The following is a 70,357-nucleotide window of genomic DNA, read 5'->3' on the forward strand; positions in this document are numbered from 1 at the left end:
ACATAAAATGCAATTCCTTCCCTCAGCACATTAACCATTACCATCTGCACCTTCCATGAATCTTTTTACAGTGATGTTGGTAAAGCCGGAATTAGACTGATGAGGACCTTAAGCACCAGGAAATCTTGGTGAAAAGGAATTTTTCTCTTTAAACAAGGAAGGGGTTTTGAATGAAAGGCTGATAAACCCTACGTCTTCACTTTCCACCTCCAACAGACAAAATATTAAGCTCACACTGTAATACAAGATGTTAAGGCTAACCCTACAGAGTAATTTACATCTTGTCTTCACATATGTGACAAGGAAAGTGGAGGACCTGTGGCGTATTCGTGGCGCAAGTCTATAGGAAATATATTGAGTTCATGTGTAAGATAAATTACTTAAGAACAGCTGGTTGCTGTGTGGAAGCTGGAAATTCCGTGTGGGTAGGGAGGTGCACCCTTCCTCAGTGGCACAGCTAATATCTGTTTGTTAACATAGTAAAAGGTAACTCTTCAATTTGATGTCACCTTAATTTAATAGTTTGTGTAACGTTCTGCTCTTAATCACCCATAATAGGATCTGAAATACATTATCACATGAGGAAATTTACAAGGCTTCCTCAGAGGGACATTGAGAGATAGATTGGGAGGGTATTTGCAACGAGAAGGGATATTAATGAAATGAGTAAGTGGGAAAATTAAGGTGAGAGGTGGAAGACATGGAAGAGTGACATGGCTAGGAGCAGCTCATGTGGCTTTTTCCCTGTGAAGCATACAGAGCCCTTTTCGCACAATGCCGGAGCTGCCAAAGCACTGCCCTAATTGAGGGGGCGTGGGGGTCCTTTGCAACCGTGAGGTGTCGCCCGGGGACGGGCAGGGGCAGAAGCTGCTTCCTCACAGAAAACGCCAGAGGGGAGGGAGCCGCAGGCACTGGCGACACCCACCCGCGCGGAGGGGCCGGCGGCTGGAACACGGAGTGTGGCGCGGATGAACGAGGGCGAGGGGCGGAGGGAACCGGGATTCGCTTTCAACGCCGCAGCGGGGAGGCGGCAATTCGGGCGCCCCCCGAGGGGAGCCGCGGCCGGGAACAGCCGTTACCGCCTCCCTCCCCCCCCGTGGGGCGGGGAGAAAACCCCTGCCGTCTCCATAGCAACGGCGGGTAGAGGCGCGCGCGCGGCCCGCTCGAGCCGCCGCTGCTCCCGCCTCTTCCCGCAGCGGGGCCGGGGATGTCGCTGCTGCGCGGGCCGCGGCCTCGCGGAGCCGGCAGGAGGGGCCCCAGGAGGCCGCCGGTGGTTAAGCGGGACTGGGACGTAAGTGCCTCCCCGTCCCGGGTGCCGAGCCGGGGCTCGGGCCTGCTCCGGCCTCGGCGGCTCCTCCCGCTCCTCTTCCTCCGGCTCGCGGGAAGGGCCGGGGGGCCTCGGCGCCCACGGATGCGCTGGCTGTGGGGAGCCTCCACATGTCACCGTCATCCGTGGGGGCTCGCGTTTGGAGATACCCGATTTGCGTGTGGGTTTGGGCGGGCAGGGGATACGTGACGAGGAGTTGCGTGGGCGTGGCGTGGGCATGACCCCCTCTCGCTTCCGTGGTCCTGCAGCCTTCCCGGCTGGCAGCTCGCCCTCGAGTCGGAACAGCGCCCCCGGTCTTGGTGGGGGTATTTCTGCTGGTTGCCCACCTCGCCGAGGGTGGGAATGCTTTAATATGCCATCAAAATGCACCATTGTACCGGTTTATGCTAATTATATTGTGTTTCTTTAATGAAACTTGGAAAAAAATCCAGTTCGTCCTCAGTTCGGCCTTTTGATGTGTTCTCTGGTTCCTGTTTGCAGAGTACTGTCCACGATTTGACAGTCCACCGTGCAACTCCTGAGGACATAGTGAGTTTCATATCAATCCCTGTTTCTTCTCTGTAGCAAGGAGATTTAGCTGGCTATCTAGCATCAGTGTTCACTGTACTTATGGGGGTATTTTCTGTCAAAGTTTAATCTCACTTACCAAGTTTCTGAAGATACTGGCTCTTTAGCGTTAGTTTTTTGTTTATGATGTCATGCATCGCCAGCTTTGGCAGTTGGTGTTTTTCAGTTTCCTGTTTCTACTAGGAAGCACTAGCCATAGTTTTTATTTCAATGAACAGCATACCATCATAAAAGCATAAAAATGTAAATATGTAAAAACTCAGTGGAGTAGTTAAGTTAAGCCTCAGCCTCCCCTCTGCTGGAAGGACTGAAACGTATGCTTTGTTTTAGGAATCCAATTCTCATGATACTAAATTTTTATTTAAACAGTTTAACATCTTTTTTTTATACTGAACAACTTGTTCATTACAAAATATGTGAATTCCACAGGCAGTATGAGTTATTGTTGCTTATAAATTTTGACAGGTTATTCAGAACAGATGGGCACAATAGCAGAGACTTGATTCTATAAGTGATTGGCTTGATAGCTTCCAGATGCTTTAGCTCACACATTTAATTTGTTTAATTTCTACTTAAACTGAAAAAAAGAAATTATATATAAACTTGTTAGAAGAAGAGAGAGAATATCTCTGGTCACTGACAACATTAAATCAGGAAAAACGCGTTATGTCTTTTTATGCATGTTATAAGTGGTAGTGTTTGGTTTTTTTCCTCCCTTTACAGCTGAGAAAACTCTTACTGAGTCAGTAGTGTAGGGCAGATGGAAAGTGTGAGACTTGCCCCATTCACCTTTGGAGCCCCTTTGGGCTGGTCTTGATGGCATTTTACACTTCTGCACATTTGTGAGGCTGTCATTGGTACTACCATGAAGTTAACATAAATAGTATTCAATGCATGAATGATAAAAATCAAGAAGAGCTTGCTAGCATTACCCTGCAAATTTTGCTTTAGATTGTCCCTTGATTTTGAAATAGTTTTCCTTCATGTTTATGTAGCTGCGTCGCCATGAAATACACAAATCAAAAAACAAAGCACTGGCACATCTGGAACTGCAAGAGAAAGCACTGAAAAGAAAATGGAAGAAGCAAAAACAACTGGCTGCTGATTCCTTGGAGAAAAGGAAATTGACTCTGATGCGTGAGGTGAGAGCTAAATCTGCACTTCCGGCCTGTTGCAGATAATTTGCAGGAGTAGTAGAAAACTGCTCTTGCACATAGTTCGACATTTGCTCCTCTTGTTGGATAATTTGACTTTGTACGCTCTCCCTCCTCTCTGTGCTGCATGCATGCAATGATTGGAATAGGCTGTGTAACATATTAACTGATCTATACAGTTGCACATTTGATCCTTGTTGCCTGGCTATGCCCTCTGTAATTCTGCAGGTCTCTGCATCTGAGCCGGAGCTGTTTGCAGAGTTAAACTGTGTGTTGTGAAAAGAATGTGTTCTTATTGCTATCTTGCTTTCTCCTCTTCCTGTCTAGTGTTTTTCTTTGATGGAAATGTGAACATTTCTCTTCCTGGGAGGGACATCCTTATCTGCCACTGCTTATTTAAACAGAGAAAATGCAGAGTCATAGGGGCAGAAAGGGTGAGGCAAGAAGTTGGTAAGGAAGAGCTTGTCTGGAAGGAAAATTGACACAATGGAAGTTGAGGAGCTATGGCTGCTGGCAGCCAAGCTTGTCATCTGGGAATCAAAATGCTTGTTCTCTAGGCATTCTGAAGCACTCTGACTGAAAACATTGTTTCATTTGCTTCTGAATTTTGAACTGTAGCAGCAAACCTAAGCTTAGCTAACGGACAGTAGTTTTTACTGTCTGAAAAGGGATTTCAGTGATAGATGCTATCCTTTTGTTTCATGTGGCAGGTAACTCCTTGGTATATGTTATGAAAACTAATCTCAAAATATGCTCATTAGCTTTCAGACTTTGTTGTCACCTGGGCAAACTGAGAATTGTTCTTGTTGGTGAAGAACACTCATGAACAATCTTCACCTAGCAGTTAATGTAAACATAATTTAGTTGTCCTGTAAACATGTGGTGGGTTAATCACCACAGACCTCTTCTCTCTTTCATCTTTTGTAAATTTTTGTAAGTCTTTATCTGAACTCTGAGAACATTCAAGCACAGATAGAAACAAATGAAAGTATATAGAATTAAAGGTCATCTTCTAGCTTCCTATTTGACACCTGTTTCTCTGCAATCACAGCAGAATTTTTGTTAAGGATATTGTGCTAATGAAGCCTCAAACTTTAATTTTGACCTTTGTTATTTTCACACTTTTCTGCCAAGTGCATTTTAGCGGCGTATTTAAAAAGCCATGGACTTTTACACAAATTTCCCTAATGTAATAGCAGGCTAGTATCAGTACGACTTCTGTCCAGGAGTAAATTATGTATCAGAAAGGTAGATTAGACCACCTGCTCTAAGATTTGGCTGGACTATCTATTATGTAACTTTGTTATTTTGCAGGTGTGAAACTCACGGTTAGGAAATAGTCTTCCGTAGTTGTTGCCGTTTCTAATGGCAATGCACAAGTTTCAATTTTTTCCTCAGTGGCTTTCCCATCCATTTTTAAGAGATTACTCTATTCAGCATACCCTGTGTCATCTTCTGAATCCGAGAAAAGATGCTTCCAGATGGGAAGACAAAAGGAGATGATGCCAGACAAGGTAAAACCCATCTGGCTGTTGCTGTTTGAAGCACTGACATCATCTTGTGTGTAGAGAAAAAATCAGGTGGGGGAGAGTCCCCATTTCACCTAACCCTAGCTTAAATCTTGTTAATGGCTGGGTCCTGTTGTTCGGAGTAACTGGGAAGACTCTTCATTCTGTGTCTCCTAGTAGAGCAGGACCACTGTGGATTGTCTCCCTGTCTCTGTTATATTGGTGATCTTCCTTCCTTATTTAGTACTGTGAGTGTAGCTTCTGAAGCCCTCCAAATCCTACTCAACTGCAAAAGACTCAGAGACAAAAACTAGGAAGATGCTGCTACTAGTGTGTTTCTGCTTGACGAGAAAGAGTAAAAGTTATAAAATGGATGAGTGACATTTTAATCTTTTGGGGATTTGTGTGCCTAAAATCTGAATGAAAAAATAATATGGGATTGTCTCTATCTTCTAGATTGTGAATATGTAGGTACTGCACTGATTAATCCTGTAACAACCAATTTTTAAAATAACGTTAATGTATTGCACTGAAGGGTAGGTGTTGAGTGGGTTATCATAATGGGAAGGTTTTTAGAATTAGTCCTGTTTAATTATCTGTAGTAACAATCTGAAAGAGGAGGGAAGATGAATTTTAATGACATGCATAGGTGATACCGAACTGGGACAAGGTGCGGCACTCAGTGAATTTGTTGAGGGCACATAAATGGGCCTAGAGGGGTTAGAAGCTGATATCACTTTGTTTTCTGCTGATCACAAGCAAACATGAGCTAATCTACCTTAGGAGCAATGCTCTAAAAATATTTATAACATGTTCAGCAGGAGGGTGAAGCTTAGGAACCTGCTCATTCAGAAAGTGATCTAGTAGGAAGGGTGAAAACAAATTAATCAGGATAATTTTTGTCTGAATAAACACGTTACCTTAGTTTTAATTGCCTTAGGTAAAGCAATCATGTTCTGGAATGGGTAAATATTTTCTTTTTTTTTTTTTTCTGCAAATCTGGCGTGATTTAATCTAAAAACCTGCATTGTTTTGACCTCAGATTCCTAAAATGGAAAGACTAGATTAGTTAGTATGAAGTGTAAAACCTGAATAGTGATTTGGAAAAGTGGATATGTGAGGTGATGAGGAATGAATATTCATTGATTTGCTGAATTGGTTATGAGGAGATATGTTGCAGTGTAATTCAGGCTCAAAAGACTGGACAGACATGGAAACTAGGTATACGAGGAAGCTTCCTGACATTAAAAAACATAGTAAAATGAGAGGAAAAAAACAGGTGAAATGCTACTGCCTAGAGTTTTTTGAATGAGGCTAAATATAAAACAGCAAACTTATCAATGGGCACTGAAAGAAAGTCTGTGGAGGTAACAGTGTATAGAGCTTTGAAACTGCTGCAAACCAGTCCTCCTCATGGTTCAGTGGAGAGCGGAAGTTGTCCCCCAGTCCCCAGTTCTCAAGTTTTGTGTAAGAGGGCATACGTGAGTCTGTCCTTTTTTTTTTTTTTTTTTTTTTTTTTGTGGAATCTTCTAAAGTACTTGCAGTCTTTCTGGCTAAATCTGATTAACCATGATGAAGTGGAAGTCACTTATATCTGGTCTCCTCTCAGGTGTTTAACTACCTCCTTCCCAGATTGTGGGATGTAATTTTACTAGCTGGCCATTTCCAGCTTTGTAAATGAAACCACAGGTCAGTGAGGAACTTTGAATTGCACTCTGCCCACAAAGCCATGTCCCCAGTCAGCTCCATTTGGCTCACAGTAGCTGAATGCCTCTTGCTTTGCACTCAGAAACCTCCCTCCTTAGGAGGCAGGTGTCTTGGTGCCAGTGATGGACTTCAGAGCTGTGCCTTGTGAGAAATGTGTGGAGACTCCCAAAATGTCTTCTGATGCCAGGTGTAGTCAGCTGTGTTTATGTCTGTTGAAACTTTTATGGCGGTAGGTGGCTTAATTTTTAGGCAGGATTTTCAATAGTCAAGGCTGAATGAAAAAAGTTTGCCAGAATTGGTTTGGATCTCATAAAACAGTGCAGTTTTTGGGTGTCTGTCAGATGTAGGTAAGTGTTCTTTGACTCGACAACACTGAGATCAAATTATTTGAGGATGCATACTGATTTTTTTAATTGCCAGACGTATGTCTTCGTTTTGATGAGTAGGTCATAAACACCCAGCTTCTTGTCTGTGTCAGGCTGGGAGCAGAAGGGAGTGAGAGGATTTGCTCTAATAAGAAAGAATCAGTGCTGATGGGGGCCCCAGAAGTAATAACTGCTTAATTTTTCAGAAAAACGAGGTGAATTCTAGTCACTCAGAATGAAGTATGTTATTCTCATCTATCTTAATTAGGATCTAATTGCACAGTAGCAACGTGGCAAACATTGTCTTGTTGGCTGTTCTCTTTCTAACTGTTTAGAAGAAGAATACCAAAAAAACAAAGGAAAAATTGGTCTGCTCAGTATGAAATATTTCCTTATATGCTATACTTTCAGATTCTGTCTGATCAATACCATTTGCAAGATGTATTGGAACAATCTGATCAGGTTATGGCTGTGGCAAAAGACTTACTTCGGGATGCTCCTCGCACACGAACAGGTAGACCATTTCATTTATATGTGGTAGTACATTTAAGATTATCTCCTTGCTTTTCAGAAATACCGCTCTTTGCAAAGTATTCTTTTTAACTGTTTTCATCTCATCATCTGGCGTAGTATGATTGATCCTGTTCATGTTGGATGAAACACAGATGAGGGTGACACCTCCCATGGCAGGGGAGAGCGAGCCAAGGCCAATTATTCTACTGTATTGGTCTAGTGTGGAGTTTTGGATCACTTACTGTGAAACACCTGACCCTCACTGTTTCCACAGCCAAGCTGCTGGCCTATACAGAGCACCAGTTTGAACCATTGTAGTAGTCCTGGTTTCCATTGCTACATGGGTTGACTACTTGCTCTTGCATATTGGTTGAAGATTTATCAGCAATTCTTGAACAAGGCTTTTCCTTTTCTTATCCTGGTTTGTGGGTCCTTACGGGGCTGAAAGGCAGGATTTGCAAGTGAAATCTTAAGCTTAGATTCTTTTCTCTGTAGGCTGCTGTTCTCTTTTGCTAATAATGACTGTTTCATCTTACATGCTGCTTCTGCACAGGTGTATTTACAGAGGTGGGATGGCCAAAAGCCTGGTACATGGCTGAATGTATTAATAAAGCTCTATGGTCCGCCTTTGGCAGTTATTTAAAGCAACATCCCTGTGACCCGTTTTGTGCAAAGTACAGGAGCTTGCTTTTTCCTACAAAGTCCTGCAACATTCTACAGACTGAGTCCTGTGTTCTTCCCTATTTTGTCTGATTCCTCTAGGTTTCCCTAATGTAACAATGGCTCCTAATTGTGACCTAGAATCATCTCAAGGACCCATTGTACAAAAATGCAATCCTCCCACTCAGCTTTCCATCCTTAGTGAATCTGTCATGGATTCCCAGGTAATGTATATTCAGTTCCATGCATGTGCCATAGCTTTTTTGTTTGCACAAAATAAGAATATTCAAAGGTAGAGTTTCCAAGCAGACCTAAACCTTTCTTCTATGTATTGATAACATGTTGATAATGTATGTATCCAATGGTGTTAAATGGAGGTGAGTTTGTTTTGTGAGACTCTGGGAATCATGATTTTTTTGATTTCTTAACCTTTGAATATGAGATACCAACTTCTTATGTCTCATAGAAGCTGTCTCGTATTAGCATGCTCTCCCTTTTAAATTCTGGAATTATCAGCAAGGGAACAAAGTAATTACAGACTAAGAAAACAACTCTTGTGTCATTTAACTAATTGCTACATATTGAAATATGCCTCTCATTTTCTAATTGTGTCTGCATATATGGGGGTGTAGGCAGTTGGGCTCCGATATATTTCTGAGAGCACACATGTTAATGTATCCCAGTTAACTCCACAGCCTCGATTAGTCCTACAAGTTTAACTCTTAAAAATTCACGTTCTTTTACAACTATTTAGATTTGTTTCTATGTTTAAAAACTGTTTACACTTGTTTGAAATTTCATTTAGATTGCCTTTGTGTTCTGTTTTCTTTTCATAACATGAGTTGTACCAGGAATGCTCACTGTGGTTTGAGAACAGGCATATGACGCTCCCAGAAGGCAGCTCATGATGAAGACCAAATGGGCTGAGGGAGTGAAAGTGACGGTGTCACTTATCTTGTGGTTCTCTAATCATGTTTCCTACTATCTTGCACGAATATCTGCAATTTGAGTTGCAGTACTGCTCTGTCATGTGTTTTGATGTGGTATTTGTTTACTGTTTTTTTTTAATATGAAGAGTTAACCATAGTGCCTTTATAAGCTGTATTGCTGGATGCATGCTGCAGGATAGGCTTAAATTTAAGATGCGTGTACTAATAGTTGTCGTCTGAGCTCCTGTGAGATTTTCTTATGTGCCTACGAAAATCATAGTTAAAGGCTATCTGGTGAAGCCTACCCAGAAGCACAGAAACCTGGTAGTTTGAGGAACGCTAATTCCAAATTTGATTGCTTAAGTTTTGCTACGAATGTGGTACATAGGATTGTGTTTTGTTCTGGTTGCATTTAACACACAGAATATAAATGTAATTTTGCAGATCTCATTACAAGATTGTTTAAAATTTCAGACATTTGACATTATAAGCTAGAAATGCTAAAATTACGTGTTTTTTTCCATGTTCTGCCTGATACGTATCTGTATTTGTTTTGGTACAGTCTTTAAAGCTTTTTAATCCTACAGTGTGTGGTCTTCCTTATTTAATACAAGTAATCCAAATAAAATATTGGATATTGAATTAATCACTTGCTGTGTTATTTTGAGAGACAATTGTCAGTATTAGTGTTTCTTAGGTACAAAAGATCCCCCAAAACTCTTCCCACAGAGTGCTGTGTTTTTTCTTCCTTTTTTTTTTTCTTCCTTTTTTATATTTTTGTTTTGGAGGTAAAGACTGAAACAAATGTTCTTATTTTTTTCTTGAAACAATTTCAGAAAATTGATCTCTAACTTCTTCCTAAAGACAAGCTGCAATTGCGCTGAAAGTCCCTTTTGTTTTCTTTGTTGTTTCCTAATAAGGCTCTTAATGAAGTGGAAGATGAAGTATTATCAATCTATCAATCAGAAGATGGACACCATGACTCTCCAAATTTCAAATCCAGCATCAATTCTGACAGGTCAGTACAAATATCCATTCAGGTTTACACCTTCTTAACACTGGAAACTGATTAAACCGTGTTAAAAGTGTGTTGCATGCGTATAGTTAAGTTCCTCTTTCTGTTTTCACCCCCCGCCTCCTACTTTCCCGCCCTCAGAATACTAGGGAAACTTCTTCTTGTAACATTCAGACTGGGAATGAATGTGAGCATGGAACTTACCTGTATTTTAAAAAGGTCTTTCTTGACTGTACAGAAAAACCTAGAATCATGCTGTTGTCCTATTACAATTCACTGTTATGCTTGTTTTGAATGTAGGCTACTTCGGTTATTGAAAGAAGATTCCTTGGTGAATTCTCAGTTGTGGGCTGAAAAGGAAATGAGAAAAACTCCCTTATCACAGCAACCAAATGTGCTTTTGACTCCAACAACTGTTTCTCCATCATTGGATCAGTCAGGTTGGATTTGCCAAATCACAGCCTCTCAAGGGTTGTTAGGCTATTCACAGGATCCTGTCTAGAATCCCTTTTCTGGGTGGGGGTGGGAGACAGAGACGTGTGCTAATTTGGCTCAGATGAATATCCAGACTACAAAACCAGCTCTTCTAATAAAATGACGTTGAAACATATTGCTATTAAGAACATACCCAAAATATTAAATATGTATATTTTTTGTTTTGTGTTTAAATCAGCCCTCAATGCTACCAGTGTAGTCAAGAGAATCTATTCAAGACTTCAGAATGAAGACGAAGAAGAGACTGTAGACTCCACTTACACTGTGAGACAAGTGCTGAACCCGAACTCAAGAAAACAAAAGCAAATTGCAGCAAAAAGTTTAGTACTTTTAAAAATAGCATATCTCCCTTTGACCAAGGTCCTTAGTATCATAAGAAAATGTAGCTTGAAATGGATCTTTGGAAGTCATCACAGGGCTAACTCCAAAGTCTGATTGGAGGGGCCTTGTCCAGCCGAGTCTGGAGCATCTCTAAGGATGGATATTCCATACCCCTTTGTGCAGTGTATTCCTGTATATTCTGCATGTTCATTGGTGAAGCAAAGTCTGTAGGAATCTGGGAACCTTAATGCTACCCATTACCTTGCTAGGCGTGGAGTTCTCTCCTGTGCAGGGCTTTTCTGTTTCTGATCCATGCTGCACAGGCTATTCTATTCTATGCTGCACAGACTTAAGATTCATTTCACTCCTTGTATTCTACTTATATTTTTATGTGGGGACTGATAGCAGATACAAACTGTAACATGAAAGGGTTGTTGTAAAAGAGTTGCTCACTAAATACTTGAAAGCAGCTGATATTTTTCTCTGGCTGTTCACTGGCAAACTGTTTCCATGCTTTTAACTGAGGAGCAAAGTATAAAGAGGTATCTCAGATAAAAGCACCAATACTTGAGAGGTACTAACATGGTGGCAGAAAATGTGTTTTTTGATGATCTGAAAATAACTGAAATGACAGGGGACATTCTTTGATGGTCTCTTTCAGCTCAGGGCAAGATAGGGCCTCTCCTTTGATTTACTTCAATAAACAAGGGAATTTCATTGGTGTTGCAAAGCTTTCTATACAAGTTGAAATTCCAATGACGCTTTTTCCTTCCCCCCTCAGTGAAAAGAAAACAAACTGCACAGAACTCTGCAAGACAGAGGAGAGATGATTCTCCAGCTCATTCAATCCCCATTGACCTTCAGAGGGACAATAAATCTAGCCTAAGTGTTCTCAACCGCATGATACATGAAGTGGAGCATGAATTGGAGGAGTATGAGCGATGTACAGGTCGTGAGGTTCAAAAAACTGAGAGAAGTGAAGGCCTCACTGGGTTTACCTTGTCACTGGTGAACGCTCTCTGTCGTTTGATGCGCTACCTTAAAGAGGTGAGAAGGCTTTGACTTGCTTCTGTAGAGTGAATGAAGAAAGGTATAAAGTTACTTTACAGATGTGAACTTTGCTCCTTGCTGGCTGCCAATCAGTTTACTTTGATGTCTGATTATCATTGCTTATTATTTGGATTGCACACAATTAGGAGTTAAAACTTTTAGTTTGCTAGAAACAGGTATCCCTAATGAAGAGGGAGGGTTAACTGCAATGAAAGTCTCTCAGTGGCTATTAGCAGCAAATACCAATTGAAATAGTTTTAAATTTGTTATTTAAATATATTCAGAGTTGTAGCAGGGGATTAACTACAGCCTTGTGTACAAGTTAAGTTTTCTTTGCCTCCCAAAGGCGATGCTATTGTCACTAGAGCAGTGGACCCAAACCCCAGTTGTCTCTGAGGGATTCCTCAGCTCTCTTTTTCTATCCATAGCAGCACTTCACCTTAAGCAAGACTGACCTGAAGTGCTCACTATAGATAGCAGTGTGCAGCTGGGGATCAATGGAATTCCATAAAGACGAGTGCCTGTAAGCCATGTAGAACTTATTTTTAAAAAAAAGAAAAGAGAAAAAGAATGGGGTTTATTTTACCTCTAAACCAGAGCTACTCAAGATGCAGAAGTCCACAGATTCATCAGACCTATGTGAAATTTTGAACCAGATTATGGCAGTTCCTGCACTCTTAATAGACGCAGCAGAAGATGTTATCTAAGTCCCAGTGCTCCGTTTCATAGCAAAGGCAGTAGATTCCTAATGGATGTGGAACTGGCCTATTTTGGTTCCTTTTCAGAGTCTATAATAATTGGTGGCAAACAAACCAACCCACCGTATTCTAATTTTTTTTTTGTCTGGATGTATAACAACTTATTCTTTCTATTACCCTGTATTTTTTCTGTATGGAAGAATTTACTTTAAGACATGTCTTGGAAGCAAACCGTAAATAATCAGTTCAAGAGTGAAAAGCTGCTACCGTCAGAAGATGGACTTTGGCTGAGGAGTCTTATGTTTTAAAAGAAGAATGCTTGTTCTCTGTTAAAGTTGTAATACCAAAGCAGGGTATTAAATTTGGTTCTTATGCGGTTCTGGGGAAGGATCTTCTGGACTTCCAATAGCATGTTTTCCATTTACTAGGAAAACATCAATTTAATAACACCAAATTCATATTATGATTGCAGTTATAACCCTATTTAGATTGTCTTTAATTTGTGTTCCACAGAAATGAGTTATTCTTGATGCTCAGGCTTCCTCAAAAACTACTCCAGATCTTCTTTGTCTCTTTTTTTTTTTTTTATCCCCTTCTTTGTTTGTTGCTGCTTTCTCTTTATGAATGTAACGTTAAACGTATCTTAAGAGCTTTTATCCTATTCAGACAGAAGGCCAAGGAGCCTGAGTGTTTAAGGAGACTACTTATTTTGAAAGATGTATACTGACTCTTACTTGTATTCCCAATTTTTACTGAGCATCTTTATGATGTTGTTTCTACATTAATAGATGTCTTACCATTCCTTCCTTCCAGGAGTTGATTGTTGCTTGCAGAATTGTCTGCAACTTTTTTAGATTTACTACCTAAATCCATGAGCAGAAATACGCAGAAGTTGCTTAAGCTACAAAGTGTGGCTGCTAATATTCAGAGTTGCTTGAGATAGATGGCATGCATCCATAATCTTCACTGACTTTTCCCCTTTTCATGGAGCTTTAGTTACAGTTAGAATTTGAGAATTCACTGGGAAGAAGCAGAGCTTGTCTGAGTATTTCCTAATACCTGGTCCCTGTGATGCTAGGAATAAATCAAGTGTTTGTGTGCACTAGATGTGTCTTGTCTAGCCAGGAGAGTTAGCAAAGTTTCGATGCCTGAATTACAGCTGGCAGTGCATTTCAAGAAAGTGACTTTGCAGCAGTTATTTTAAAAGCCTCTAAATTCAGATAAACAACCGGTCTTCAAGAGGTTTTGAAGCTTCTAGAAAGATTTGCTCCTCTTCTGGGGATAAAAAAAATATTTTTGAGCTTTTCTGCAGAAATGCTAAATGCAGAAGAATTATGATCAAGGATGTTGCTTAATTCAGTCTCAAAACTATATATAAAAAAGTAGGAAGAGAAACTTGAATTACTGAATCTTTCATGAAAGTTGTATTAATACAACTGATTAAAAAAGCAACTCCAAGAAGCAGCCAGTGAATACAGAAGAGGCTAGAGAGAAGGGGAAAAAGAAGTTTTTGTAATGTTTGCCAAGCCATACAAAATTCTTAAAGGGAAGTGGATGAACCTGACTCGATTCCTAACTGAATTTCAGTGTCATCTGTCAAATGTTGGAATTATTTTTTTCCCCATTCTACTAAGAATGCTGTTTCTTTGCCAGACTGACAGGGCAAAACGTTGGAGTGTACACATACTTCATTAATCTGTGTTGCTATCTTCTCTGTCTCTGCTTCTGCATATTCTGATGCTGTGTTAAAGGCTATGGGATCAGAGGTACACCTGGCAATAGGCTAGGATGAAGGTAGTACTCCTTTCAGGGCATACCAGGTCCAAATCCTACCCGATGGTAGGAATGGATGTATACAGCTGTTAACCCTGATGCTCTGCTCATGCATAAATATAAGACACACAGCTGCTTGGAACTTTTCTTCCAAGATGAGGTTAACGCTATGTAGGATGAGTAGATACAATAGCTCATCCAGACAATCTAAGGCACCAATAGGCTTCATCACTGCTACCGGGGTTAAAGGTCTTATTTTGTGCTATCTTTGGTTTCTCAAAAGATAGGACTGTGTACGTTTTTTCCCATTTTCTGTGCCAGTCTGGTTCACTTGGATCAATACAGAAAAGCTGTTCTCTCTTAGTGGAAGAGAACCAGAAAATGCATGGCTTGCCTCTGATATGCTTAAAGGAGGTATATCTGCCTGTTTTGTGTCTAGTTGACGGTATTTGTGGTTTATTCTCAAAATTATTTATTTATTCATTTACTTTATGCAGCTGCAGAGCTGTTGTGTCTTAATACTTCTTCCTTGGTGGTTTTTCACTTCTGGTCCCAATGCCGTCAGAAAATACTCTACGGTATGTTACAGGCAGCTCATGCTCTAATTTTGTCTGTGCAGCAGGAAATAGCACCCCTGTTGCTTTTCAGGATCTCTTGTGTTTTGGAGATAAGATGTATTTCTTTTATTCAGGGTTTCCACTGAGTAAATGCAGGCAACGATCTGGGGAAGGGCTCTATCTGCTAATTCTGATGAGTTTTTGTGACTTTGTAGTTTTTGCTCTTTCAGTTATGATGGTCAAAAAAGTGGCAGGCGTGCATTCCATTTACCCATTAGAGGTGAAAGAGATTCTTTTGTGTCTTGTACAGGAAGTCTGGTTACTGCAGTGGTCTGTCTTAAAATAAGATTGATAACATCTTTTGAGGCCAAGAGGTTCTACAGTTAGGTCTTTTGCCTCACACTTAAGCAGATTACTTAGCAAATAAACCCTTTTGTCTTCTTTACAAAAAAATAATAAAGGAAACCCTCTAGAACTCTTTCCCTCTCTGAGGGAAAACATTAAAAAGCAACTACTTTCTCCTTTATTTAGTCAAATCTGTCTTCATTAATGAATTAAGGGAACTAAAGAATAGGCACAAGTAGGACAGGTTACTGACAAGCGTCGGCATACCTGAATTTATTTGGTTACTGCATGAAGATTCAGTGACTTACATAACAGCACCCATGCAGAGAGAGAATGCTGTAGCTACAGCCTGTAAAAGTTGTAAAGGCTGAAGAGCAAGGATGTATAGAATTCCCTACGGTGTTCTGGAGTAACAAAGAAGGAACAGTAAGCTCTCTGTCAGTTCTCAAGCCCTGAAAATTGGATTTTGTCATGACAGTAATGAAGCCAATTTAGCAGAAGGGGAAGAGCCGTTACAGTATGATGTTATATGGACCCGTTTCCAAATACTAATCTGTATTTGTTATGGTAGGTTTTTAACTTTTTTCCCCTCTTTAGAGTGAAATACAGCTGCGTGAGAAAGAGGTGATGAGGCAGCAGCATGAGGAGATGTTGAATGAACACAGAGAACTGATTGATGCTCTGACTGCAGAAATACTTCTAGTGAGGGAAGAAAATACTGCTATACAGGTACTGAGCTGCCATCCCCCTAAGAATGACTTGCTAGAATACTGAGCTGTGTTGCAAATGTGCTGAGATGCATTGGCATATGTTCAAGATATTTTGACAATAAACAGGAAGAAAATTATAAAATTGACTGAGGAGCCTGAGAATTATAATAGTGGGCATGGTGGGGGGAAGGAATGTTTGGAAAGTCAACATTTTATCTTCCTGTATGTTGTTTAACTTTAAAGCCTGAGAAAGTGCTAGTTCCATTAAACTGAGCTTTACTTCATCAATCTAAATGTTTAAGTATCTGCCTCCATGCTTCTATACTGTTAAAACTACTGGAGCGACAGAGTAGACTAGATGTAATATATTTTCTTTTATTTCAGTTTGCAGTGGAGGTAGATTTGTTCAATGGTTACATTTGGGAATGAAGCAATAAAGCAACCTTGGAGAGAAGTGGGTTAGGAAAAGGAAAACCAAATAATTCATTTGAGTCAGGAGGAAAAATAAATGGGAAGCATGGAGACACTAATATTTAATACCTCACCGGATTCTTACAGATTCACGTAGTGGTATTCAGAGGCCAAATTTCTTGTTAGGGCTGCTTGTGGTATATAATATTCTAATTCGTGTTCTTAGACTAGAGGTTTCTGTATCTCTCTTTTTTTCCTTCCTCCTTTAGAAGAAGCTTCAGCAATACATGACGGTAACAGATGAACAGCTGATCTCTCTCACACAAGCATTTAAAGGCCTCCCTTTAGTAGAACCTAGAAGAGAACAAAGTCCAAACCATTTTGGAACTGCAAGCAAAGGTCCAGCAAACAGCCAAGGTGTGTGTATGCATGTATGAAGGATAAAACAGGAGTTGTGGTTAGTTTATTCCTGTAGTAAAAAATCTAGTACTTAATTGATGTCTACTTGAATAAATACCTCTTGTGTGAGCATGAATCTTACCTCTGGAAACTCATGTGCCATAGGTTCTGCTGTGCGTACAAGTGTTTTGCTACAGATTATTTTTTAACAATATTATAGGTTGTATACCATCCTGATCGGCAACTTTCTGTCTGGATCAGGACTTCAAGATTAATCTTTTAGTCAAGTCCTGGGCTTAAGCTTTAAGTGATACATAACGTATTTTTAAAAGAAAAAAAAAAAAAAAACAGGAGGGGAGTAGCCGTCACCCATTAAGATGGTTTACGAAATCAGGTTTATTCTCAGGGTCCTAAACAAACAAACACACAAACAAACAAAAACCAACCCACAAATGCAACTTAATCAGGATCTCACCTTTCTGTTGCTGAGGCAGCCTGACAGTATGAGATTGGTTCTTCTCTAAGACACTGGAGGTCGCTGCTGGCCAACAACAGCAGCTGCTGAGGCCTGTTAACTAATCGGGCAGAAGTCTGTTACTTGGTATTTGTGGCTTTGTATCAGAGGTGAGTGACCATTTGAGTGCTATACAACATAGACAAAGGCTAAGTTAAGCAAGTAGCACTGATGGCCAAACTAACCAAACATGATTCACCTTGTACTTTTAATGCTTTTTCACCATGGAGTTTTCTCCCAGCTGCCTTTCCCAGTCAGTTGCTTAAATGCATCAGTTTTGCTCTCAAGGCCAGTAACTCCGTGTGAATTCCAAGATTCCTTAGAGCTATTTGTATTCCTTAGTTAAATGTTGTTTTTGTGGGCATTTTTTTGTGGTCAAAAACATTCTTCCTGGCTGTTTCTATGGGGTTGTCAGGAAGAAGCCACAGACCGGATCCCATTTCTGTGATTTCCCCAGGCTTTGTAAAAGCAAACAGAAAACCCCACCCCAAAGCTTAAAACCCAAACAATCAAAAAAGTGTGCCTCAAAAAAAAAAAAAAAACAAACCAAAACAAAACAAAACCAAAAAACCCAAATTCCAAACCTTCCATTCAACAGTTCTGTGGGACTAGAATTTCCAAATCTTCTTTCCTTATTGGTCTCCCTTCTCAGGAAAAGGCATCTTCCTGAAAGGAAAGCTTCCTAAAGTTACAAAAATATTTCTTCCTCCTTCAGAAGGAGATCCCGTGTATCATTAAGGCATCTGACTGGGTGTGAAACATTTGTGATGGCTGGTTTTATTACAGAAACCATGCATAAGTTAACATAGGACTTCTCTGGAGAGAGGAAGAGTGGCTGAGAGAGAAGGGGGGGAATATCATAGTGACAAATAGCACGTGAGGAGGATACTTCAGAAATGCAGTTCTGTACAGTGAAGCAGAGCAGGAAGATCCTTCTCATTTCTTCCCAGGGTCATTGAATAATGAGTGGGAGGTTTTAGATTCATTCTCAGAATCTCAGTAGTGTGAACCACAACCAGTATTTTATATGAGCACCCTCCTCTGGCTTTTTGCCTTTGAAGGGTGCTTTTTCTCTCTCCTATTTTGGGATCAGATATATTCTGATTAATTTTACACTTATTTCTCTTTTTGGGAACAAATGTCCTGAACAAAATCGTGAAGGGAGAATTCAAAGTAGCACTGACGAGCAGGGGATATAAGCATATTAAAATTACTGTGGTCTCACAACTAGTTACAACTTTTATTTCACGCTTTTCATTTTGTGCCTCCCTGGTATGTTCAAAATAGATGGCAATATAGACACAAACTAGTTGTAGTTAAATAGAATCATAGAAATACAGAATAAGAGCTTATTTTTTTACTGAACAAATGCCTGATTTTAATTAAGCCATAAAAAGATCATCACAGAGCTAGAAAAAGCTTCAAATTGTTTTCTACTCCGCCATTGTTGCCGTTACATTTATAATATAGGTGCATTAGGACAAGGGCATAGGTCTGCTTTTCTCAAGAGAACATTAGCAAATGCAGCTCACTTAAATACCAGTTCCTCACAAGTCAGATGTCTGTAAGTCTTGCACATGGGCTACAGACAGATGTCTTACTAGTATCCTGAAATTGTGAGGCTACATGTAAGAGCTCTTCTTACTCTTAAGGCCAGTAAAGATCTGTATTATACTGGAGTGAGAGAATTCTATACCTGTGGATCAGCAGGAAGTTAGTGTGGGGAACATACTCTAGTCTGTGTTTTCAGATACTTGAACACAAGAGTTGTTATTGAGATTTTTTTCCCTACAATGTTATTGCACTAAAACTAATTCTGCTCCCCTTCCCCCTCCTTTGTTTTTTTTAAAAAAACTTTTATCCCTGCTTTGTCGTCTTCTTTAGAAAAGCCTCATTTGAGCTATGCTGAGCCCAGGACTGATGCAGGCATCAGGGAAAATATACAGAAATTCCCACAGGAAGAACTTCCTTTCAAGTTTCCCCCAAGGTCAAGTACCTCATGGGGTACAGGATCCAGTAGAAGCTTGCCAGCTCACATCTTCCAGCCAGCTGTGCTGTTGTCACCACCTCGCCAGAAGAGCAGTCAGGAATTGTCTCCCCTCCAGAATGGTGAGATCTCTCTGGCTGTAGTAGACCTGGGAGTCCGCAGCGTGTTACCTTTTCAATCTTGCACTACCTTTAGAGATGTATTTTCTATGGAAATTTTTTATATGCTTGGACACACTGGTGCTATAGCTGGAATATCCTCCTTCTGCATCCAGATATGCATTTCTTTTCTTTCTATGCCTGTTGCTAGATTTCCTTTAGACTTTCTGTCCCATGCAGTTCTCCATCTACTGTCTGCAGTCCTGTCAGTGGCAATCCAGACTGGCATTTTTATTTTGTACTGGTTTTGATAGCTCTTTGTCTATGATATGCAGCACATCATCTTGGATTTCTGTCTGCTGGTGGTGTAATCCAGCCTCCATCACCTTTAATCATTGGACTGCTGAAGACTGGAAATTCAATGTCTCTGCAGCCCGTGCTGCAGGCAAACCAGGATGTCTGTAGACTGTGAACTTTTGCTTTGAGTCATTTTTCCCAGCAAGGTTTTTCTAAAAGCTTTGGGAGCAGGTTTCCACTGTGTTTCATTTAATACACAGGAAGAGGCTGAAGAAGTTTTGGGTGAAATTATGTGGTGCTGGATAACCAGATTAACACAGTCTTGTGTCAGAATCCATAGGCTTTGAGAGTTTTGTGGGTTGGTAGCTCAATTCTGGTTGTTAGGAGGAGGAAAGTTCATCGGGGTGATTAGGGGAGGAATTTATAATTTAAATTTAATGAAGTGAGCAGAAGGGAAGCCCTCTGTGACTCCCAAAATTAGGTGTTTCCTCCTGCAACTGTCATCATAAGCACATGCATCTTACAGAACATGCTAGGCCCCTGTAACCCTCTGTTGCTGAGAGGCAGGTAATTATGTCTATGGATAGCTTGATGGTTGCTGACAGGAAGTATGGCACAGTAGTGGGGTGTCATGCCTTCCCTCCTCCTCTGTTTTTTTCCCCTTTCAGCTGTGTGGCATTGTAAGTCTTTTCCAAGTCAGAAAATTAACCCCAAAGTCCTTTTGATTTAAGGAGTTGGCCGGACAATTGAAAGTTTATATCTAGCTCAAGCTTTTGGTGGTCACGTATGCTGCAAGGAGGCACATAATAAATCAGGAGGAAGTGAACTAAAGGTAGCTTTCTGCAAAGAACAACATCTGGCTTCAGTCCCGTTGAGAAATGTCAGATGTTGCCTGTCACTTGAAACAAGAATATAAAACTGCATTCCTGGATTTCACTATAGCTTAGTTGTGTGAGAAATGTATTGTTACTCTTTTACAACTGTTAAGGATGCTGAATGGCTCTACAAATGTTAAACTTATCAAACGTTTCTTTATGAAAAAGTGTTCATAAAACAGATTTATATGTAAATTTTTTTAATGTCATGCTCTGCTCAAGAGGCAGAAGCTAAAGTTTGGGAAGGAGTGGGCTATTTGGTATATAAAGCATGGAAAATCTGGTTTTGATCACAAAATCCAACTTGAAATTAACATGTTGCAGCTGACAGTGCTGTAACATAGTTGTCGTGTGCGTGGTGTGTTATCGGTTTGCTAATGATGACCACAGAAAATACCTAACTACTTTTGTTGGGTAGAGCGCTTCTTTTTTAGGGTCTGAGTAAGTAGCTACTGTATTATTATTGCAAAAGGCTTGTATAGTTTTGTTTGGTTATTCTAAAAGCTTTGTTACCAACCAAGTATAAATACCAGAACTAAAATTTAAACTTGGAGCTTATGAGGTAAGGCAACAGAATATTGGAAAATGGAGGACTAACTCAGAAGTAGTGTTTGATCTATCAGCTAAGAAATTCAAAACAATTAATTTTTTTCTCTGACTTCTCTCTCAATCTCTAATTAAATCATGTAAATGTAAGACTATTTGCAATATGAAGTACTAAACCTGGTGAGCTCCTGCAGCAGGATCTTGCGCAGAGCGAGTTTGATGAGTAACATAACACCATTCAGGCTAGACGTTACAATTCAAGTTCCTGCTTGATTATTACTAGCCCGATGCAATAAAGTCACTGTTTGTTTCCTTGATGAGGATCACATGTCTCTTTCCTTACTGTTCCTTTATTTCTTGTTTGTAGTGTTTACAGCCATTTCTCAGTCTCCTGAAAACACCGAAAGAGAGCCATGCAAGGAAAGGAGCTCACCTTCCTCCCTGAGAACACAGAGCACAACTGAGGAAAACTGTCTCATTTCTCAAAGGCAACCAATTCCTTCTGCAGACGAAGACTTGGAGACTTCCCATGGGAAAATCAATCTGTCCTGCCCAGGTGACACTAGAAAAAAAAGCACAGCTGAAGAGTTATTTCAAAACGGTGATCTGCTGGGACAGATAGCTGAGCTCACAAGGCAGAACTCTCTAATTAAAGCTCAGCTGAGCAAATTCAGAGACTTCTCTGAAGACACAAGTGACTGCCTACATCAGCCAGACACAATAGGAAATGCAAATTGTAGTCCAGAGTCCTCACAAGGACAGGTGAGAATTTAACAGAAAGGGAAGGCTGGATTCCCCTTTCTGCTCATCTGCTTTCCCGTAGCTTACTGAGGGTTAAAACTGTTTCTTTCCTATTGTCAGTTGTTTCAAGGAAAAGGGTAGCAAAACAAATATTCTTTTCATTCATTTGCTTGGAAACTTGTGATTTTTATCATTCCTTAAGGAGCTCCGCAGTAGTTTCTCATATCGGGCCTATGTTGTACATGAGTGCTGAAAAGTGTGCAGCGCATTTATAAGTTTACGATAAGGTTATGCTGCAAAAAGAGGTGTGATTGCAACATGGTCATGTATACCTCTTTTAGCTTGGACAATAGTAACAATAAAAGCACTGCACCAACCCACAAGTTCTTGTCAAGCTTGTAAAATACATATCTAAATCGAGGCCATACATCTCTTCTACTGTGATCCAAAAGCCGTGAGATTAAAGTTAGTGCAAGCACATCTCTTGCAAATACTTAATTACAGTGTATGTACTAGTTGGAACTGTCTTGTCTGTCCTGCTGTGTGGTGAGAATCCCAAAATCTTTGGGAAAGAGAAAACTTGAATGCTTTCACATAGTTCGCTTAGAAAACCTTTAATCTGCAGCTAAGCAGCTATTCGGTGGCACCCCAGTGAGTGGAGGTAACATCACAGAAACGCCTAATCCCTGCCCTTGCTACTGTCTTTAGTTTTGTTCCATTGCAGTGCCTGAATTACTGTTCAATTAAAGATCTGAAAGATTTTAAACTTCCTCATGTAAATGTAGGCTGAAAGTGTTTGTTGCTTTCCAAATTGTATTATGTTGTGTAATGTTTAGTCATTTAGTTGTATAAGAAGATGCAAACTTTAAGTGTTCTTTTTGTGAAAGCAGTTACTGGAGGGGGAAGGGAAGGTGTTAAAGTGGATGAAAACCTGGTTTAAAGATGAGTTCTAGGATACTTCTGCTACAAATCTGCTTGCTTCCCCACACCATCCTGAATATGTGTCTCTCTGATTAAATATTTTCTTAATTATGGTTAATTGCTGGATGGTTGGGGGGTTTCTTTTTTTTTAATGATACAGGCAATAGCTGTTTTCATATTTGTAGGAAGACCAGTTTAAAATATTCTTGTGTTTAATCAATTAAGGACTTAGACACAGGACAGTGCAAGGGACAATATCAGATTTTTCACGGAGTTGCTATATAATCGTTTATTTTCAGTTGAAAAATTAAATGCATAGAAGTACTTGAACTATATTGCATGCTGTCCCTGAAGGTGCAAATTTTAAGTTTTTAATTGGAAGTAATTATCCAATTTTCCAAGCAGACTCATTTCATGGCATCAAAGAGCTTGGAGGAAAGGATAGCAGAGCTGAATCGCCAGAGTACGGAAGCACATGATAAACTGTTGCAGCTAATAGAGCAGCAGAAATTAGCTGCTGCCGATACAGTCCCTTCGATGATATCTCCTGTTCTGCCCCCATCCCTAAACTCTACTGGTAAGTACCCGGCTTCAGGAGAAACAAAAACCAGTAAGACAATGTTTTTCCCCTTTTGGGAGGTCTCTGCCTTATCTGATTGGATCAGTGGCTATGGTCAGCAGTACACTTGCTGTAAATGCCTGTATGGTACAGTGACTGTGTTAATAACTGTGTGACTCCTTACTTTAGAGAGCTAAAAATACATCAGCTAAAAAAACTTCTCCTAAAGTTAGTCTTTTAGTAATTAATCTGCTGCAATATCATGTTTCATGCTGAATCTGTTCTTCGTTATGTCCTTGTCCGCAGAACAGTTCTGCCACAGTCACTGATGGGCAGAACTGGGCTTTTCCATCAGTCTCTTCTGCTGGAGAATATCTTCTAAAACGACTAAGTACGTCAGGCTTCTAGAAATCGTGGCAGAGTGGTTATCCAATTCTCAACCATAGTTTAGTCTTTGGTCTTTGGGGTGTTCTTTCCGTCAAACTACCTTGCAGAGTTATTGCCAGTGCTAATAGAAAGAAATAACTGAAGCTTCCCATTTTCTGAAGAGAGAAATTAGGGAAGGGGATATTCCTGCTGATCCAAGATCCGTGGATTATCTGCCATGTGTAACTATGAACAAAAAATACTCTCCAGCAGGCAAGGGCTGCTTTATCTTTTCATGGAGTTACTGCAATTACAGGCAGAACTGCGCGTGAGCATGTGCACATGCTCTGTCAAGGACACCTGCCCTTTCCCCCTTCCTAAACCACAGAGGATGTATAAAGGGAAGGACTTGAGGGGGAGAGGAAGGAGGGGGAGGAGAGACTACATGTGTGTGCATATGCATGCAGGTGCATATGCGATGACTCATGCAGTGTACTCATAACACAACGCTTCTGTGGCTGTTGTAACACAAATTCAGCATGATAAGTAAAAACTTAAAGGAACAAAGTAGAGAAATCGGAAGTCTTTAAGCCTCTGATTGCTAAAACCCAGAAGGTTTATCCATGGGAGAATCATTCTGTATCTGTGCACATTGTCCATAGTTGCTCTGAGTATCTGCTTTCAATATCTGTCACTTTCAGAGAGTGGGTATGGGGTTGATGTTTACCCTGATGTTTTACAGCTGCTCTGTATATTCTGCGCAGTTGTGAAGAGTTATGTGATGCCCGTCAATAAATGGGAAAATGAAATGAATGTTGTGAAATGTTGCTGTGCTCTCATCAGAATCAAGCTATTACTTATTTCCTAGAAAATGCAAGGAGGACAATTGAAGTGTCTATTCCCATGGCAGTTGCTATGGACAGCTCCAAAGAAAATAGTGTTTCCCCTGCCAGTATGACCAGTATAAGAAGGTAAAAAGTAAACCCTTTACTATTCCATTTTTTTAGTGTTTTGACTGCCCATGCAGCAGAACTTGAATACAATGGGAAAATTGCCATGTTTTTATTTGGCTTCATGGACTTTCCCTGCCTTCGTTACACTCAACTCTGTGGAGATGGGGCAAAGGTCCAGTAGCTTTTTCACAGCTTCCATTGTTTGTGTTTAAAATACCTGCAGTGTGATGTAAGACAGATGACATGGGTTGCTGACGACTATTGATGAGGGGTCCTAACTCAGTATTTGAAACATGATTCTGGTAGTCACTTCCATTTTTCACTTTTGCAATTTCATTTTGAATGTCTGCAGGTCTGTAGGAGACTCTAGCAAACCTTGTTCACCCCTGAGTGCCCATTCAGAAAGTGTGAAATTGACTCCTGTCAGCCAAAGGCCAAAGGTAAGACTGAAGAATCTTTGGCCAGAAAGTTTGAGTGAGGTGTCATATAACGAAAACGCAAGGCAGATAAAGAAGGGGAGAGAGCTCTGTCCTACCTTAATTCTACAAAGGCTAATAGTAATCTATCTGTGGCAGTTTGCATTCTGGACAATTGGTGAGAGGAGACCTAAATGCTAGTGATGTTAGTTGTTTGCTGCCACAGAGCTGTTATTTACCAGTGAATAATCCTGTAACTACATTTTCTGCTGTGGCATCCTCATATGTGAGGACGTGTGAACCTCTGGCAGTGACTCCAGAGAATTTCAGGTAATTATTATGACGTACTGGTAGAGGCGCATATAAGAGGCAAGTGGGCTCTTACCTAGGCATTGCATAAGTCAGTTGGTGAAAGATAAATAAATCGAAATGCAAAGAAAAATCACTGGTCTGTATTTCTGATTCCTGATGTGCAACGAGAAGAATAGACTACAGTGAGATGCTTTCATGGGGAACTCAAGGCCGTAGTACAGCCCGGTAAACCAGTCATAGATCTGTTTGTATGCTCGACAGCAACCATGAGGAGATAATTAATACTGGCTTTCCTGATGTCCAAAATAACCTGAATTGATGAAGAGAAACAAAGTTAGGGTCCAAGTCTCCCTATCCTGATGGCGAAGCATACATCCCCAAACGGGAAATTTGGCATACTTAAGGTAGATGTAGGCTGAAACTAGGTGTCTAAGTGGTGTGACTACTTCTGTGGTGCCTGTGGCAGACAATCCTACACAAGCCAGCACTAACTAGCAAGTTTGAGAAATTTATAATGTGTGAATTTGAACTGTTTTCTTCGTTTGCAGGTGGAAAAGCCGAAAGAAGAAGGCTGGTTTGCATTGTCAACGCACATTACGTAAAGGAAGCTGCACTCAAGTCCTGTATTTTTAAATATTTTTTTTATGAATTACAATTAGATCACAGTAGTCCCCTTCTCTAGATGTGCAGTTTAACTCTGAAGTGCTTTCATGTCAGTGCCATCAGTATAAAAAGGTCCATATGCTTATTGTATTTGTGCCATACAGAGTACTGTAGGAATTCCCAGGAATGAGCTTCTGTCACATGCTGCTGTGACATCGCCCTGTTTCACTGAATAAATCTTTCACAAGATTATGAACTGAGGCTGCTGTAGCAATACAAATGAGCATCTGATACCTGTGGCAGATATGCTGAAGGTGTGAGGTTTTAGAGAGTGCACATAAGACTTTCTGGAGCATGTATTTGCACAAGATACAGGAACAAAAAAAATTCAAGAAGAACTGACATGAGGGCATGTACCTATGTTGGAAAGCAGCCTGGAGATTGGGAAGCCAGTCTACTCCTGCATCAGAAATAATTTGTTCCTTCTGAGGTTTCCAGTTGCTCCCAAAAGTTGTGTCTTCTGTGTAGTTAACGTATCAGGAACTACATCTGGACTTGAGGATTGCTTTTTAAAAAACTCATGTAATACTTTTATAGTAAATATAAGCTGACTATTTGAAGGTGAAATCAGAATAACTATTTGCTGTGTACTGAAGTATGCTCTCTTTGATACACTGTACTCGTATCAGTTTTCTATTGTATTAAGCTGTTTTATTATGTCTGTATATAATACTCTACCATGTTTTTATGTTGTTTTTATTTGACTTTTTAAAGTAGCCATCACTTTATTAACAATAAAATCCAGTACTGTGAGGAAATGCTTATATATCTGTTCCTTACATTGTAGTAAACCAAGGCAAAACCTTTTATAATGGAGGTAAAAAATGAAAAAAATCTGCAGGTCTCAAAACTGGATTTTGAGTGAAGTTGGTGTGATTTTTCTTTTTTTAACTGTTAAATTTGTACCTAAAGATATTTATGGGATGGGGCATTAGAAGGGGCCAGCCCATATCCTTTCTGTCAGTTCAAAGGGGGGGGTATCTTTCAAACAGATTTAGAAAATCTAAAAAATGTGAGATTCAGAAGAGGACCTGGTCAAATATTCATTGACACTTCTGCAATTTATTTTTCTAGTGTTAACTTTGAGAAATGAAGAAGGCCCACCGTCCTGTATTTTGTGAAGTAACAGTTAAAATTGCTTGGAAGAAATCCCCCAGTTCATGCAGAGGCAGGAATGCTGAGGTTGGGGTGGACTACATAACCATAGTGCCCACACTGTTGCTTCTGATTTTTCTGAGCTAATGGTTGCTACAGATGCTCCATAAGCATTTAGTCTGAGACTTCCTTTTGGAATACAGGATTGGATTAATCTTCTGAGTCATCATAATCTGGTTTCCTTAACAGGGTAGCTGCTCTATCAAATAACTGCTTGTTTGTAAGTTGAGTCCTCTAGTTGTATTCCAGTCAAAAACACTCAGTGAGGTGAGAAATACTGCTGCGTTTCCTTCATGTTGCTAGTGAAATTTGAGTCTCCTGGAGATCAGCAGCACTCAGGTTCAGGAAGACTGTGGGTCCTGCTTCAGACTCAGGACTATTGAGAGACCCGTTGCCCCATAAAACAGCTGTGGCGCAGAGCACCCAGCTTGTGGCCACCTGAAGCAACAGGACTGTGCAGAGCTCCAGCCTGGCTCCCAAAAGGCACATAGCAGAGCTGCGCATTTGAACTAGTAACTCTTTTTCTCTCAGCACAGCTAACTAGCTCGGGTGCCACCTTGCACTGATGTGGCTAGTCTGGTGCCAGAGCTCACTTTCAACATGGGCTGAACGCTCTGCTCATTTCAGAAGGCAGGAACGTGTTACTGGGTGTCTGCAGTCACTCCCATCAATTCCTCCACACCCTGTGACTGGGGGTAGGCAGCCTTCTGTGGCTCAGGTGGGGGTCACATGGGTGTCATGGCTGAAAACAAGCTGCAGCTCAGATGTAATGGAAGTGTGCTGGAACTCTGTAGGCTAGCATGAAGTTGAAGGCAGTTGCTGAGAAACTGTTACTGCTTGGGTTTTTTTGGTGGTTGTTTCTTCTAGACCAAGCAACAAACTGCAGCTGTCGCCAGCAGTAACACATCTGATTTTTCATATCAGATGAAGGAGAAAGTTTTAAGGTTTCATTTGATCTTTATTTTTCAATTGCGTTCAATCACAGAAAGGCTGATATCATCTAGTCCCAGTGCTCTATCAGTGCAGTGTGTTTTATCGCCAATGACTTTCTGATTTTGCATGATAAACATTTTACTGCCTTGCTTCCTTTTTTTTTCCGGGCCTTTCATGTTCTTTCTTTTTGTCTTAAATGTCAGCAGAAGGACATTTGGTAAGCAGAACAGTAAAGAGTAGGTATAGAGAAAAGCTGCAGCCTTTGTTTTCTCTTGTCCTCCTCTTTTATCAGGTGTACCACACAGGAATTGGTTTCCTTCTGAAAACGTTTCCTTTGGGCAGCATGGGAAAGTTTCCTAGACATATTTTGATTACAAAATTCTAAACTAAAAACTTCATTGCGAATAGCAGTTTCATTTTATTTTTGGAAATGGGAAAACTCGGGGTTTTTCTTGGATTTTTGATTGCTTCCTCTTTCATAGCCATTAATTATTCTGCAGTTACACAAAAAAAAAAAAGGCTTTGTGCAACGTGTTGCCTTGTTTGGGTTTTATTTTGGTTTTGAAATATTAAATAGTTGATAAATAGCTGAGAGATGAAGTCTAGAAACAGATATTACTTTCTGTTCCAGTTTCTAGCGGGAAACTGAAAATTCTGTAGGTCTGACATTTTAAATTTTGTTGTACATTAGGGTTTAGGAGGACATACAAAGGCTACAAGTACTTTTTAAACAGAAAAGTACAAATGTGAGTGTTTCCCTCTGAAGCCGTGAGCTACTCAGAATCGCCAGCTCCACTAAGAAGGCAACCTGGCACCACTGATTTTTGTTGTCTGGGTGGGTGTTAAGATTACAACCCCTAATGATAATGATGTAGCCCTGCAGGTCTGAGGTGACAAGGACTGTTGCTGACATGGAAAGAAGGAGGTCTCTTTTACAGCCTGAAGAACCTCTGTGATTACAACACAGAGAGGGAAAGGCTACTATGACAAAATAAGTTCTAATTTAAGGATGCTTTTAGAGCTAGACTCTGCCAAAAGGCAGAGGAAGGTGCTGAGCTCTATAGGTCCAGAATATTGGAATATTTTACTACTGTGAGATGCTTAATCAGCTTAATGTATTAATAAAAATTCGCTGCTTTATCTTTGCTTTTTTCAATGCTTTCCCAAGGCTGAAATTTCTGTATAGTGCAATAAATTTAAATGCCTGAGGCTAATTAAACCCCATGGTATCTGAGTGCCTTGCTTCTGCCAAAATTTGGGACGTTTTTATCTGTGACTTGTTTCTCAAAGAATGTGAGACAAGGAGTTTTACTTAATAAGGGAAACTTCAGGCACCCAGTTTTAGAGGTGCTCCTCCCGACAGCTGAAGTAGAGTGTCTGGATATTCAGATCACCTGTGACACACACGTTTCTTCACAGTGTCTACAGTATGAGATACAACCATTCCATTGTAATACCTGCTTGTGATCATACTGAGGAGCTTCTTTTTCAGAGGTTTATCCACACGTTTTGGCAGGTACAACATATTTTGTGCCTCTGAATGGCAATATTGTAAACTGTCAAGGCTAGATGCAGAATTTCATGCAGCAGCACAACTCCTATGTCTCTCTAAACCTAGTCCCTGCACAACCCTTATTGAACCCAATGTTCTACAAACAAGACTTTCTGTTCAAGTGTTCGGGCTTGCACTTTTAGTCTGCCACAAAGATGAAGCTGTGCCTCTAGGGACACAGGCAGAAGGGTAGATAAAGTTTAATAAATGGATCTACTGGATGGAAAAATATTTGTCATATGTCCATGTAACAGTTAACCTGGGTAGGGGTAAGCCTGTGCTGTGCGGCGCTGCACATGCAGCATGGCCGTCAGGCTGTGCTGCACATACCCCTTGGCTGCAGGATAAACTCGGCCATGTCGTAACAGAGGAGCCTGCAGGCAGCTCCCACTCAGCGACTGCACCATCTGCACGGCCTTGTCTTTATCTAACAGCATAGCAGGAAGTTCCTACACGAACTTCTCTTACGTAGAAATGATTGGGTTTTTTCTTTCTTCTAAGAAAACCATACAATAGTTTCAATGACCAAGGACGAGCTTCTCTCCATGGAAGGGATCTGTGCAGCATGCAGTGGGAGAAATCCATCCAGGGCCCATCTGATGATGCATTAATATGGGGTCCCAGCATCTGGAGGGACATAAGATTATTCTGTGTTATCAAAACAGTTATTTTATCAAGCCATTTGTTGTCAGGCCTTTCTTGCTGAGATCCAGAAACAGCCCTGCACCATCTCTCTCACCACACACACTCGCTTCCTACCTCTTTGATTTGCTGTGTGCTGCTTCCACCATGACCAGCAGCACTGCTTCAGGGAAGTGCCTCGAAGCCAAAAAATCTCTGCTGTTCTGTGCATGGCACCTCGCTCGCTCCCCTCAGGCCTTGTATTGCATAGTATGTTGCTGTGATACTTTACTACTCTAATTCTTAGGGTAGACCAAGGGGTATCTGGCCAGGCAGTGTGTACAGCTCTATGAATGCCTCTTCTCTTTATGCAAGATGGAAGTGCAGGCGCAAGTGTGGCTGCTCATTCTGCAGGGCCTTTCTGGTCTGCAAAACCCTAAATGCCAAGTGAGATAAATAGAACAGATCAGGATACAGAGACGGGGAAAAAAAACTCAAACCAAAAACCAGCGCCTTATAGGAAACAAGGACGTGCAAGTTGGCTGGGGGACATGTGGCTGCTGCAGCCCCAGCTTTGCTGTTTTGGGATTGCAGTTGTGTGCCAGAATAGTCTCTCTGGGAAGAGGCATGGGAATAGCTTTTCATATATTACAGATGTCCCTTTGTGTGATGCATGCTTAGCTTTTTACATAGTGTTTGTTATCTAAAGAACCTGAGACCTTCACAGAAGCATTCTTAGCTGGTATTTTTAGTTGGGGAAACTGAAGCACAGAGCAAACTGGAAAATTCCACGTTTCCTAGTCCCAGCACAACACTGCCTCACCCGTGGGCTGGTCTCAGAGATACGGTGCCCCAGGATGGGGAAAGATGTGCCCCTGAGTGGGTGAAAGACTGAAGAGTCCTGGGTCACCTCTGCTCTTTAGAAGAACAAGTTTTGATCAAGGAAATCCTCACAGTATTTATGTTTCTGCTCTTTCAATGAGCATACCCCATTCTGACAGCTGTCTTGTACATGGTCCTGTACCATGGCAGGATTCACAAGCTGCCTCTTGTCTTCCCTTCTGCAGCCCTTGATTGCAGGGGTACGAATGGGAGCGGGGGCTTTGCATAATGTGGAAGAGGAACCCGGAAGCCTCTGAAGAAAACCTCTTTTCCATGCTAATAATGGACAGATAGAAGTATTAATATATAGTTCTTGCATTTCAGTTCTTAGACATTTAAGTGTGTAACCTTGGGAGTGTTTCTTCTGAGCCCAGAGAACACAGGTGATTCTCACCCTTCACTTCAAACCTACCAGCTCTCCAAGCAAGAAGTAGAAAGGCATGGGGCAGGCAGGAAAAGGCAGTGCACAGAATGACTGCCTGGCTCCAGAGTACAGCCAGAGTGCTTCTAACTCTCCGTAGCCTCCATTTGCTGCAGAGAAGGAAGGAAACCTCCAGCTCTGGGTGGTGTGGAACTCAACTGAAGAGCTGCCAGGGCTTGCGTCTGCTCCCCTGCCCCAGGCTGTGGAGCACGGTTACTTCACCGTTAATAACAACTAGTCATGAGCTCCCATCTTCTTCAGAACTGCTGGGTGCAACTGAGACAGCACTGAAGAGGAAAAGGGCAAGTGCCTCTTTTCAGCCCAGCAAGCTTACAAGGTGTAGTTTCAGAAGAAGGTTAAAAAAAGGCAAATAACTCTTGTCTCTGCGAGTGCCTGTCTGTGCCTCTTCTGTACTCCCCTGCACAGCACCTGGGTAAGATCCTGAGGTAGGAATAGGGAGTGAGGTGCTTAGGAAGATCCATCTGGGAGTAGAGATGTGATCCAAAGCAGCTGAAATTCTTGATGGGGCACTTCAGTAAAAACCTTAATACTCATCTTTCTTCCTCCATCTTTCCCCCCCTCCCCAGCAGAAGGCTTCAATAGCAACAGAGCAAGGAAGATAAGAGTTTGGGTTGCCCCTGCCCTATGCAGTTCTGCTTTCTGGCCAACAAACTAAACAGGATCAGGTGGAGTGCGTTAGGCACAGGAAAGCAGCTGGGTGAATGGGGGAAGAGGAGCCTGGGGCAAGTCAAGCAAATAAGGAAGCAGGAGATCTATGCTGAAAGTAGGCGCATGCTCCCCTGATAAGGCTTTCCTGCCTGGGAACAAATGTGATAAGCAGGCTGGCATGCTATGCACAACTGCGGCCGGCCTGTACCTGACTGAAACAAAATGCTGCCTCTCATTAGACTGACATCTGCTCCTGCAGGGAGCTAGTTCTCCTGCAAACCTGTTGCAGTTTCCTTCAGGCAGTCAGATTTTATTTTTATACACACAAACACACACAAATAAATACATACACGTATGCACAAAAATATTGCTTTGTCAGGTCTCATACTGACCACAGGCCCCATCTAAGCCAGTTCCCTGCTCTCACTGCCCCATGGCGAGGCCAGGTTTTTGTTTCTGGGGCTGCAGGGTAAGTCCTCTTCTGTCACCCTTCCTTCTGTGCACACACAGAGGCTTTGCTCAGCCTGTGGGGCCACAGAGCAGGCAAAAGGGTGCTACAGGTGGGGACTCCATACTGGTGCTGGGATGCTGTCTCAGTGACCCCACCAGAAGGCACATTCTGATATTAAGTGCTTGCCCAACAGACGTCCTCTGATGCAGCATCTCTTCTCCCCCCACACATATGTTCAATCATACAATTTGTAGCTGTTCTGTGAGCAGCAGAACTAATTCAACCTGTTCTTCTCTGGAGTGCGGCCCCATTTTTCTACTTGTCCCCCTGCCACCACCGTAATAGCTGTGTCCTCCTCCTGCGTGGTCCTGGTAGCAACGGGAAACAATGGCTCCATTGTCTTCTCTGTGTGAGTATTAACCATCTTATTTATTGATCTTCTTTTGCTTGTAAAAGCTTACAGTGTTTCAGATCATCAGATCACTTCCCTCCCTCAAATACAGCTGAAGGGGAGATAAAAAAGCTTACTGTCCTGACAGTTCACATGAAACTTGCTTCCTTAGAAAATCTGGCTTGAAAAAAAATCTAGTTTCATCTTCCCTTCAAAAAATGTAGACAGGATTCAAGAGAGATTAAAAAGAATATATATAGCAGCAGAGAGCTGAAAGTGGCAGCAGGTGGCTGGAAAGCTGCAGGAGGAGGAGAAAGCAAGAATGTCTGGTCAGAAGCCACAGCAAAGACAAGTCTGCACAAAGCCAGTGTTGCTGGGTGTTTTAGCTGCAGCTGCTTTTGTCTTCAGAGTTGCTGCCAACTGAAAGGGATATTGCTTGACCACCTCGAACTCTATGTTTCCCGTTGCAAATCTGGAGGACAAGAGAGGTCCACCCATCTCTTTGCTGCTTGCTTTCTGTGTTTCATGTGTTACAAGATCTCTCTACCCCATCTGCTTCCAGTTTGCTATTTCAGGGTCAAGCCAAGCACCTGCACGTGGTGTTTGTGCCTCTTCCAGTAGCGGTGAGCAACACAGGTTTAGTCTGCCAGGTGCACTGTTTTTCTGTCTTCTTCCTTCACCTCTCCTGCTGGAGTGTAGGTTTGAAATGTACTTCAGAAATGTTCAGAATTCAGAAATGTACTTCAGAGGCCAGCAAGAAAATGAAGAGACTTGGGCTTACATTAAATGAGGTCTCTTGAGTTTCAGTTTAGTTTAGTCTCTTAAGCTCAACACCAGCCTGAAGAGAAAAAGCTACTAGCAAATTTAAAAGGGAGAGTGTATGAGTATAGGCATGAAGGGAGATGTTTGGTAGTAAAGGTTTGGTTTCTCCGAAGAGTGAGTACCCTGAGAAATGCCTTGTAGAAAGTCTGTGAGCGATCCCAGGGCAGAAGTCCTCCCTCTCCATCCCAAGTGATGTCCCCAAGCAGTGGATTGGTGCTGTCTTTCTGCAGCAGCTGTCACATTCCCCGATGAGATCAGCTTGCAGAAATTGTGTCCTGTCAGCCTTGGCCTGGGGCAATGTTCTCATGTGCCCTTCAGGCCCAGCACAGGCAAAGGTCAGCTGGCACCTCCTTTTCCCAAGGCAGACTTGCTCATTGCAGCTTGGTTTTGCCATGTTGGAGAGTGGTCGTGCTCCCTCATCTCGGATGGGAGTGTCCTGATAGATGAGAAATAAAAAATGACAGTTGTGTGGCCCCACAAGTTATAGGGCACTGTCCAGTAGCTAGACTGCTGTAGGAGTCAACGGAGGTACAAACTCAACCCAGAAGTTTGGGCTGAGATAGGGACACACAAACCCAACCAGAGGCATTTTATTTATAACTAGGCACACACAAAAACTGTGCCTCAAACACTATATATACAAAACCTGGAGCCAGGGGAGGGTCTTAATTGCAGAGAGCCCATTAACAACATCTACATTATACTTTATATCCAACTGTGAGCCCGTTACCGGGTCTAAACTTGCTTCGAACCTCATGCTGAGGGCAGGCTTGGATGAGCACTGGTGTAAGGAGGGAGAGGGTGGCTTCACTCTCCCTAAGCCTGTTCCATCTGAGCCTGCCACCCTTCTGTCCCACCTATCCTCACAACCACACCACACAGCTAGTGAAGGCAGCTGGGCTGGGCACAGCATCCTTCTGGGAGGCACCCTAGCACTGTGAGCAGCCCAGGCTCCTGGGATGTGGGAAATGCACAAGCTCTGGCTGGCCTCAAGTGGGGTAAATGTAGGTACTCATGCTCTTGAGAGCCCTTGGGCATCAGGCTGGATGCAGAAAATGAGGACTGGGGAAGACACCAGCCTCTGTGCCTCGGTAAGTAGATAATAATAGATTTCTGGACCAGAAACAGAAAGAACAGTACGGAAATGCTCCTCCTGCCAGTCAAATGCCACAATTTTAAATGCTGTTTAGCTGAATGAGGAAGAGATTCTGCCTAGGTTGGGAGATGGTTTGTAAATCCTTTGTTGGATTTTCCAGCTGAGGTTGATACAGGGAAACAGGAAGAGCTGTTAGCTGGGTGGCTGGGGAATAGACAACACAAAACAGTTTGAGGGAAACAAGTAATTATGCATCAAGTACTCCCAGAAGACCAGCCTGGCGGCCCTGCCACGTTCAGAGAAGTCTCTGAAACACAGTAGCTCCCAGGGCTGGCAAACCCAGGGTAAAACTGGACTTGCTGGTCAACTAGAAAGCAGCCAACTATCTATTCCACTTATCTTTTCTTTGTAAACTCCCTGAATAAGCCATTTCCCACCTTCCTCTGGCTGTGGCACTTTAACAGGTTCTCTTTTCTGTCAACAAGATGTCTAACAATTTCTTTCTGAATAATTTTCAGAGCTTCTTTTTTATCATCAGTCATCTTGGATTTTTTCTGCAAGCTCAGGGATTGCAGGTCTGCTCCTCCCTGTCCTGTTCACTAATGACTTTGGCTTCACGACCTTTTCAGTTCATATTCTTATGGCAGCATATTGAGAAACAGCTCCCTAAAATTAACAGGTAGGGACAGGGAAACATGAGGCATCCCATTCCAGATGTAATAAAAGGTTTATAGCAACACTACTCATAAGAGTCCAAGAAGGAAATTATGCTCTAAATATTTTTCAGTACATGATATAAGAAGTTTTACCAATATTTCTTCACAAGAAAAAAAAACAAAAACCACAAAACAGGAAAGCAGCATAAAACCCTCTCCAGAATGGGCTAATTAGCAAATACAATAGAAATATTAGTCAAGACTCCTTGAAGGAAAGCGGGAAGGAAACCATCAAATCTTTCATGTCTCTGTGTGACAATCCAGTGCTTAATGGTAGGAAACAAGAAGCAAATAAACAGGAAAAAGAGGAAGGAGCTGGCAGGGAAAGTGCCCTCAAGAAAGAACAGATCACCCAGAGCAAGTACTCTGATAGACACCTTTAACGATGGGAGCAGGAAAATGAGTTTGAAGAGGACTCTTTCTTCTTCAAGTAAATCTTGAGTCAAATGAGGGTAAGTAGCCATCCATCAATTCTCATGAAATGCGGCAAAAGGAAAACATTATTGCTTAGTGTAAGTTTAATGACACATTTCATCGTTTCATTTTTGTAGCTGTGCTCCTTTATTGCCCTTCAGTATTTATAAGTTAACACATGCTTTTTTCATCCTTGCCTTTTGTCCAGTTACAAAGCAAACTCTGAGTAATCTGAGACGGGAGAGGGCCTCCCAATCCAATTCTTGCTGTGCTTTGCAGCCCAATGTATTGCTTGAAGATATTCACAGGGCACCAGCATACATGTCCATTGAATTGCCTTCCACAGTTTAGGACTTGGTGGCATAGTGGCTTCCTCCACTGACTGGCAATAGCCAAGAAAGCAATATTATGGGGAGAGTAATCAAAATTGAAGCACGAGTTTGTACTAACACAGCTTTCATTTCACAGGCCACTGGGTTATCTTTTTTTTTTTTTCATTTCTGCTTCTCTTTTCTTTCTCTGAGTCTCACGGGGCTCTCGTGACCTTTCTCTCCAGCCCATTTCACTGTGACTTCCTCTAGTCATCCAGAGGTTGTTACTGCTGCCTGTGGATGGTTCATGGATATGCTACCCAGCAGTGATCTCTCCTGTGTTCCAACCTCATCAGCCTCAGGGCAGATGATCAGATCAGATCAGATCAGATCAGATCAGCTGGGGTGGGACCTCAGATTTCCTCTGCCATTGCCAGCCGCGGCTTATTTCACCCTCCCTCTGCAGCGATGGAAGACGCTGCCGTTCTCTAGGTAGCTCACCTTTCCTGTGCAAGAGCGACGTTATGATTCTTCTCCCGTTTTCTTCCCACGCCCACGCTTACAGTATCATTTGCTATTCCTTCCACCAGAGTGATTAAAAGAACCAGTCTTTCCTCTCTGCCACAATGTCTAATATCGTTATCGAGTCATCTTGTCTCACAATTACTGCAACTTCTAACCACTTCACTCGCTAATAGTTAATCCGAAGGAGGCTGCTAGAACATCCTCCTTTTTTGATCGGCTTCAAGGTTGTAAATGCTTGATTGTGATCTAAAACCTTGATCTCGTATTACAACATAAAAGGCACAGAAATGTTTGAGTGTATCGCACAAAGGAGGCGATGTCTTTGTCAAGCCATTATGCATCAGAGGGCTGTTAACATCCATTAGAGGTTTTAAGTATTTACAGATCAGTAAGTTTAGATAACTTGCAATCAACAGTCTTGAAAAAACCTGACTGGAGATCTCCCTTGCTTGTTTATTTTTAATACAACCTGGGGAACTTAAGATCCAGAAGTCTCAAACGGTGTTCATTTTGCGTTGGTATTCAAAAGGGCCAGCAGGATAGGACAGATAAGAAAGCCATAGTCCTAGGCAAAATAATGGAGAAGCTGGTACCAAGTTCAGCTGTTAAGGGCTAAACGCACACATTGTATGAGTATCATTAGTGCTAGTCAACATGGTTTTACAGTAAAGAGCATTCTTTAAAAAAAAAAGAAATCTGATTTGCTTCCTTGAGGAGCTTACAAACCAGACTGATAAAAGCAACCGTTTAGACACCACCAAAGCCCAGGGAGCTTCATGCAGGACTCCAATGGCATTCTGATTTCAAAGCCTGCCTTCTACAATATTCATAATTCCCAGGCGAAGTGAATCAATACAGTCACCAGCCAATCTCCGTGGGCAGCCACGGGGAAGGCTGGCTGTGTTGCACTATTTCTATTCAAGTGTGGCTGGTGTCGCTGCTCGGCTCTTCAGCCAACCCACTGGTGACCAGAAGAAAAAACTACGGACACCTGAAGGCAACCGGCAGACCAGCAAAGAGTCTTCGAAGACCATTTGCAAAGGCCAGTCAAAGGCCACCTGCAGAGCAGGCTCCCTGAGGCAGTGAAGTTTTGAGCTGGAAGAACTGGAAACAAAATCGACCCACGGCAGGGTGGCGAAGGGGACTGTTTCGCAGATGACTCGGCTCGGAAAAGGCAGCGTCGGAGAGGCTCCTCAGTGCCTCAGCGAGAACGAGGACAAAGCGGGCTGTCGAGTTCCCTCGGCCCGCCTTCGCCTGTCCCGTCGCGGCGTAGGAGCCCTGGGGGAGGCGGCTGGGGGCTCCCCCGGCACCCGCCGCCCCTCACACCGCAGCCCCGGCCTGCCCGGCAGGACCAGGCGGCGCAGTTTGGGCTGAGGCGCCCAACTGCCGCAACCGCCATCGCCCCTAGCAACGGGTCAGCCCGCGCCCAACGGCCGGGGGCGGGGCGAGGGGGCGGGGCGCGGCGGGGCTGGATGCTCGGCCCTACCGAGCGGGTCGGTGGTGGCGGGGGCGGCGGCGGGCGAGCCGCTGGTATGTCGTCTGGGCCGCGCTGCCCGGTGTGCGCCGAGCCCTGGGTCTCGCCGCGGCTGTTGCCCTGCCTGCACTCGTTGTGCGCGCCCTGCCTGCAGCGGCTGGGGCCGCTGGGGGAGGCGGGCAGGGCCGCCGTCCGCAGCGTCCTCTGCCCGGTGTGCGACGCCGAGGTGGCGCTGCCGCCCGGAGGCGTCGGCCAGCTCACCCCCGACTACCTGGCACTGAGCGGCGGCGGGGCGGCGGTGGGCTGCGACCTCTGCCCCGATGGGGCGGCCGCGGGGCGCTGCCTGACCTGCGGGGCCCACCTCTGCCTCTTCTGCTGCCAGGCCCACAGGTGAGGCAGCGGCGAGGCCCTCGGCTGCTGGAGGGGCAGCGGGTGGGTGGGTGGGTGCAGCAGGCAGTGACCCATGCGGAACTAACCCCAAAGCGGCAAACCTGCACATCCTCTGGTTTGTTAAATCCCTGTCAGGTTTTTATCCTCCCCGGATGATGCTCTGTACTCAGGTGGGGACCGGCAAGCCAGCTAGCGATGGGTCGGTCAGCCCTGTTTGGGTGAGGTCATTAAGTCCAAAATCAGATCACCCTTTGCCCGTGGAGGTGTCCACTTGCGGGTTTGCGTCTGGGTTTAGCATCGCTGGGCAGGGAGGCTGGCAGCTCTCCAACAGGCATTGGGTGCAGGCAGAGTACTAGCAGGACAAGAGCCTCCTGTGTCACACTGTCCTGCTTTGGGGAAGGCATGTCTCCCAAGGGAAAATGGGAAAGTTAAGCTGATGGTCTGTCTCTCTCCACCTCCAGAAACATTTATTGTGTGTATGTGCAAAAGCACTCTTAGGTGAAGTGAAAGGAGGTACGTGGAAGTCCTGACACTAGCCTGCCTACTGTGGTTGCTACCTCCTGATGATCAGCCCGCGTGCTTGCCTTTTAATTGTTGTGTTCATTTATCTTGTGTGCATTTTCAGCATTTCTGTGAGGCCGGGAGCCTACAGCAGTAACACTATTGCTCTGCAGTGTGCCTGATGTTGTGGGGTTTAGTTCTGTTGGAATACAGGAAAACTGAAGATGTGACAGCAGAAGAGAGCTGTGTACCTCAGAGAGGGTCATGTCAGTAAGGCAGGAGGAAGAGGTCGCTGCAACAGAGGTAGGAGCTGAAGAGGAGGCAGCTGCAGTGGCCTGTGTGCAGGGCAGAGGACAGGCAGTACTGTGGAAGAAAAGTGATAGGAACTCTGAATGGCCTTCTGAAGCACGGAGGTGACAGGCAGGGTCAGAAAAACACCCAGTAATGTTGTCCCAAAAATCGGGGTTCTTTCACCCGGTGTGCAAAAGCTAATCAACACACAGAGCCGAGATATTTTTTATTTCCTATTTGCGCAAAGGTGGGTGCTAGGTGGTAACTACACAAAGCTAGCACCGCCAATCTAAAATTGCAGTAGGTATTTGTACAGTTAAACATGTCAGTAACTCCTAATATCTACGCCCCCCAGCCAGTCAGTGGTTGGTTTCTTTCTTACTTCAACTTCAAGGCACAGCTCCTTTTAAATTCATTATGCATGCTGGGAGAGTAAGGGGTTTATTTGAGTAGGGGGCTTTTGCTAGCAGGAGGTGTGGTTTTCGTATTATAATGAGATAGTTTGACCTCAGGGCACCAGTTCTGGAAATTTTGCTGATTATGCTGAGCCAGTATGTAAACAATACTGATCCTTAAGGATGTATGTCGGTTGTTTTAAAAAACTTTTGTCCTTCCTTGAGGTCCCTCTAGAGTTAATTATCTCAGTACACTTTATCTTAAAGTAAACAATGTCAACATCACCTTAAACAGTCATCAATTCCTCCCTTTGAGACTTACAGAATACTTTCCAGTTGTTTTTTCTATCAGTCTCCTATGATTTTCTCATACACTGTTTTTCCCACTACTGAGTAACACCTCCAAATACATTGAATCATTACATAAATGCACATGAAAATCATCAATACTATAACTATTACGGCAGTTAGTTTCTTAATACACAAATTTGGATCTGGGAACCAGGAAGTTAACCATTTCTAAGTTTCTTCAAATCCAAGAGAAGTGTCATCTGTTTGGATTTCATGTAGCATTCTTATTTGTTTCCAAATTTCTTCTGTTCTGATACACATAAACACAGCAGCTAGTATTTAAGATGATGCATACTCCTCCTTTGGAGGTTAACAGCATATCTAATGCCATCCTATTCTGCAAAGTCATCTCTGCTAGTTGGTTAATTTCTTCTTGCAAGGTAGATAGTCTCATTTCCTATCTTTTCAACAGCTGCAGAAATGCTTATTATGGCTTTCTCTATTTCACTAACTCCTAACCAGGGTAGGAACCACCTTGCAAATTAATGAAGCGCTGTTGGTCTGTCTGTTAAGGGGTTATGGCCTGGCTTGCGTCTCCATAAATAGGTTCATACCCATCCTGAATTGATTGATACACCACTCTTATATTTGGGATTATCGCTCCTAGGATACAAGTTCCTGACCACCTTTTGGGAAGAACTTTCCCAGCCCTTTTTCCGTAATTCCAGTACTGTCCCTGACCTTCAGGAACTGGCCAAGAGGAAACTTTCCCACTTACAACAGGAGCCAGCACATTAATGGTGCAGTTACGCCATGTATGATTTCCTACACAGGTACTTCCTAATTTACAGTCTGATTTGTCAGTACCCTTGGGTGGATTGAACCTTTTGTATACACGCACAATGTTTCTCCTGTACATCTGGGAGACCATTTTCTCATTCTTGTTCTTCTAATTCTTTACTATCACTGAAGGTAGTGTTTCTCCACAAATTTGTCCAGCTTATATTAGCAGGTATAGGAATTCCAACTATTGGTATCCCCTTTCTTGAATGCTCCTGGAAATGCACGCAAACCCAGCAATTTGATTTATTTGCAGTTTGAACAGTTTTTTGTAGTAGTTCAAAATGCACATTCCTTTCCTATGGATTTCCTGGTTCCCCAGAAAGTATCCTAGAATTGCTGAATCTTATCCATAAGCAACAGAGGAGTGTCACCCCCACCTTAGATCCATTTTTATTTCTTATGTTCAAAAAACCAGTATACTTATAAAGGTAAACAAAGAGAAGTAGGCCTATTACCAAGATAAAGCAAAACAAAAATATAAACCCTTGAACACAGTCTATTTTGATAGATGACTGACTGGAATTCCAGTTGCAATTCATTGAGATTTTAAATTTTTTATTTTAAAGGTCCTGTTTCCTCAGAAGTCCATTTCTCTTCTTTCTCAGGTGCTTTTCTTCACCTGTGTATAATGAATCCACGAGTCTATGCCTTTCACTTTTATGGCAGTATTAGTAGTGAGTAGGACAAGATCAGGTCCTTTTCACTTTTCTTTCAGTGGTTTGTCTTTCCATGTGCAAATATATACTTCATTGCCAAGGCTGAATTTATGCACAGGTGAATCCAGAGGCAAAGGGGCTTGTAGTTTAAGCTACTTACGTAGGGATGATAAAGTTCATGATAATGACAACAAATAATCAACTAATATTCCTTCTTCCTTTTATGTCCATTTGATCCTCTTTCCCCATTATCAGATCTGCTGGATATGGTTTTCCACATAAAATTTCAAAATGGCTTACACCCTCCCTTGCTCTGGAGGTAATTCTAATTCTCATTAATGCTATTGGTAGGACATCAATCCACTTCATCTGAGTTTCCTGACAAAGTTTCACCAATTGTCTTTTTAATGTTTGATTCATCCATTCTTTTTTCCGACTTGACTGAGGTCTCCAGGAAGTATGCAGGTTCCACTGTATCTGCAGGAATTTAGATATCCCCTGGACTATCTTAGTGATAGTGAGGCCCATTATCTGATGATATTCATTCTGGAACCCCAAATCTTGGGATGCTTCCTTTAAGTAGAATCTTAACTACTTCCTTAGACTTATTGGTGCGACACGGGGAAGCTTCAGGCAGCCCAGAGAATGTATCCACTAAAAACCAGGAGGTACTTAAATTGGTTACTCTTTGGTAATTCAGTAAAATCTATTTGCCAGTATTCTTCCAGAGTTTGGCCTCACTTTACTTCCCCTAGTGGAGGCTTTCTTTTGATTTTAGGACTATTCCAACAACAGTACTTACATTGTCATACAGTTATGTCAGCTTGCTTCTGCATTTCTGGTCCTATTGCATATCGTTTAATGCTAGCAACCAACGTGCCTGCTCCCATACGAGACCCATTATGTTTTTTCTTTTAATATTTCTCTTACCAGTGGTGTAGTGACTGTCTTTCATTCTTTCATTATCCACCAGCCTTCTGATGATTTAATACATTGTAATTGGTTGGCTAAATGATTGCCCTTTTCAGAGGATCTTGGAAGTTGCCATTGAATGTCTTTCACTGATATCAATGATTCAACTGCCAATTTTTCCTTTGCAACTCTCTTTGCTGCTTCATCAGCTTTCCGACTGCCCTTAATTATTTTGGTCTGTCCCTTTTGATGATCTTTGCAATGTATGACAGAGACTTCTATTGGCTGTAGCACAGCCTGTAATAGTTTCAAAATCTCTCTCCATATTTGATAGGGGTTCCTTGGGAGGAAAATAGTCCACACTCCTTCCAAATTGCTCCATGTGCATGTAACACCCCAAAGGCATATTTAGAGTCTGTATATATATTTACTGTTTTACGTTCAGATAATTGTAAGGCACGGGTTAATGCTATAATTTCAGCCTTTTGGGCAGAGGTATTAGACAGTAGCGCCTGAGTTTCTGTTTCCTCCTGTAAAGTCACCACTGCATAATCCAGCTGTCCATTCTCTGTCTACCATAAAGCTGCTTCTATCTGTATATAATTCAAGCTCAGGTTTGGTCAAGAGGTCACCCTTGAGGTCAGGTCGACTGGCATATACTTGTTCCATAATATGTAGGCAATCATGTTCCAATGTTTTATCATCATTTGCTGGTAACAGGGTGGCTGGATTCAAGGTTGTAGTTTCCTTGAGAACAATGTCATCTTGTTTGATTAGCACTGACTGACATTGGGCCAATCTACTCAGGGAAATCCAATGGTGCCCTTTCTGTTCAAGCACGGTGGTTACTACATGTGGTACAAATACAGTAACAGGTTGTCCCAAAGTTGATTTCCAAGCCTCTTTTACCAACAGTACCGCTGTGGCTACTGCCCTTAGACATGCAGGCCATCCTTTGCTCACTTCATCTAACTGTTTGGAGAAATATGCCACTGGTCTTTTCCAATCTCCTAAAGTCTGGGTCAACACTCCCAGTGCCATTTGCTTTCTTTCATGCACATACAGAGTGAAAGGCTTATTCAGGTTGGGTACGCGTAAGGCTGGGGCTTTCATCGATTCCCTTTTTACAGTGTCAAATCCCACATGACACTCTGGAGTCCATTCTAAAATTTCTCAAGGTCCCTTGATTGCCTTATAGAATGGTTTGGCAATCAAGCTGAAATTGGATATCCAGAGTCTACACCATACAGCCATTCTCAAAAATCCTTGCAGCTCCTTTTTAGTTTTAGGTGAGGCTATCCAACAGATAGTTTCGTTCCTTTCTAGTCAAAATTTTCTTGTCCCTTGCAATATTTCGAACCCCAAGTATGTTATGGTAGTCTGTACTAGTTGCGCTTTCTTCTGAGACACTTGATATCCCAATAATCCCAAGAAATTTAATACGTCTGTAGTTGAATTCTTACATTCTTTCTTAGTTTCTGCCCCAAGCAAAATATAATCTACATACTGAAGTAGAATAGTGGAAGGTTTCTTACCTTGCCATTTTTCCAACTCTTCAGCCAGCACATTACTGAATAATGTTGGACTGTTCTTAAATCATTGTGGCAACATTGTCCAGCAAAGTTGTGCTCTTCTTCTGGTAGTTGGGTTTTCCCATTCAAAAACGACTATTTTCTGACTTTTTTTTTCCACCGTGATACAGAAAAAGGCATCTTTGAGATCCAATACACTAAAATATGCACAAGTCTCAGGTATCATAGACAGTAGACCAGACCCAGTACGGGTCTGGTACTACCGGATGTATATCAGTTGTGATTTTATTAACCTCTCTCAAATCCTGTACCAATCAGTACTCTTGAGTTTGAGGTTTCTTAACAGGCAAAATTGGAGTATTATATTCAGATTGACAATACTGTAACAACTCGTACTGCAAGAAAGTGTTAATTAGTGTCTCTAGACCCATTTTAGCCTCCATCATCAGGGGATATTGTTTCTTTCTTACCAGTTGGACCCCTGGTTTTAACTCAACTTTTACCAGGATTACATTTCTTGCTTTTCTGGGCTTGTCAGAGGCCTGTACTGTTGGTATTACTGCATCTAGGATTCCTTCAGGGATGGTTGCTCCACTTCCAACTCATTCATCTGTTTTAATTAACACGTATCGGTGCCTTTTATTTCTCTTGTTTTCCTCTGGTTCTTGTAGTCAAATTGATTCATCGGAGAATAGATGTAACTGAGACTTCCACGCCATTTCTTCTGGTACATGTAACTGAATAGTCTTGCCAGAGAAGGTCAGCTGAGCTCTAAGTTTGCATAATAAGTCTCCTCCCAGTAGTGGAAGAGGGCATTCTGGCATATACAGAAATTCATGAGTCAGCTGCATATTCCCAGTTGTGCGTTCCATGGGTTTCATAAATGGCCTCAAGGTCTGCTTTTCAGTGGCCCCAATAACCGATACCTGTATTTTACTTAATGGTATCTTACAGCTAGTAACTACTGAGTGGGTTGTCCCACTGTCTATTGAAAAATCTGTGATTTCATTCCCCAGCTTTACTGGAACCACGGGATGAGCTGGGGAGATTCTAATGCTCTCTCCCAGTCCCCTTCATCGCATATCAGAAGCTTCTAACATGATCAAATTGGGGTTCTGGCTCCCGTTACCTGGCTTCCTAGGGTTACCTTTGCTGGTTCATTTTCTTTGTGGGCATTCATTTTTCCAGTGTCCTTCTCCATTGCAGTAAGCACAATGATTAGGGCCTAATGGAGTCTGGTTTAAGGGGCTGATCCCTTGTCCTTGTCCCCTTCTGGTCCATCCACTCTTTCCCTGTCTCTATTTTGTCCTCTTCCCTGCTTCTATTTGAACCTTCAGTAATTGCTGCAGCCAAAAGTAAGGCCTGCAGTTTTAGTCCTTTCCATTTTTCTTTAAGTGTCTATTTTCTCCTTTTCTTCTCTAGTGTTATAAATCTTATAAACTATTTCTGTTAGCTGAGATATGGACAATTCCCCTGCACCATCCATCCAGTGTAACTTTTCCCTGATATCTGAGGCTGTGTCCTATAAACAACATATTATACATTTTCCTGTTGGCATCATCGCCTGGGTCTAGGTCAGTCCATCTACAGGCAGCTTTACATAGTCACTCATAAAAGGCTGACAGATTTTCTTTGGGTCCCTGCCTAAGTTCATACAACTTAGATATATTTTTAGGTTTTTAAGGTGCCCATGTTGGGCCCTATATAAAATCAGCTGTTGGTATTGTTTTCACAGAATCACACAGAATCACAGAATGGTAGGGGTTGGAAGGGACCTCTGGAGATCATCTTGTCCGAGCCCCCTGCTTGAGCAGGGACACAGGAATCTGTCCAGGCTGGTTTTGAATATCTCCAGGGAAGGAGACTCCACAGTCTCTCTGGGCAGCCTGTTCCACTGCTCTGTCACCCTCACAGGAAAGAAGTTTTTCCTCATGTGTAGGTGGAACTTCTGGTGTTCCAGCTTATGCACATTGCCCCTTGTCCTGTCATTGGGCAACACTGAAAAGAGCCCAGTCCCATCCTTGATACCCACCCTTCAGATACTTATAAGTATTGATAAGATCCCCCCTCGGTCTTCTCTTCTCCAGGATGAACAAACCCAGGTCTTTCAGCCTTTCCTCATAAGGGAGATGCTCCAGTCCCCTGGTCATCTTGGTAGCTCCCCACTGGACTTGCTCGAGCAGTTCCCTGTCATTCTTAATCTGGGGGGCCCAGAACTGCACAGAGTACTCCAGATGTGGCCTCACTAGGGTGGAGTAGGGGGGGAGAATAACCTCTCTCGATCTACTGGCCACACTCCTTTTAATGCACCCCAGGATACTGTTGGCCTTCTTGGCCACAAGGGCACAGTGCTGGCTCAGAGTCTCCTTGCTGTCCACCAGCACTCCCAGGTCCTTCTCAGCAGAGCTGCTTTCCAGCAGGTCAACGCCCAACCTGTCCTGGTGCATGGGGTTGTTCCTCCCCAGGTGCAGGACCCTACACTTGCTGTTGTTGAGTTTCATGTTTTAATATTTTTCTCTCAGCTCCTCTGCTAGGGTCCTAATCAGGATCTGGTTTTGGCATAGAATCATCTATGTTAGCATTTGGATTCCTTCTTTTTCCTTCCTCCTTGGCCCTTTTGAATACCATTCGTCTTTCTTGTGTTGTAAAAAAAATGTTCAGCGTAGCCTGTACCTCCCCCCAGTTCAGATTATGAGTTAGCATTATAGTTTCCAACAACTGATGCATTCCATCTACATTATCTCGATAGGATCCCACTGACAGTTTCCAATTGAGTAAGTCTGACATTGTGAATGGGACATGGGCAATTACAGTTTGTCCCTCTATTACTACAGCCTGTCTCAGAAGAGCTTGTTGTTGGCCCCTCGTCCTTCCTGAGACTGGGTTAAAACTTTTGCTACCTCCTCTGTGATTTACAGGTTTGTCAGAATTAGTATTCTCATTTCTTCCCTGGAGTCTTCCCCTACCTCTCACTAATTCATTTTGATACCTGCTTTGGAAGTAATAGCTGTATGTCCTCAGCTTCTTCACCCTCCTTGACACATCTTTTGGCTTTTACGCGCTCTGTGCAACAACCTTCTTTCTTTCCCTTTTTATTAATACTTTCAGCAAGTGCAAACCATCCATATAATTTGTCAACAATTTAGACTTTTTATGAGTATCATGATCATGCCTCAAAATGGAAAACAAATCAACATACACAACTTCATCCCATTTATCTGTTCTTCTACAAAACAACATTAATTGTAAAATAGTGTTATAATTTAATGATCCATTCTTTGGCCATTTTTCTCCATCAACCAATTCATACATTGGCTACCATTGAACGCAATAAGCTTTTAATTTATCCTTTTTCAGGGCATCCCCTCCCAACTTTTTCCGGTTTTTCAGGATGCATCCTAAGGGAGTACAGGGGTACTTTGGTTGAGGTAGCTGTCCCCATGTTATTTCCTAGGACTAACCTTTCAATCCACAGCTTCATATAGCCCTGATTTGCTCAGCTCTGACCCCCTTGTTGGAAAAGTTAAAGGACCTTTTCCTTTATCATTTATCTACATGAATTTCATTCCGACCCCTGGTGTCAGAGAAGTCTGCTGAACTCCTGCTATGGGCGTCCTCCAGTGCATCTTTTGCAGAGCAATTTCCCCAAACAGCTGCTCACCTCAGTAATCCCTGTCCCTCCCTGAGAATATCTCATGTGGGCTTTGAACCCTTGAGTTGCTTGGCATCCATCAGTAGAGAAAAGCCAGTGGATTCTCTGAGCAAAAGGTTGGTGTGCACTGGAGTCCCTCCCAGTCCCATCTCCCATTCGGAACAGCAGGGCAGTCCAGGCAAGTTTTATACTAGCAGTCCTATCTGGGTTGCCAGAAACTGTTGTCCAAAAAATCAGGGTTCTTTCACGCGGTGTGAAGAGATCACATCTGATCAAATCAGCTCAGCCTATTCCCTCCCTGTTTGCTCCTCCTTTCCTCCTATCTAGCAAATTATTTCCCCAGAAAGAACTGAGGCATATTCCTTGCTGCCCTGCCCCCCTGCAGTTACTGGTGCCTGTGGTAAAATGGTTTAGACTCTCAGTTACCTTTCACCTTGGGGCTGTAATTTTGAGCATACCATTCTGATTGGCTAATGCCTCATACCCCATACAAGCTGCTGAAGGGTGATAAACTGAGATCTCGAATAGCAGCCTGCTGCACTGACAGAAATAACTGCAGAAGGTGTAAAGCAGAAGAAAATTTTTCCTGATGGCCTGCTTCCTACCTGATTTACTGATATAATTTTTTCACCCCACTAGCATCTGAAGACTTGCACCTGATTTAGTTGGTGGCAGATCAGAACAAGGGCCAAGGAAAACCATTTTGAAATTATTTCCTGGTGTGTAGGGAAGATTTCCAAGGATCTGAGTGCCACTGTTGTGTTCCTTGCAATAAGTGAGAGAGGTCTTAGGTTGAAGTCAGGGAAGTGTGAATTTAAAGGGCATTATGCAAATGATGCTAGAAGGCTTTGAATATGTGCTGGACCCAAGGGAGATTAGTGGGAAGTGAAAAGAGTAGTGTAAGGGCTGTGCCCTGCTCTGTGATGAGGTTGCTTTGTGTTGCCAGAGCAACTCTACAGAGCTTGGTCCTTGGACTATTTCTTTGCTTATAGCTTGGAGCTCCCATTGCAGCTGCCAAAAGTCATTAGCGCAGGAGACAAGGAAGGAGAGAAGGCTTTTACATCCTTCTCAATAACTAGCTCCCAGTGTCCAAAATAGCATAAAATGGAAGTATTCTAGTGCTGCCCTGTGACATGGTGGACGTCTGGGTCCTAACAGGTTCTTTGTGTGCCATTCTTCATCTTGTCTGAGCAGGACCTAACCTGGTGGCCAGAAGGAAATGGAGTTTGACTTTTAGAATATTAAATGTTTTACCGAAGACCGTCTTCTGGCAGTGGCCTGAACTAGATTTTACCCTAACGGTTATTAAAGCTCATTTGCCTCAGCAAATTTAAAGATGGTGAAAATCATTGGGCTGATAGCTGAGGAGCCTGGCACCTCCTGTTCCTCTCCAGAAGTGACTGTTGGTGTGCAGTTCTGTTTTGAGACACCTCCTGCCAGCTCTCACTTTGCAGGGCTCACTGCCCTCCTGCTGCCTTTGTCACAGCGGGCTCTGGAGGTGATTGCAGCTATGCCACTTCTGTCAGGCTCCATGAAGGGGCTACTGGTAGTAGGAGCCTGGCAGCCCACTCTCCAGTCTGTGTGTGGCCATGATGGGGCACAAAATTCTTGTGTCTGAAAATAGTGCTGACAGCATGTGGGGAGCCTGAGAGCAGCCTCTAATGAGCTGTTTGCAGATTCTGTCCTCTTTTGTGTGGAGCCTTGTCCTCAGGAGACCACAAGTCCCTTCGTGCAGAGTGAATTTCAGTGGAGTCAGGAGGGCACGGCGCGCACTGACTTGCAGTCTGTACAGACTGGCATTCACAAGGGGTCTCGGACTTTTACATTTCATATCCAAAGTGTGTGAAGTGTCATGTGGTTGCTCCCTTCTAGGAGACAGAAGAAGACAGCCTCTCATGCTGTGACAGAGCTGGAGAACACCAAGGACTGCAGCCAGGCTGGGAAGCCTCTCTTCTGCCCTTCCCATCCCACAGAAGAGCTAAGGCTGTTCTGCGAGCAGTGTGACCAGCCTGTGTGCCGGGACTGTGTTGTAGACAGGCACCGGCAGCACCCCTATGACTTCACTGGCAATGTAATCCACAGGCATGGGGACGCCCTGCGGGAGCTGCTAAAAAGCACCCAACAACATATGGGTACCCTAGAGGATGTGCTGGGCCAGATTGATGACATGGGCAGTGCCGTCCACAGTCGCGCAGAGGCTGTGGCCACAGAGATCCATCTGTTTGCTAGTGGGTATGTGAAAGCAATTGAAGAGCATCGGGACCGGCTGCTGAAGCAGCTGGAGGACTTGAAGGTGCAGAAGGAAAACCTGCTGCACTTGCAGAAGGCCCAGCTGCAGCAACTGCTGCTGGACATGAGGACAGGCGTGGAGTTCACAGAGCGCTTGCTGACAAGCGGCTCAGATCTGGAGATCCTCATCACCAAAGGGGTGGTGGCGAGCCGGCTGGCAAAGCTGAACAGCGTTGCTTACAACACTCACCCCAGTGTGGATGATGGGATCCACTTCTCTCCCCAGGAGAGGGCAGGGCAGTGTTGTGGATATGAAGTTTTTGGGGCCATTCTCAACAAAGTGGTTGATCCAGCCAGATGCACCCTGCATGGAGAAGGTAATGGGGTGCTGTACAACAGCTGAATGAGAACGCGCTGCTCCCTGAAGTCACCTCTCCGTTCTCTGTACCCATATGGTGCGCAGCTTAGGGCAGTGTTGGCTCCCTGCTGTCTGGACACTGACTAGGGGCAGAGGCATACAGCAGGATAGAGCCCTGCCAGAGGTTAAATTGCTTGCCGAGGTCCTACAGGAGCCCTGCTGGGCAGGGAGACAGAGAGCTATCCCCAGCCAAATGTGACAGCATATTGGAGCTGCGCTCCACAACATCACTGACCTCAGCACAGGGTGGGGTGTGAGGAGAGCAATCTCTAGGCCAAAGACCACAGCTTACTCAGGGGATGGTGCCTGCAGTGGCAGGATGTGATGCTCGCCTTGTGGCCCCAGCTGTTCTGCAGCATGTGCCTCAACAGATCCCCTCTGTGGCTAAGTTCCCCTTGCAGCTTCTGCTGAGATTGTGGTGGGAATAACTGGCATAGATAGTTTCATGGATGTTTGCTTATTAAGGACTTGGAAAAGGGCTGGCAAAGATAACATTCAGCCCAGCCCACAGAGCGCAGCCACCTCTGGACAGTAATGGCCTGTGCAGAGCAGATGAGACAGACCCATGGCTCATTCCATCCTTTCCATGCCAAACACTAAGTGCTGAAGTCTCTGGGGCTCCACACTGCACAGTGTGCTGTTCCTCTTCCCTCCTGTTTGCGTGGTGCACCTTGAGGCCTTCTGGGAGGATGCCAGCTGGGCTCAGAGGTGCAGGTGGGAAGATCACCCTGGTCCATACAGACCTCCAGCCTGCCCAACATCTCCCAGCGCCTATGGCTGTCCACTCTCTCTTGGTTCCCAGGAATATCTTTACCTTTCCCTGTGGGTGGAAGGAGCTGTACACACCCACCTGAGCAGCAGAGCCTTGGCTGTTCTCTGATGGGACTGCAACACTGCAAAATAGGTGGGAGGTGACAATCATGGCTGGCATGAATCCTTTCTGCTCCTGTTTCTCTGCCTTACAGATTTCCACAGGGCCCGTCAGAACCAGCTGACTGGCTTTACCCTGCTCTGCAATGACACCACAGGGGAGCGGATGGGGCGAGGAGGAGAGGCTGTGCGGGTCACCATCACCCACAAAGACAAGAGGGACTGGTGGGTATTTCACCTGAGAACTCCCCCGTCACTAGGTTTGTCTTTCTGCCTCCCTTACCCCGGCTCCCTCCTTTTTTGAGCAAGTGAGAGGACATGCTTCAGCACGTGAGTCAGAATCTGTAGGGGAAAAGGCACCGCTGTTCTTCCCACCAGTATAGCAGTGCTTCCTGCTGGTTGTATTTGGCTGTGTGGAGCTTGACAGTGTTGGCTCAGATTTGTGTTGACTTTTTGAGTGATTTGGGACTTCTTAAAGGATTCAACTCTCAGTGGGTGTTACACATTGTCAGTCAGCTGTTGCTCCTTCCCACCCCTACCAGTAGACACCCAGAGCTCCTGCTTTTGCTAACACCTAATGAGCATCAACTGCAGCAACCCAGAATGACCATCCCAAGTCAGACAGACAGTCCACCAAGCCTGGGAGCCTCTGACAGTGCCTAGTTCATGTTCCAGAGAAAGAATCTGTGTTGGGACTTCATTGTGCTTTCTCATGTAGTTTCAAAGTTGAGCACCTTAACATGTTTGGAGGTTTTCTAGCAAAAGCCGGGAAAGCCACACGTAAGCTCCTAAGTGTTTCCACAATGAAAATGACCAGACAGAAAAAAATATTTTGTAACTGTTTCCTGGGCACACTCCTTACTATAAAGCAGCCAGGCACAAATGCAGAACTAACCCCAGGGGTCATTTCTTAAGAAAAACATGTATTCTGTTTTATAGTACATACAATGTAGCTGAGCAAGATGCTGGTGTAACTTGTTCCAGGATCCACTGTTGGTGGGATGATGACCTGATGAAAAAAGGGACAGGATGCTAAAACTCCTTGGTATGGGGAAGTGTTGACACGGCATACAGAAACAGTGCTGGCTGCACAGACGCTTATCAGTAGAGCATCATTGTTCAAGAATGTTGTCCCAAGGTACCTTCCTTCCATAGGTTCACATACGATGTAGGAAGGTGTGCACATGAGGGTTATGTGGATTTTGCTTGGTGGGATAGAGGTCGCTGTGGCCACATTAACTCAGTTTCTTGTTCTTGTGCATATGCAGTTGCTACATCTGTTGCTGAAAGCTGTCTGACTTTGGGTTGAGGCACAGCAGCTACAGAAGAGCATGAAGTATCACCACACAGTCCATGACAGGAAATTATGTAGGCAGCTGTAGTGATGTGAAGTGGTAGGGGGTGGGGAATACAGCCTGCAAATCTGGAATATTATAAACTTTCATGTTGTGGGGCACAAGAGACTAATTAGTGGGCTTAGGAAGAACACTTTCCTCTTTGCAGAGCTGCCTGATAATTGTCTGTGTAAAGCTCTTCCATCTTTCTGTGAGGCAAGCAATCAGTCCCTCAGTAACTAGCTGATGCTTTCTCCCTGGCACTCTATCCACCAGGGTTCCTTCTGAAACCCAGTGAGCTTCACTTTGGAAGGGTAGAGTTTACCAGCAGGGACCTAGAACTCCTCAGAGCACTGAAGAAGAGAGTTGGGGTCAATGCATTTGGGATGGTGATTGAAGTGATTCAAACCTGCCCTGTTTATGTCCTGTCTTATTCATGGGCTCTTCTGGAGGTCTCTGAAGCTGTGAATTTACCCCATTTCTGAGGGCTCTTATCCGATGGGATAATCTGACCTGCAAGTGTGTTGTCTGCTGTCTTCTGCTCTTTCAGCGCTCAGGGTTGCTACAAATCCTTGCAGTGCAGCTAGCTTTGTGTGACTTCCTTTGTATGGCTATTGCAGCTCCCGTTAGCAGATGTGTGTGAAAGCTACTCAGTGTTTGAGCATTGCTTGTGCATCCTGTTAAGCTCACTTGTTTGCAGCTGCTGAACAAGGTTGAGGATAAGGAACCAACCACAAATCTAGGCCAAACAGTGATTCACATGTAGAGCAGTTTTCTGCCAGTCACTGATCTCTTGGACTTCTCTCTGTTTGTAGTGCAGTCAAGCCAACAGTGTGTGATAACGGTGATGGGACCTACCATATTTCCTACAGCCCTGAGGAGCCAGGCTTGTATGCTGTCTGCGTCTGTGTGAAAGGGCAGCATGTACAGGTAGCATTTCTTGTTCCTCTTGCACTGCTGCTTTTTCACCTGATTTTCTTTCTTAAGTATTTGCTTTAAATCTTTCTAATGATTACCTCTACCACTTAGCAATTTCAGACTGGGCTTAGTGATCTGTGACTGACAGGATCACCCAGTTGGTTTTTGAAAATGCAGCCACAACATCTGATAGCATCCACTGCAGCAACCTCTCTGCTTGCTTGTCTTCTGCAGGGCTCTCCATTCACTCTGATGGTGAAAAACAAATTCCGTGAGCATCAAGGCATGTTTCACTGCTGCACGTTCTGCTCAAGCGGAGGGCAGAAAGCTGCTCGCTGTGCCTGTGGGGGGACCATGCCAGGTGAGTGCTCAGCTTATCCCATGCTGCTGGATTCAGGAAGGTTTGTTGCATTGCTCCTCCCTAGTGTAGATAGCTGTGACTAGATACTCCAGCCCAACTCCTGCCTTGCACATGCACCAAGCCTGCAATAACTTGTGTGTATGTATCTTCTGGTAGGATGGGACTGCAGCAGTGAAAAATGCAGCAGGACATGCTAAGGGTCTTTGAAGCACACCCCATAGGCAGAGACCTGAGCCAACTCTGCAGGAGATGGGGCAGGGCAGCTCTGTCATTCAGCCCTTCTCAGTAAGGCTAAGCAGCACTGCGCCTATGCTGTTCCTGTTCCAGTGCTGGCAGGTTGGGAGCTTCTGGGCCGTGTCACAAGGTGCCCAGTGATGTCCTATGGAGAAGCCTCACTCCTCATTTAGGATGAGAGTTCAACTCTCTTATTTGTTTAATCCCAACGAGCGCAGCTTCCCTGTCCTTGACCCGCCTGCATCACTGTGTGCTTTGTGTGTTTTAGTATAGAACGAGCATCTTCCTTTTTTTCTGTGCTTGATCTGTATCTAGCTCTGGCCATAGCCACCAGTGGCTGGCACAGGGTTCTGCATGCCTGTGTCTTGCATTACTCAACAGGCAAAGGGACAGAGATCTTCAGCTTTCCCCAGCGACTGGAATGGGGAGGTCCCCTTTAGTTGTTCTTTCTATATGGAGCCCTGGCAATTTTGGCCTCGAATAATTTGTGTTCTCATCAGAATGTGCTTCCTCATCTTAGAAAAGTCCTGGGGCTGAAGTACTTTCTGAAAGCCTCTGACATACTGCGATTTTCTGGCCCGCTTTTGGTTCAGCTGATGGTGCCTCTTCTCTTGCAGGTGGGTACCAAGGCTGTGGCCATGGACACAAAGGTCACCCTGGCTGCCCCCACTGGTCGTGCTGTGGACAAGTGAAGGAGAGCTCGGAGTGTTTGGGTGGGCCACCCAGTGACACCTTGCAGAGGAGTTTGCTCAGGACAGTGGTGCTCTGAGCAGCCAGGTAAGCCCCGGCAAGCCCAGGGCACTGCTGCTGGCTGCTGTGTGTGCACCAACCACAAGGATCTCCATGATCACTGCATAGCCTTGCTGCCAGAAAACAACATTGTAACGGGTGTGAACTGAGAGAGAGGAATGAGGGAAAATAAAATTGTGCCTTATATTCCACCCGGGACTGTGTATGCAAAGTTGTTTTGTGCCTGAACAGGAGCAAACATTGGGCATTTTACTGGTGCCTACACTTTCAAGGACTCGAGGCCTGTGGGGTCAGGCTCTAAGGGGAAACTCAGTCTGAGCAGTTACCTCATAGGAGGGTCAAGATGTGTCTCATTCTGCAGGATTGACAATCACTGCTGTCCTTCTTGAAGAGGACAAAGCTGCTTGTTGGGGCACATTCCAAAAGGTTTGTGTTCATGCCTTGGAAAGGCTTGGCAGCCCAAATATGGATTCTGCCTCTGCATCAAGATATGCGGCTGGATTTTGGCCTTGAATGTGCACATACAGCACAGTCAAACTCCTGGGAGCTGCTGTTGCATTTGCCACTCTTATATTTTCTCCATGTGAGCTGTAGTCTCATTGCACCCTCCCAGCAAAGTAAGAGCAAGATGAGTTAATAATATATCTGAAGGAGATCCAAGGAAAACCCATGGCACTGACAGGAACAGGAATTAGAATGTCATTCACCCAGTCTGTATGTTCTCCATGGAGATGATGTGGGACGTAGCACTGCTGGGGGTGATACAAGAGCCAGGAGAGCACCCAGCTCACCAAGGGAAGATTTGGAAACAGTCTCAGCATGAGTAGGAGCCATAGGTGCAGGTTTGCATGTGTCCTGAACTGGAGCAACTAGGGAAGAGCAGCATAAGGAGGTGGAGTACAGCAAAACTGGATTTGGCTTGTGCAGTCTTGGCAAGGCTCTGTTTTTAGAAGGAGAGCTTGTCTCATTTTCCACAGGGATGGGGGTATGTATCTTTTGGGCTTGTATGTGCACTGCCAACCCGTAGTTGAGGTAATGGCATCTATGATGAGGAGGAAGAAGCACTTTCCTGGAAGGGCAACTGTTAACCTACCTATTGCTGCCTGCCACTTGCCTGGGTGAAGCAGGCACTCTGGATACCTTCCTGAACAAAACACGTTTGTGTCATTGAGACTGGGAACACTACTGCCCTGGGGGTAACTTTGCTAGTAGGTGTGTGTTGCCAGGGGCTTGTAATACTGCCTGGGGAGCTGCGGTGGGGACAAAGGTCTGACTGTTGGTCATTTGGGGAGAGGAATGCTGCTCCAGTGTCAACAGTAAGGACTGGTTCTTACTTTCTGGCTGGCGATAGCTGGCTTGTAAATAGTAGAAACCCATGCTGTCTGTTTGCTTGCTCAGACCTCGAAGACTCTCATTTGCTGTTCCTGCCTCTTACAAGGCCAGTTTTGGAACCCCTTCTCCCCAGCAAAGGAGATACATATCCTTATGCAAATGCTCTTTATAGCTTTCCATTAATCATCCAGAAAGGGCTGTCAAACAAATGGGAGAAGGCGGTTTAAGTCTCCAAGTTAGGCAATTTAAGTCTCCAAGTTGCTGACTCTGAAATTTCAAAGTGAAAGTTTAATTTGAGTTAACCTTTAACAGAACAAACAGTAACTCATTCTTGTCCTTGTTATGTGCAGAGTCAGTGCTCAGCATAGAGTGTGATGTAAAATGAAATGCCTCATTTTCTGTGTCTTTCTATTTCTTGCCCCCCAGCCCCTACTTGTGTGCTGTTTTTTCTTGGAGCTTCCATGCTGTGTTGCAGAGGGAACACATAAGGACAGCACTACCTGCCAGGCACATAATTTCTGTCTGAAAACATCTGAGTCCTCTCAGACAGAGGAATGTGTTTTCTCTTTGTGTTAGGCATCCCTTACACACCCTATCGCTGACATTTTCCAAGAAGCTGTTTGTGAGAATTATACCAGTGAACACAGGAGCCTTCAGGGAACCACAGTCAGCTTGGGCTGAGCTCTATATTTGACATGGGAAGAGCAGTTTTCAGACAGCATGGGGTACTAGTCCTGCCAGGGTCAGGCCCTTGTATTGATTTTTTTTTTTTCCCTCTGGTAGACTTGAAGGCTCAGTTAATCCCAGGGATTATAAAGTATTGACCAGCTACCACTCTGTGTTTGGGCAAAGCAGGTTGTGAGTGAGGATAGCGTAACCATCTGCAGAAAAGGCATTTAATGACCTTAGTCACTTTGTGGGGGTTAGGTGTGAGTATCCTCCTATTGTTTGCAAGCAGACTTTGCGCTCGATGTTCACTACTTGGAAGGCTTTGCCAAATGAATATATCCTACTGATCTGCTGGAGTCTCACACCGGTCCCCAACAGCCATTCCCAGGAATGGCTTCCAGTGCTCTGTTGGTGCTCAGCCCTGGGCAGGTGGTGGGTTAGGAGGTGTAGTCTGCTGGGCTACATGATGTTATTTCTGACCAGCTGGTCCTTGAGATAACAAAGGTATTTTCAAGACAGACATACACGCAGTGCTGACAGATCGGCACTGGTAAATATGACTGTTTTTCCCTGGACAAAAGCCCTTGCTGCAAAAGTCTCCAAAGCTTGGGGGAGGGGGGAAGAAAATAAATGGTGATAAACATGAGTAGGGGCTTTGGGAGGCCAGAAAAGGAGGATCTGCTCCCCAGACAGGGAAAACAGAGTGTAGCTGGAAGGAAAAACACAGCAAGAACAAAAGACTGTGGAAGACCTGGAAGAGGCCCTGCAGCCTGGAGACTCCATGTAGGATGCCTCTAGGGTCAGGTATGCTAGGGTAGCTCTCCCTTCTCAAACGAGGCAAACCACACTGGCAGCATGGCCATGCTTGTAGCTCTGTGCATGAGTGTCTAGTTTGTTCTTAGAAGATCACAGGAGCAGTGCAGAAGCTGGCTCAGCAGGGCTTCTTGGCCTTTCCATGGCAGGAGGTGATCCACAAGGGTGCACTGACCATCTGGGGAGCCATGTCAAGCAGACCCTGGCAGTGGCCCACAGGCAGCATAGAGGGATTTGCCTATTTCCAGCCAAGGGTGGCTTACCACCTCCCTGCTTTAAGAGGTCAGGGCTTGTTCTGAGTGCTGCTGCTTCCAGCTTCCCTTCAAGGGCAGGAGAGACTGAGCACAGGTAGAGCTGAAAAGGCAGTGGCAGGCTCCCCTTCTTCCAGCCTTCAGGGTGGGACCACTAGTGTTCCCATCTCCAGTGCTTCTCAAGCACCTCTTGATACCATTGTTACAGATGTGGGAGCACAAGGTTGGAAAGGTGTCCAATATTTTTGGCCAAATCCCAGGATAGCTTTCATCCTTTTTTCAGCCTGCTGGCTGTCTTCACCTCTCTTAAGCACTGCATCAAATTCGGCTGCTTGCCACAACTCCATCTTCTCCTGGTTCTCCTCCTTTGCTAGTAGCTCCTTCAGCTTTCTAGTGTCATAGAAATATGGTATGAACTTGCCATAAGTAGGGAAACTCTTCTGACAGAATTATTATTTGTAAAAAAAGAAACAAGTTTTGTTATGAGGGGCAGAGCTACCACAGTCTGGTTTTTGTGCCTATGCCTCTCCTAGACCACTGAACATCTTCTTGGGCCCTGACCCACTTTCAGTCCTTCCTGCCCTCACTGTTCCCTCATGCAGACAAGAGGCAGCACATGCACTGACCAGCAAAACTGGTAACATTTGTACCTGCTGTTGCCTTCCCCTCAGTGAAGATAGATGATATCTCTCTTCCCCAGATGCTCACCAGCTTTCACAGACCATGTGGGACCACATCCTGCTGTCACATTTGGTTGGATTCTGCTAACAAATTCAAAAGTCGTAAGGGCTGGGCAGACTGTGTGATCACAAATCGTTGATTTCTTTGGGAAATATCCTGAATAGCTCTCGGTTGTTTTGCAGTGTAAACATACAGAGAAGAGTAGGCTCCAGCATGAAAGCTGCTTAGAAATTAATGTGGTGTTGCCCTGGTGAATAGGACTTGCCCTGGTCGTGCTGGGGCTGCCTGAGAAACAGACCTGTTTTTCCAATATGGGAGTAACCTGATTATTGACTGAGTGGTGAGGTGTGCTGTGGCTACGACCCGGAGTTAACTGGTGCACTGCACCAAAGGTAGCTGTAAATCAGGTGTCAATGAGGGCAACAGCCAATTCCTTCATGTGCATTTCCCACCGGCTCACTATGGCCTAGAGCTTCTACTTGGCTTCAGGCTGGAGAGCTGGCCTGAGAGGAACCTCATGAAATTCAGGTAGAGCAAGTGTAGGGTCCTGCACGTGGGGAGGAACAACCCCATGCACCAGGACAGGTTGGGTGTTGACCTGCTGGAAAGCAGCTCTGCTGAGAAGGACCTGGGAGTGCTGGTGGACAGCAAGGAGACTCTGAGCCAGCACTGTGCCCTTGTGGCCAAGAAGGCCAACAGTATCCTGGGGTGCATTAAAAGGAGTGTGGCCAGTAGATCGAGAGAGGTTATTCTCCCCCCCTACTCCACCCTAGTGAGGCCACATCTGGAGTACTCTGTGCAGTTCTGGGCCCCCCAGATTAAGAATGACAGGGAACTGCTCGAGCAAGTCCAGTGGGGAGCTACCAAGATGACCAGGGGACTGGAGCATCTCCCTTATGAGGAAAGGCTGAAAGACCTGGGTTTGTTCATCCTGGAGAAGAGAAGACCGAGGGGGGATCTTATCAATACTTATAAGTATCTGAAGGGTGGGTATCAAGGATGGGACTGGGCTCTTTTCAGTGTTGCCCAATGACAGGACAAGGGGCAATGTGCATAAGCTGGAACACCAGAAGTTCCACCTACACATGAGGAAAAACTTCTTTCCTGTGAGGGTGACAGAGCAGTGGAACAGGCTGCCCAGAGAGACTGTGGAGTCTCTTTCCCTGGAGACATTCAAAACCAGCCTGGACAGATTCCTGTGTCCCTGCTCAAGCAGGGGGCTCGGACAAGATGATCTCCAGAGGTCCCTTCCAACCCCTACCATTCTGTGATTCTGTGATTCTAGTAACACTCTGCTAAATTAGAAGTTTATAAGCAGTAGAACACCACAAAATAGAATCATAGAATGGTTTGGGTTGGAAGGGACCTTTAGAGGTCATCTAGTCCAACCCCCCTGCAGTGAGCAGGACATCTTCAACTAGATCAGGTTACTCACAGCTCCAAAAATACAATCAATCAGAGTTCTTTTTTTTAATATTAAAAAGGGCTATTCCATGCTAAACAGAAGGGAAGTAAAAACCATGTTAAGTCTGCTTTGTAAGTTTAAACTATTGCAACAACTAAAGAGCAACACTGATTCTCAGGTGAAAGATTTCCACCCTCAGTTTCATTCAGAGACCTCTGGGTGAAGGATATGCTTTCTGTAACTGCCAAGATTGGAGCATTAGAAGTAGGTCCTGTTCATACCGCTGCCAGAGACCTTGCACAGGGAGTTCAGGTAGTTCCTTTACCTGGAGAGAGATTAGCTTCGCAGTCAAGCACTCACACTGAAGTAGCACACGAATGGCTGAGTAAACCCAATGGCTAGTCACTCTTGAAAGGAAAAGGTCCCACCCTGGCTCCTCTGTCCTTGCTGCAGGCGATGCAGTCCTGCCTAGTATCACTAGGTGTGACTGTCCTCTGACCACATGGGGAGGCGATTTAGCACCCTAACCCAGCAGGAAACCATTTGGGTTTTGATTTTACTATGTTTCCTAACAGGTGACTAGGTTTAGTGAAGGTTCAGGTCTGCACTGTCATCAGTGCAAGGTGGAGGGACGTGGGAGGAGGTTCAACGCAAGATGTGACATGTAAATTCATCCTGGCATGAGGAGTCTGGAGGTGGTTAGTCCTGGGTGCTAAATGCCTTGGAATAGAGTTTGCTGACTTGGATGCCCATACAAGAGCCACAGTCCCTTCCAGCCCCCTCTCTGCTGTCTAGAAAATTCTGTTATGTGTTGTGCACCACATCTGGCTCTGTTCATCCCTTGTAGAGGTGAACAAGCTCTTTTGGAGTCAAACTGTGGTCCAGAAGACAAAGTGCACATTTCTGAAATCTCACACATGCACAGTTAGAAGGCTGCTGTGCCCCTCAAGGCATCGTAAGCCCTCTGGAACCCTCTCAGCCTTTTCAGCTGGCTTGGTCATCACTGGCCAGTATTAATTGGCCTTGATTTCAACCTCTGGTTGTTGCAGACAAAGTAATCTGTTTTTTTGTTAGGTGCTGGACCGTTCCCAGTTCCTCTGGGCATCCTCAGCTCTGCGTGGGAAAGCTGTTCACTCCCACTAACCATCCAAACTTGCTGGAGATGGCTATGGACTATCAAAAATTCCCCTTTCCGCACCCTCCCTGGAACACAGTCCAGATGCAGATGACAGGAATCACAGGTTTCCCTTCAGGAAACTGAAAACAGTGGTGTAAGCTCCCTAGCTCCCTTCCCTTTTCTGTTCTTCTGTGATCTCTCTGCCCTTCTCAACCTATTATGCCCAAAAGCTACTCATCCTGCCCCCAGCCTCGAGTTAGACCAAGCACAGAGGGAAAGGCTTGCAGGGTCTGTGCCAGTTTCTTTCCTTTACATGCTCTGATATCTGCTATAATGGCAAATAGGAGAGCAGCAGGAGCTCACCTTGGGGAGAAGTAGTTTAGTCTGGAGGAGTTCAGCAGTAGAAAACAGCAGTCAGAAGAGAGACCACTGCTGAACCTGTGTGGCTCTGATGGCACTGCTGAACCTGGATGAGCACAGCACAGAGGCAGGGGAAGATGCATATTGCAAATGGGGCCAGGCGGGGGACCCACAGTTGGGACCTCTCTGCCCAGTACCAACAGCATGACTGGAGATTTTAGCAAGCAGACCTGAGCTAGTCCTGGGTGCAACACAACCCACCAGTGATGAGTGAGCTGTGGATCTACATGGGAGACTGCTGCGCTCTGACCCCAGGATTAGCTGGCTACCAAACCAGGAGCTGTGTTATTTTTTGTTTTAAATCAGACATGTTTCTTTAATGGATGGTGTAGGAGATCTCTCCTGTTGCTCCAGTGACTAACCAGGCCTCCCTACTTTTGACTGGCCTGGAGGGGGAAGCTGAGATGTTCTCTGCTTCCTCATTCCTCAGAGTTCACTGCTTGGGCTCACCACTCCTTGGCTGGGTTCAGTTATTTAAGCAGGACAGCCTGGGAAAATATATCATACGAAGAACAGGGGCTGTGCTGAACGGCGTGGGATGGACCTTTAGGCACTTGGTGTTTGGCTTGTCTTCGTAGGTGCCGTGACCATGGCATCCCAAGGCCAGGTCATTTTCTGGAGGTATGATATTAACTGCACCTGCTTTGGGAGAGAGGAGGGAGGGAATTAAATTTTCCAGAGGCCTTGGCTGTATCACCCTGCTGCCAGGAACTTTCAAGACAGCAGTTCTTTGCAGCTCAACTCTATACTGCACTCATCCAGGCTACTTAAATACAGGTACAGCTTCTTTTATGCAAACTGTAAGGACATGTAGCTGTCAGCCAGCCATGTGCAGGTGATCAACTGAGGCCAGGATGGAGATGTGTGTCCTAGAAACTGCGTGGCTGGAATATGCTACCTCAGGTTTGAATGCTCTTGTAGGTAGGGGTGTCAATGGCTTGAGGAAGGCTCCATGTTCCTTCTGCTGGCTCTCAGACACCCACTTACAACTCCATCACATCGATGTGCTGTGGGCAGAAAGGCAAAAGCTGTCCTACAGCAAGTTTCCTTGCTGTGTGAGTCAGGAGTAAGAGCTGGGAAGACATGCAAACTATTTTCTGCCTCTTGGTTTAATGACCCTGTTTCCTTTGGAGCTATCGACCAAGTCCTGGTGAACTACAGTCAGAAAGAGAAGTATCGTGGGGAAGGCCATAAAAATACCTACCTCGTATTCTTGTCCCCTGATTAGTTGAAAATAACCCCACCAGATGGCTAAATTAGTTAGCAAACTTGCTTCAGCCTCCAATGAACACGGACCAGGCTTGCATCTAAACCTGACTGCTTGAACAGAGCCACAAACAAGCCGTGTCTCTTCATTCCAGGTTTGGGCTTTTCCAGGCTGGATAGAGGCAAAGGCTCCAGTGAGGTGTGTGAGACAACCCTGCTTGCATATATTCTGTCAAAAAGGTTTCAGCTGTTACAAGTATCCGCCTCACCTAAGCTGAACAGCAGCAGGGAGGACGGTCCACATGTGAACAGAAGGGACCTCTCGCGCATGAGCCGTGCTCCAGCTTTCTCACATGGAGCTTCAAGGAAGAACTAAATAGTAATATCTTCACCTGTTCACTGATGCAAGTGAGATCACTAGTAGACACTATATAACACGGTGTAAATATCCACTGAGCATTGTATACCTCATGCATCTGGAATACATGTAATAACCGGCTCTGTTATTCTCAAGAGGCAGCCCAGCTGGCTTTTGTCAGGGAAATGAAATAACTGGTGTGTGTAAAAAATGAACGCCAACCCCTTGCTGCTCTAAGAACCAATCTCCAGCTCTGCCAGCGTCTCTGCCGGGCAGCTGTGCACAGCCAGACAGCAACAGGCTACTGAAAGCAGCAGGCTTCTTCAAGGCCATTGGCCTCTTCAGGCTAATCTTGAAATGCAGAAATAACCCAAAGAGAGGAGGGAATTTTCCAGGAAGCTTCACAGGAGCAGTGGGAGGTTTCTATTGATTTCAGGAAAAATGAAAACAAAACAACTCAAAAATTAAAAATTATGGGCTGAGTAAAGTTAAGCTCTGCAATCATTAACCACTTACTGGGTTATCCCTGCCATGCTATTTCTTTTCCACAGTAAGCTTTCATATTAGGAGGAAGGCAGGGGATCTTCAATATCTTAATCTTCCAGGTTTTTTGATCCTTGCACCTTGCACCATTCCCAAGGGAAAGCTTACTCTGCACCAAACTAGAGAACAGGAGGATTAAGCCTCTGCTTCCTGTCATGGTGGGGCTGCGAGCCTCTCTGTGTCCCCTGTGCTCAGCGGCATTCAGGCTGCCCAGAGCTGCAGGCAAAATCCTGTTTAGCTGCTCAGGAATGGGACTGGGGAAAAGGGGGTGGGATGTGTGGAGTGGCATCCAACAGACTGCCAAAGTGCCACCAGGAAGCAAGGGCAGCATCAGGGCTCTGACTTGTGCAGCCACAGCCATCTGCATCAGCCAGTTTCCATGCCCCTAAAATGCTAGAAGTATGTGGGGTGCTGATGCACAAAAAAAATTGCTTTTCAGTTGAACTGCTGGACCAGACTGTTGCGAAACACAGCTCCCGTCAGCATGTGGCTGGGTCGCCAGCTTCCTCTTGTTTGTTCACCCTGTGCTCCAGAGTGAGTGACTCAATATGCACTGGGGGCTCGCAGGCAAATATTTTTAAGGCCCTTGTGGTTCTTGGATCTCACAGTTTCTGTGGAGGAAACTCCAAAGGGCCTGATTTCCCCTTGGCAAGGGGTGTTGGAGTGGGCAGTGACATCCATGTACACAAAATTGCCATCCCCCCGTAACAAAGAAGCGGCTTTTTCTGTCAGCTCCGCTGCTGCCTTGAACCAGGGGTGGGAAGCACCTCTCTGGATGCAAAGGAAGCAAGGCTTTGCAGCTACAGGGACAGGTGGCGCCAGCGAGGGACAAAAGTGTTGGTGCTGGCCTGTTAGTGTTCGTTTGTGTTTGTCTGTGAGCGAGCTGAGGACGGTTTTGCCTGGCACAGTGCTAGAGTAGAGGTGGTGTTCAGGCCAGGGGGTCCTTTTGAGGACCAGGGACAAGTATGGTAGCACCTGAATCATTCAGAGACTGCACAGGGAGCCATCCTGGCTGCTTGTCCCCTGCCATACCCCCTCCAGCATTTATCAATGAAATCCTCTCTAACCTGCAGGCAGCATCCCTTGGCTCCCAGCAATTTCTCCCCTGCCCACTCTCGGGAAGGATTTTAATCTAGAGGCGTGAGGGTGAGTCACAGCTGATGTGAGGCAGTGTGGCTGCCACTTGCTCCAGGTATATGTGCTGTGGGTCTAAGCCCACAGTTTCCCAGGTGTGAGAGCTGAGGCTGATCATGGCAACTTTGGCTGAGTTTATAGCAACTATCTCACTCTGGGATCAGCTCCGTAGAGGTTGGTGGAGCTCCTCAAGGAGGTAGATATTATTCAGCATATGCAAGAGGCGTGGTATCTGCCCTGGAATAGGAAAGCACAGGTTTGTCCCACAGTGAGCCTGGCTGAGACCCTGAGTGATTTGGGATTGAGGCCCATGGGACATGACAAATTTCTGCTGGGAGCTGTCACGCTGCAGGATCTCCATGAGCCAACAAACGAAGTCCCCGTTTCACAGGCCCCCTGGGGAGGCAGTGGTTGGTGATGGGTCCCTGGCTGCTCAATGCCCATGACTAGAGGATACCTGCTGCTTTCCTGCCCAATGTGGTCAGCTGTGGCCATAGTTGTGGCGTACCAGGAGGGGGCAGGCAGAGGACTGCTGCCCACCCTGGTCATGAGTGAAAGCTGGTGAGAATAGAGGGGAAGCCAAATGTGTGACACCTCCCAGCTCTAAGGACGTCTAGGCAGGGAGGGCTGGTACAGATGTGAGTGTATATATGGAGTTGTATGAACCTTTATATGGACTTACAGCACACTCATGATGAAATACACAGTTCTGATCCCTTCACCTGAGCACGCTGGCATGTGCAGGCAGGGCTCCCTCAGACAACTTTCTGCTGACTTTGGGGATGAGGATAGAAGGAAGATGGTGGGATGACAAGCAAACCTTCTGCAACATCTCTCCTCCTCTCTACCCCCTCTTTCAACCCATCTTCCCTTTCTCCTATCCCTGCTGCTCCCTGCAGGAGGGGCTTGTTCACATGGTGCAACTCCCTAGAGCTCTGTATCAGCCCTGTAATCCTGGCATCTGTGGTGACTGAGGCACGATTGTGCAAGTAACTGAAACAGGCACACATTAACAGCAGGAGGTGTGGTATGGTTTTACAGACACCGGCAGGCTTTTGTGCAGGAGGCTGCCTGATGTGTTGGGAAAGAGCATACCGCAAGCCAGTGAACACAGCTGAAGCAGACAAACTATTTCTGTGTGGGCAGGAGGGCTGTGACATCTTGCAGCCTGGTGCTGCGGGGGGATGAGAGGGGAAGAGGCAGCTTGGAAGTTTCTGCTACAACAGGGCAAAACAGGCCCTGGGCTGGCAGCTCTGTATGCAGGTGCAGTGGCTGTGGCTGGTACCTGTGCCTTCTGCAGCACAGCTCCCTCCGGCACCCTCCCAGGCTTGGGGAAGGGGGAAAGTCCCCTGTGAAGACATCCTGTGGCTCTCTGGTCTTCTCCTCTGGCAGTCTTGAGCAGGGCTGAGCCAGCAAGCCTGTGAGACTGTCAGGCATGAGTGCATGAGCTGCTTAACCTGGGATGTACCTGTGGGTTTTTGTGGGGAGCTGCTTCAGGGCTTCCTCCAGTGGGGAGCTGAGGTTGCTGCCACAACCCCCAGTCCATGTTACAATGTATGACAGCTACACTGGCTGTGGTGGGAACTTGCATTGGGTTGTGCTCAGCAAGGCTCAAGCTGTGCTGCTCCACACCATGCTGCCTGTCACCTCCTCTGCTGGGACTGCTCCGCCTGTGTGCCTTGGCAAATGGTCTTCTCCTCAGCTTCTCATTCAACAGCCACTTACCCATCTGTGAACAGGGCATCCCCAAACCATCCAGCTCACGGACCTGGCCCTGTTTCCAGCCCCCTCCTGCCCACTGCCTGGCTTGTACCAGGTGTCTCTGGGGTCAGGGGCCTGTCTCAGTGGCCTGCTCACCTCCCTGGGCAACTGGTCCCTCACAAGTGCCAGCAGGGACTGCCCAGCTTGCTTATGCACCAGGGGATGCAGAGAGGCGCATCCTTCACTGGGACCTGCTGCCTCCTTCCAAAGGCAACACCTGGGTCTCCTCTCCTCCCACCACATGGTCCCCAACTCTGATTGATATCCCTAAGAAAATGGAATTTTTGGAACTGTCTGCTAAAGACATAACAATGAACTATGTGAGCCTGGCAAAACAGAAGTTGAGGGCCAGAGGCAGAAACTGAGAGAGATAGGGAAGCACCTGTTTCATTACTTTATCCTTGAGGAGAGCTGAGAGGTGGATTAAAGCAAACATCCCATCTCAGAAGCCACTGAGAACGGGGTGATAAAGTGTGTAGTCAAGGAGAACAACTAATTGGAATATAGATAAGAACTAAAACAAAGTGTCCAGTAGGGGAACTATCCTTGTGATAATACTGAAAATCAGGCCCATAGGCCAGGAACCACCCCCTCTAGTAAGTCCCTTAATCTATGAGCATGTGGGGTAAATTAAAGTGAGCTGTACTGTTACATTGAAGACAGAAAGAAATTAACCAATTATTAGCTGAGGCGTGTGAATATTAGCTGTGATTGACATATTTATCTGTATATTTATACAGTTTCTTGATGGGGGGTGCTAGCTTTGTGGGTTACCACCTAGCACCAATCTTTGCACAAAAATGAATTAAATACAATACCTCCGTTGGTGTATTTTGGCATTTTGCACACCGGGCGAATGAACCCGCTTTTTGGGATAACATGATGACAAGTGCTCACTTGTAGTAGTTCATCACTACAGTGGTTATATGGTTTCACTGGTCCACCTTGTTCTAGGTCTGCAGCTTATCCACCTCAACCTCCTTCCTGCTGGTGGCTCTACAGATATGCACCATAGGCATAGGGTGTGAAAGGAGGTGGGCTGCGTAGTAATGTTGTCCTTCCTTTTTTCCCCAAATAGCATGACTATGGTCATTATCATCCTGGCTGCGGTGATTGCCCTGATCATCGGGTTTGGTGTCTCAGGTATGTGACTACTCAGATTTCTTCTGCCCTGTCACTACCTCTGTGTCTCCATCCTGTGCGTGGGCTGAGGTACGATCTTGTGTGGAAGTGCCACCTCTGACCCTTTAATGAAGACTCACTTTATAAAGCTTATGTACCAGACAGAGGAATTAAGACTGCACAGGTGCTTCAGTTCTGGCCTTTCTCAACAAGCTATGACTCCATGGCATTAAATCACAAGGAGCTGTGCTCTCTTTAGAGACTGTGAGCTCTTGTATATTTTAAATAATACAGAGATTTACACACACACAGAGACATGTGCACGGGGTGGGTTAGAAGACACCAGCACTTGGCACTCAGAGCTGAGTGAAGAAATCTGTGTCGGCTCTTAATTTCTGCAAAAACTTGTCAGTGGGCCAGCCTCAGGCCGCAGCAGCGGCTGTGCACATGTGAGCCCCAGCACTGCAGGGCAGCTCTGTTTTGCCTCGGGAAGCAAATGCCTGACCTATGGTTTCACAGCAGAAATTAAGCCCTTTTCTGTTTAGTTTATTTAGTTATCTGGTGTGTAGCGACTGAAATGTTCAACTCCATCTGTTGCTCTGTAGGAAACCAGCTCAGGCAAGGGGTCAATAAGTGTAGCACAGCCTGTGCTGATGGAGGTGTAGCACTGTGTAAGCTGAAATTTCCTCAGGCTTGGAGCCCTAAACCTACACATACAGGAAGTCCTGCACGTACTGTGCCCCTTCTCCCAGATGGGGGGAGACGATGGTATTTATTGCAAAGTAGGACAGCACCTGCCAGGATGGGGCACATTCCCTTGCTCCCTCAGAGATGACAAAAATATGTTGCTTTGGTGTTGGCCAAAATGCAGCATTCTTAGGGCACTTAGGAAAGGGCTACATGGGAAAGAGGACCCAGCTCTGGGAATAAGCTAATTCTCAAGCTTGCTGGTTAGGATTTGACTTGAGAAGCAATCTGTGTCCCCAGGAAAGGGAAATGCTGATTTTTTTAAACAAAAGAAAACAGTTTGGATTCCAGCAAGGGTGAAAGAGCAGCCTCTTATTTTTCTGCCAGCATTATGCCTTGCAACCACATTTCTTTTGCATAAAGGGAGATCCCAACTAAGAAAAGATATAAAAATCATGTTCTTCTGGCAGCTGCAAAGAGAAAAATCCCTGATACATATAAGTAAGCAAGAAAACACCATGTGAATTCTTCTGAAACAAATAAGAGGAGCTACTTTTTGAAGCAGACTGCCTGCTAAAATGCTCCTGAGCTTTATCTTGGTATATAAGCCATGGGAGCTGACCTCTGCTAGCAGCACTGCTGGCTGCTACTGGCGTCCTTGCGATATGCCAGTGCCTATTCAGCCTCAGGGTTGGTGCATGACAGCCACAGGGTGGTCCAGCCTTTCTCTGCCCTTACCACCTTGCCTTTCTCATGCCGCCTTGCTTTCTCCTTGCAGGAAAACACTCCATCAGTGTGACAGCACTGACGTCTCCAGGGAACATTGGCCAGCGCAGCATCCTGGGCTGCACTTTCGAGCCCGACATCCGAATGGGCAGCATAGTGATCCAGTGGGCCAAGGCAGGAGTAGCCAGGCTGGTTCATGAGTTTAAAGGAGGGAAGGACCACCTGCAAGAGCAAGATCCATCATTTCAGGGCCGCACAGCTTTGTTTGCAGACCAGGTGATTGGCGGCAACGCTTCCCTGGAGCTGAGGGATGTGCAGCTCTCCGATGCCGGCACCTACCAGTGCTCTGTCACCACAGCCAGAGGGAGCGGAGTGACAGTGCTGCAGTACAGGACAGGAGGTGAGGGGTATGAGGAAGAAAATCCTGCTGCAAAATGCAGGCTAATGTGGTTCAGTTGTGCCTACCCATGGTTATGCTGATGGTAGAGGCTGCATGAGCGGCACCCACTCCTCCAGCAGCCACTATTGAGCCTTGCACCTCGCAGTAGGTCTGGGGTATTTTTGGCTTTTCCAGAGGTGTTTATGGCCTTGCCCACTCTTTCCACATCCTCACTCCAGGAAAGATTATTATTTTAATATACTCAGTTGTTTTTTTCTTCTCTTTACCACATGTAGTCTACCAGATACTTAACTGGCTACAAAGACCCCCTAAGAATGGGAGTAGCTAATTGAACTTTTGAAGATTCAGACTTTATACCTGTTAAAGATACAATGATAGCTTTTTCTCTCTAGATTAGGATATATCTCCAGCCAGGAGAAGTGCTGCATAGTAAAAATTATAGCCTATTTAATATATTTTTTCTGTTTTTCTAAGGTATTCAGTTTTTTAAAATGGCTATCAAAGCAACAAACCACCTATGTCATAGTTATTTTAAGTATTACATATTTGCTAAATTGTTTACCTTAAAACATGCAAATTTTCACTTGTGGGTGCTTAATTCTTCTGAACCCTCTGGGCTTGTCCATCATGTTCACCACTGGTGATGGCACAAAGCAATACACTCCTACTGAACTCAGCAGTGTTTCACCCGTTTCTGTCACCTCTGGGTCTTTCTAATGAACTTGTGGTGAGTTACAGCAACTGTACAATGGGGATAACATGCGCCTGCACAAGTAGGTGGTCTTAGTGTTTCTCTGGCTGGCTTTTGCTGACACCTCTGAGGTCCCAGCACATCCTTTGAACTCGAGGGTTGGCACATTAGAGTGGGTCCATGGCCTTCCACTTTCCAGTTCCAGAAAGTTTCTAAGGTAGCCAAAAGAATTGTTAGAAAGGAAAAAAAAAAAAACAGAAAAAACAAGACAAACAAGAC

The 70,357-nt window shown here is 44.6% G+C and overlaps 3 protein-coding genes across 6 annotated transcripts in view; all 3 read left to right on the plus strand.

Annotated features, from left to right (window-relative positions):
* The first annotated feature begins 943 nt into the window (after positions 1-943).
* SPICE1 (spindle and centriole associated protein 1) lies at positions 944-26,607 on the plus strand. Of its 4 annotated transcripts, none has more exons than XM_064465451.1 (17): positions 945-1,291; positions 1,808-1,855; positions 2,890-3,036; positions 7,040-7,142; positions 7,904-8,025; positions 9,651-9,748; positions 10,046-10,185; positions 10,419-10,559; positions 11,343-11,608; positions 15,582-15,713; positions 16,375-16,522; positions 18,903-19,127; positions 21,189-21,583; positions 22,886-23,060; positions 24,277-24,379; positions 24,714-24,801; positions 25,351-25,628. In XM_064465451.1, exons 1-17 carry the CDS (start codon positions 1,208-1,210, stop codon positions 25,357-25,359), a joined length of 2,424 nt encoding a protein of 807 aa, XP_064321521.1. In that variant the 5' UTR covers positions 945-1,207; the 3' UTR covers positions 25,360-25,628. The 4 variants fall into 4 exon arrangements, with proteins under 4 accessions (XP_064321530.1, XP_064321521.1, XP_064321501.1 ...); XM_064465431.1 differs by lacking the exon at positions 25,351-25,628 and adding an exon at positions 25,638-26,607 and having other exon boundaries at positions 946-1,291; XM_064465441.1 differs by lacking the exon at positions 25,351-25,628 and adding an exon at positions 25,638-26,607 and having other exon boundaries at positions 948-1,291; positions 22,889-23,060.
* Positions 26,608-38,161: 11,554 nt separating this feature from the next.
* On the plus strand, positions 38,162-54,958 carry TRIM45 (tripartite motif containing 45). Its single transcript, XM_064465473.1, has 6 exons — positions 38,162-38,575; positions 49,521-50,254; positions 51,261-51,390; positions 53,315-53,429; positions 53,652-53,778; positions 54,630-54,958. Exons 1-6 carry the CDS (start codon positions 38,184-38,186, stop codon positions 54,779-54,781), a joined length of 1,650 nt encoding a protein of 549 aa, XP_064321543.1. The 5' UTR covers positions 38,162-38,183; the 3' UTR covers positions 54,782-54,958.
* Positions 54,959-61,953: 6,995 nt separating this feature from the next.
* VTCN1 (V-set domain containing T cell activation inhibitor 1) overlaps positions 61,954-70,357 on the plus strand; it is a 23,883-nt gene continuing 15,479 nt past the window's right edge. The window contains exons 1-3 of the mRNA XM_009508752.2: positions 61,954-62,071; positions 67,531-67,595; positions 69,040-69,387. Coding sequence (XP_009507047.2) covers positions 62,040-62,071; positions 67,531-67,595; positions 69,040-69,387 — 445 coding nt within the window. The 5' untranslated portion in view covers positions 61,954-62,039. The remainder of the gene's footprint in view (positions 62,072-67,530; positions 67,596-69,039; positions 69,388-70,357) is intronic.

Source organism: Phalacrocorax carbo, chromosome 1 (assembly GCF_963921805.1).
Source record: "Phalacrocorax carbo chromosome 1, bPhaCar2.1, whole genome shotgun sequence".
Taxonomy (NCBI): domain Eukaryota; kingdom Metazoa; phylum Chordata; class Aves; order Suliformes; family Phalacrocoracidae; genus Phalacrocorax; species Phalacrocorax carbo.

Coding starts and splice junctions, on each gene's coding strand:
- SPICE1 (XM_064465431.1), top strand. CDS start 1,208: ATGTCGCTGCTGCGCGGGCCGCGGCCTCGCGGAGCCGGCAGGAGGGGC. Junction 1,856..2,889: donor GTGCAACTCCTGAGGACATA/GTGAGTTTCATA, acceptor ATGTTTATGTAG/CTGCGTCGCCATGAAATACA. Junction 16,523..18,902: donor AGGTCCAGCAAACAGCCAAG/GTGTGTGTATGC, acceptor CGTCTTCTTTAG/AAAAGCCTCATTTGAGCTAT.
- TRIM45 (XM_064465473.1), top strand. CDS start 38,184: ATGCTCGGCCCTACCGAGCGGGTCGGTGGTGGCGGGGGCGGCGGCGGG. Junction 51,391..53,314: donor CACAAAGACAAGAGGGACTG/GTGGGTATTTCA, acceptor CTCTGTTTGTAG/TGCAGTCAAGCCAACAGTGT. Junction 53,430..53,651: donor TGAAAGGGCAGCATGTACAG/GTAGCATTTCTT, acceptor TGTCTTCTGCAG/GGCTCTCCATTCACTCTGAT.